The sequence below is a fragment of the Mixophyes fleayi genome, chromosome 12 (genome assembly GCF_038048845.1).
Source record: "Mixophyes fleayi isolate aMixFle1 chromosome 12, aMixFle1.hap1, whole genome shotgun sequence".
Classification (NCBI taxonomy): Eukaryota; Metazoa; Chordata; class Amphibia; order Anura; family Limnodynastidae; genus Mixophyes; species Mixophyes fleayi.
In genome coordinates this window covers 85,290,888-85,362,976 of record NC_134413.1, presented here as the reverse complement: position 1 = coordinate 85,362,976, position 72,089 = coordinate 85,290,888, and the positions used below count along the sequence as shown (strand labels likewise).

At 41.0% G+C, this 72,089-nt stretch overlaps 1 protein-coding gene across 2 annotated transcripts; it reads right to left on the bottom strand.

Moving 5' to 3' along the window:
• Positions 1 to 34,398: 34,398 nt before the first annotated feature.
• Positions 34,399 to 68,527, bottom strand: LOC142109136 (C-X-C chemokine receptor type 6-like). 2 transcript variants are annotated; one of them, XM_075193196.1, is made up of 3 exons: positions 68,421 to 68,527; positions 37,464 to 37,525; positions 34,399 to 35,874 (listed from the first exon to the last, which is right to left on the bottom strand). In XM_075193196.1, the coding sequence occupies exon 3, from the start codon at positions 35,872 to 35,874 to the stop codon at positions 34,861 to 34,863; it is 1,014 nt and encodes a 337-aa protein (XP_075049297.1). In that variant the 5' UTR covers positions 37,464 to 37,525; positions 68,421 to 68,527; the 3' UTR covers positions 34,399 to 34,860. The 2 variants fall into 2 exon arrangements, with proteins under 2 accessions (XP_075049297.1, XP_075049298.1); XM_075193197.1 differs by lacking the exon at positions 68,421 to 68,527 and adding an exon at positions 44,133 to 44,156.
• Positions 68,528 to 72,089: the final 3,562 nt, after the last annotated feature.

The window sequence follows — 72,089 nt, the reverse complement described above, 5'->3', positions numbered from 1 at the left end:
AGTAGTGTATATCTATCAGTAGTGTAGTAGTATATATCTATCAGTAGTGTATAATATATATCTATCAGTAGTGTATAGTATATATCTATCAGTAGTGTAGTAACGTATATCTATCAGTAGTGTATAGTATATATCTATCAGAAGTGTAGTAGTGTATAGTGTATATCTATCAGTAGTGTAGTAGTGTATAGTGTATATCTATCAGTAGTGTATAGTGTATATCTATCAGTAGTGTATAGTGTATATCTATCAGTAGTGTAGTAGTGTATAGTATATATCTATCAGTAGTGTATAGTGTATATCTATCAGTAGTGTATAGTGTATATCTATCAGTAGTGTAGTAGTGTATAGTGTATATCTATCAGTAGTGTATAGTATATATCTATCAGTAGTGTAGTAGTGTATATCTATCAGTAGTGTAGTAGTGTATATCTATCAGTAGTGTAGTAGTGTATATCTATCAGTAGTGTAGTAGTGTATATCTATCAGTAGTGTAGTAGTGTATAGTGTATATCTATCAGTAGAGTAGTTGTGTATAGTATATATCTATCAGTAGTGTATATCTATCAGTAGTGTAGTAGTGTATATCTATCAGTAGTGTAGTAGTGTATATCTATCAGTAGTGTATAGTGTATATCTATCAGTAGTGTATAGTGTATATCTATCAGTAGTGTAGTAGTGTATAGTGTATATCTATCAGTAGTGTAGTAGTGTATAGTATGTATCTATCAGTAGTGCAGTAGTGTATAGTATGTATCTATCAGTAGTGTATAGTATATATCTATCAGTAGTGCAGTAGTGTATAGTATATATCTATCAGTAGTATATAGTGTATATCTATCAGTAGTGTATAGTATATATCAGTAGTGTAGTAGTGTATAGTATATATCTATCAGTAGTGCAGTAGTGTATAGTATATATCTATCAGTAGTGTAGTAGTGTATAGTATATATCTATCAGTAGTGCAGTAGTGTATAGTATATATCTATCAGTAGTGTAGTAGTGTAGTAGTGTATATCTATCAGTAGTGTATAGTGTATATCTATCAGAAGTGTAGTAGTGTATAGTGTATATCTATCAGTAGTGTAGTAGTGTATAGTGTATATCTATCAGTAGTGTATAGTGTATATCTATCAGTAGTGTAGTAGTGTATACTGTATATCTATCAGTAGTGTAGTAGTGTATATCTATCAGTAGTGTATAGTGTATATCTATCAGAAGTGTAGTAGTGTATAGTGTATATCTATCAGTAGTGTAGTAGTGTATAGTGTATATCTATCAGTAGTGTATAGTGTATATCTATCAGTAGTGTAGTAGTGTATACTGTATATCTATCAGTAGTGTAGTAGTGTATATCTATCAGTAGTGTATAGTGTATATCTATCAGAAGTGTAGTAGTGTATAGTGTATATCTATCAGTAGTGTAGTAGTGTATAGTATATATCTATCAGTAGTGTATAGTGTATATCTATCAGTAGTGTATAGTGTGTATCTATCAGTAGTGTATAGTGTATATCTATCAGTAGTGTAGTAGTGTATAGTGTATATCTATCAGTAGTGTATAGTATATATCTATCAGTAGTGTAGTAGTGTATATCTATCAGTAGTGTAGTAGTGTATAGTGTATATCTATCAGTAGAGTAGTTGTGTATAGTATATATCTATCAGTAGTGTATATCTATCAGTAGTGTTTATCTATCAGTAGTGCATAGTGTATATCTATCAGTAGTGTAGTAGTGTAGTAGTGTATATCTATCAGTAGTGTAGTAGTGTATAGTGTATATCTATCAGTAGTGTATAGTGTATATCTATCAGTAGTGTAGTAGTGTATAGTGTATATCTATCAGTAGTGTAGTAGTGTATAGTATATATCAGTAGTGTAGTAGTGTATAGTATATATCAGTAGTGTAGTAGTGTATAGTATATATCTATCAGTAGTGCAGTAGTGTAGTAGTGTATATCTATCAGTAGTATATAGTGTATATCTATCAGTAGTGTAGTAGTGTATAGTGTATATCTATCAGTAGTGTAGTAGTGTATATCTATCAGTAGTGTATAGTGTTTATCTATCAGTAGTGTATAGTATATATCTATCAGTAGTGTATAGTGTATAGTGTATATCTATCAGTAGTGTAGTAGTGTATAGTGTATATCTATCAGTAGTGTAGTAGTGTATAGTGTATATCTATCAGTAGTGTAGTAGTGTATATCTATCAGTAGTGTAGTAGTATATATCTATCAGTAGTGTATAATATATATCTATCAGTAGTGTATAGTATATATCTATCAGTAGTGTAGTAGTGTATATCTATCAGTAGTGTATAGTATATATCTATCAGAAGTGTAGTAGTGTATAGTGTATATCTATCAGTAGTGTAGTAGTGTATAGTGTATATCTATCAGTAGTGTATAGTGTATATCTATCAGTAGTGTAGTAGTGTATAGTATATATCTATCAGTAGTGTATAGTGTATATCTATCAGTAGTGTATAGTGTATATCTATCAGTAGTGTAGTAGTGTATAGTGTATATCTATCAGTAGTGTATAGTATATATCTATCAGTAGTGTAGTAGTGTATATCTATCAGTAGTGTAGTAGTGTATATCTATCAGTAGTGTAGTAGTGTATATCTATCAGTAGTGTAGTAGTGTATAGTGTATATCTATCAGTAGAGTAGTTGTGTATAGTATATATCTATCAGTAGTGTATATCTATCAGTAGTGTATAGTGTATATCTATCAGTAGTGTATAGTGTGTATCTATCAGTAGTGTATAGTGTTCATCTATCAGTAGTGTATAGTGTATATCTATCAGAAGTGTAGTAGTGTATAGTGTATATCTATCAGTAGTGTAGTAGTGTATAGTGTATATCTATCAGTAGTGTAGTAGTGTATAGTGTATATCTATCAGTAGTGTAGTAGTGTATATCTATCAGTAGTGTAGTAGTATATATCTATCAGTAGTGTATAATATATATCTATCAGTAGTGTATAGTATATATCTATCAGTAGTGTAGTAGTGTATATCTATCAGTAGTGTATAGTATATATCTATCAGAAGTGTAGTAGTGTATAGTGTATATCTATCAGTAGTGTAGTAGTGTATAGTGTATATCTATCAGTAGTGTATAGTGTATATCTATCAGTAGTGTATAGTGTATATCTATCAGTAGTGTAGTAGTGTATAGTATATATCTATCAGTAGTGTATAGTGTATATCTATCAGTAGTGTATAGTGTATATCTATCAGTAGTGTAGTAGTGTATAGTGTATATCTATCAGTAGTGTATAGTATATATCTATCAGTAGTGTAGTAGTGTATATCTATCAGTAGTGTAGTAGTGTATATCTATCAGTAGTGTAGTAGTGTATATCTATCAGTAGTGTAGTAGTGTATAGTGTATATCTATCAGTAGAGTAGTTGTGTATAGTATATATCTATCAGTAGTGTATATCTATCAGTAGTGTAGTAGTGTATATCTATCAGTAGTGTAGTAGTGTATATCTATCAGTAGTGTATAGTGTATATCTATCAGTAGTGTAGTAGTGTATAGTGTATATCTATCAGTAGTGTAGTAGTGTATAGTATGTATCTATCAGTAGTGCAGTAGTGTATAGTATGTATCTATCAGTAGTGTATAGTATATATCTATCAGTAGTGCAGTAGTGTATAGTATATATCTATCAGTAGTATATAGTGTATATCTATCAGTAGTGTATAGTATATATCAGTAGTGTAGTAGTGTATAGTATATATCTATCAGTAGTGCAGTAGTGTATAGTATATATCTATCAGTAGTGTAGTAGTGTATATCTATCAGTAGTGTATAGTGTATATCTATCAGTAGTGTAGTAGTGTATAGTGTATATCTATCAGTAGTGTAGTAGTGTATATCTATCAGTAGTGTATAGTGTATATCTATCAGAAGTGTAGTAGTGTATAGTGTATATCTATCAGTAGTGTAGTAGTGTATAGTGTATATCTATCAGTAGTGTATAGTGTATATCTATCAGTAGTGTAGTAGTGTATACTGTATATCTATCAGTAGTGTAGTAGTGTATATCTATCAGTAGTGTATAGTGTATATCTATCAGAAGTGTAGTAGTGTATAGTGTATATCTATCAGTAGTGTAGTAGTGTATAGTGTATATCTATCAGTAGTGTAGTAGTGTATACTGTATATCTATCAGTAGTGTAGTAGTGTATATCTATCAGTAGTGTATAGTGTATATCTATCAGAAGTGTAGTAGTGTATAGTGTATATCTATCAGTAGTGTAGTAGTGTATAGTATATATCTATCAGTAGTGTATAGTGTATATCTATCAGTAGTGTATAGTGTGTATCTATCAGTAGTGTATAGTGTATATCTATCAGTAGTGTAGTAGTGTATAGTGTATATCTATCAGTAGTGTATAGTATATATCTATCAGTAGTGTAGTAGTGTATATCTATCAGTAGTGTAGTAGTGTATAGTGTATATCTATCAGTAGAGTAGTTGTGTATAGTATATATCTATCAGTAGTGTATATCTATCAGTAGTGTATATCTATCAGTAGTGCATAGTGTATATCTATCAGTAGTGTAGTAGTGTAGTAGTGTATATCTATCAGTAGTGTATAGTGTATATCTATCAGTAGTGTAGTAGTGTATAGTGTATATCTATCAGTAGTGTAGTAGTGTATAGTGTATATCTATCAGTAGTGTAGTAGTGTATAGTATATATCAGTAGTGTAGTAGTGTATAGTATATATCAGTAGTGTATAGTATATATCTATCAGTAGTGCAGTAGTGTAGTAGTGTATATCTATCAGTAGTATATAGTGTATATCTATCAGTAGTGTAGTAGTGTATAGTGTATATCTATCAGTAGTGTAGTAGTGTATATCTATCAGTAGTGTATAGTGTTTATCTATCAGTAGTGTATAGTATATATCTATCAGTAGTGTATAGTGTATAGTGTATATCTATCAGTAGTGTATAGTGTATATCTATCAGTAGTGTATATTATATATCTATCAGTAGTGTAGTAGTGTATAGTATATATCTATCAGTAGTGTAGTAGTGTATAGTATATATCTATCAGTAGTGTATAGTATCTATCTATCTATCAGTAGTGTATATCTATCAGTAGTGTAGTAGTGTATATCTATCAGCAGTGTAGTAGTGTATATCTATCAGTAGTGTAGTAGTGTATATCTATCAGTAGTGTAGTAGTGTATATCTATCAGTAGTGTAGTAGTGTATATCTATCAGTAGTGTAGTAGTGTATAGTATATATCTATCAGTAGTGTATAGTATATATCTGTCATTAGTGTAGTAGAGTATAGTGTTTATCTATCAGTAGTGTATAGTATCTATCTATCTATCTATCTATCAGTAGTGTAGTAGTGTATATCTATCAGTAGTGTAGTAGTGTATATCTATCAGTAGTGTAGTAGTGTATAGTATATATCTATCAGTAGTGTATAGTGTATCTATCAGTAGTGTATAGTATATATCTATCAGTAGTGTATAGTGTATATCTATCAGTAGTGTATAATGTATATCTATCAGTAGTGTATAGTGTATATCTATCAGTAGTGTATAATGTATATCTATCAGTAGTGTATAATGTATATCTATCAGTAGTGTATAGTGTTCATCTATCAGTAGTGTATAGTGTATATCTATTAGTAGTGTAGTAGTGTATAGTATATATCTATCAGTAGTGTATAGTGTATATCTATCAGTAGTGTATAATGTATATCTATCAGTAGTGTATAGTGTGTATCTATCAGTAGTGTATAATGTATATCTATCAGTAGTGTATAGTGTGTATCTATCAGTAGTGTATAGTGTATATCTATCAGTAGTGTATAGTATATATCTATCAGTAGTGTATAGTGTATATCTATCAGTAGTGTATAATGTATATCTATCAGTAGTGTATAGTGTATATCTATCAGTAGTGTATAATGTATATCTATCAGTAGTGTAGTAGTGTATAGTATATATCTATCAGTAGTGTAGTAGTGTATAGTATATATCTATCAGTAGTGTATAGTGTATATCTATCAGTAGTGTATAGTGTGTATCTATCAGTAGTGTATAGTATATATCTATCAGTAGTGTATAGTGTATATCTATCAGTAGTGTATAGTGTGTATCTATCAGTAGTGTATAGTGTGTATCTATCAGTAGTGTATAGTATATATCTATCAGTAGTGTAGTAGTGTATAGTATATATCTATCAGTAGTGTATAGTGTATATCTATCAGTAGTGTATAGTGTGTATCTATCAGTAGTGTATAGTATATATCTATCAGTAGTGTATAGTGTATATCTATCAGTAGTGTATAGTGTGTATCTATCAGTAGTGTATAGTGTTCATCTATCAGTAGTGTATAGTATATATCTATCAGTAGTGCAGTAGTGTATAGTATATATCTATCAGTAGTGTAGTAGTGTATATCTATCAGTAGTGTAGTAGTATATATCTATCAGTAGTGTATAGTGTATATCTATCAGTAGTGTAGTAGTGTATAGTGTATATCTATCAGTAGTGTAGTAGTATATATCTATCAGTAGTGTAGTAGTGTATAGCATATATCTATCAGTAGTGTAGTAGTGTATAGTATATATCTATCAGTAGTGTAGTAGTATATATCTATCAGTAGTGTAGTAGTGTATAGCATATATCTATCAGTAGTGTAGTAGTATATATCTATCAGTAGTGTAGTAGTGTATAGCATATATCTATCAGTAGTGTAGTAGTATATATCTATCAGTAGTGTAGTAGTGTATAGTATATATCTATCAGTAGTGTAGTAGTATATATCTATCAGTAGTGTAGTAGTGTATAGTATATATCTATCAGTAGTGTATAGTATATATCTATCTATCTATCTATCTATCAGTAGTGTAGTAGTGTATATCTATCAGTAGTGTATAGTGTATATCTATCAGTAGTGTAGTAGTGTATATCTATCAGTAGTGTAGTAGTGTATAGTATTTATCTATCAGTAGTGTATAGTATATATCTATCAGTAGTGTAGTAGAGTATAGTATGTATCTATCAGTAGTGTATAGTATATATCTATCAGTAGTGTATAGTGTATATCTATCAGTAGTGTAGTAGTGTATAGTATTTATCTATCAGTAGTGTATAGTGTATATCTATCAGTAGTGTATAGTGTATATCTATCAGTAGTGTATAGTATTTATCTATCAGTAGTGTATAGTGTATATCTATCAGTAGTGTATAATATATATCTATCAGTAGTGTATAGTATCTATCTATCAGTAGTGTATCGTGTATATCTATCAGTAGTGTAGTAGTGTATAGTATATATCTATCAGTAGTGTAGTAGAGTATAGTATGTATCTATCAGTAGTGTATAGTATATATCTATCAGTAGTGTATAGTATATATCTATCAGTAGTGTAGTAGAGTATAGTATGTATCTATCAGTAGTGTATAGTATATATCTATCAGTAGTGTATAGTGTATATCTATCAGTAGTGTATAATATATATCTATCAGTAGTGTAGTAGTATTTATCTATCAGTAGTGTATAGTGTATATCTATCAGTAGTGTAATAGTGTATAGTATTTATCTATCAGTAGTGTAATAGTGTATAGTATATATCTATCAGTAGTGTAATAGTGTATAGTATATATCTATCAGTAGTGTATAGTATATATCTATCAGTAGTGTAGTAGAGTATAGTGTATATCTATCAGTAGTGTATAGTATATATCTATCAGTAGTGTATAGTATATATCTATCAGTAGTGTAGTAGTGTATATCTATCAGTAGTGTATAGTGTATATCTATCAGTAGTGTATAGTATATATCTATCAGTAGTGTATAGTGTGTATCTATCAGTAGTGTATAGTATATATCTATCAGTAGTGTAGTAGAGTATAGTGTATATCTATTGTGAGAGCATTTTTAGGGCCGTAATAATGATATGTGAAGGGGTTAAAAAATCTTGGTATTTGCCTTAAAAATACATTCAGCATAATCACCAGCTCCAGCCTTGACCTATCTCAAAGACCCCAGATGGAGGCCTAGGACATGGGGTAATGAATGATAGCATTGGGAGTACTAGGACATGGGAACAGGAATGATGGCATTGGGAGTATTGGCGCCAGCAAAGATGATAAGAACAACTCATGATAAGAAGAACCCATAAAAGTGACATGAAGAGAACTAACTAGCTTTGTCAGAAGATTTATATTTACTCAGGAAAATATCAATCTTGTGTTTCTGCTCTATAACCAGATCAAACGTTTTTTCATGTATAAATGTATGCCAGAAATAAACGAGCACAGTTCAGTATACATCTTGACATTGGCATGTCTGTGTCTTGATTACTGATCTCCTGGTTAACCAGCATCTTATCTCACTGATATCTGAAGGGACTTGATAAAGGAGAGGTAAAATTACCCTAACATTACGTGGGGGCTCCAATAGCCGGGATCTCGGACAACCTATACAGATGACAAATAACGCTTGCAGCACCAGCTGGAATCACGGACAGCTCAAACCCGTACGGTGAGTAAATTCAGCTGTGATTTTTTCCACTGATTTACTCTCTGTCCAGTATTCTTGTTGTGTGTCTAAAAGCTGTTCATCTGTATATGGTAAGAGAGATTTCCTGAACCCAGATATCTGTTTGAGAGCATAAAAAGCGCTAACTATATGGTTGAATTTAATATATGTCAATAGTACTCACGATTGTATTTGAATAATTCATTTGTTTATTGTTCAGACTGTTCATGTGCTGTTATACTTAGAAAGCATTCTGCTGATACTCTTCCTACACTGGAAGCTGTAATTGATAGAACTGTTTTTGGATGTGTTGTGGATGCAAAGCAAAATTATTGTATGGTAAATGTGCATTTAAATAAGGATATATATTGCAGCAAAATATAGGGTATTTTTGGTCTCAAGTGTTACTATATTGGCAAGTTAATCACATACCCCTTGAAGGGAAGCCTATCTGTCTGTACAGTATAAAGAAATTACCACCTGGGTTACATAATGAAATTGTAAAAGGATATTCTGGTGATTATGAAATAAGAAAGCAAAAATGGTTAGAAATGCAACAGTGATTTGCATGGTCATTCTTATCGTTTGTTTTCTGATTATATTTCTTTGTATAGTATGCAAATATTTTTCAGCCGGAATAGAAGGAATTAAGAGGTTTTTGAACGGTGGTATTGAAGTATAATTCTCTGTAAAATACAGTTAACTGCTATAAGAGTGCAAGCGGTAAAGCAACCCGACAGTACAGTATATTCAGAGATTGATCAACTTTGAATAAAATGAGGGCACATACTAGCAAAGTTGGTGGGTCTATTAAACCCACAGAGATATTGGAATGCAGAGAAGGAAAGAAATCTCTAAAAAATATAAAACTAATATTTGACAGAGCAGGTTTCCCACTAGAGGGCACACTAGATCCAGAAAAGTGGAAAAGGTTTCAAAACACTAATAAAGCATGGATAAGCAGAAAAGGACATGCAGATGTGGTTAACATGTGGTATACACTATCATTAGAAATTGAAGATGAGAAAAGGAAAAGAAGAGAGGATGCACACATAGGTACAGGTCTATTAGACATGCCACCACCTTATGTGGACCCTACAGCTCCACCACAGCAAGCAGACAATAGACCAGATACACCACCAGTATCTCAACGGGCAGGTCACATAGCACAGTTCGCAGCACAAGAGGGGCATTCACAATTAGAGACTCATTCAGTGACCCCAGTGGACGCAGGTAACACTCCATCAATCACATTTCAAATCCCAAGTCAAATCCATTCTCAGTCTGCTAATAAGGAAATAAATGATTATCCTGAGAGACAGTGTTTGCAATGTGAAAGATGTGTTCCAGAAGACTATGAGGAATGTCCATTTTGTGATAATCCGGTAGAATCTAATACGCATCCTTGTACAGATAATTCTTGCAGGAAAAAGGAAAATGTTACCAAGATACCAATGATGGTAAGCCGGTTGAAGGATCACAATATCAGTCCATTAAGAGAAACAACAAATCCAGGGGTGAGAAGGAGAATAACATCGGAAAAGCAGGTATCGCATGCTCACACTCATATGTATCCAGTCAGAATACAAAGGGTGCCTAACCCAAATTTTGATGCTAATGATGCTGAAGGTGCTAATAATAGGAGACACTTACCTAACCCACAAGAAACCTATTCACCCTGGTATAAATCGGATATGCATACTATTATACAGGAAGCACCAGATCCTAGGAAAAGTCCTGCTCCGCTTTCTGCCTATTTAACCAGAATACAGACAGTGTGGAATCCCTGTTGGATAGACTTGCAACAAGTATGCACACCGTTATTTGGGGTAGGAGTGATGACACAAATAATGGGGTTAACAGCAAGAGCACCAGAAGGTGACAGGGGGTTATTACTCATCCTGCACCCCCTGTAGAAGAAAGAAATACGTATAACAGTGGTCTTGAATTTCTAGCCAGAGTACAATGGTGGTGTCATGAACAAAAATTAAAAGCACCAGCAGCACCAGACATAACACAGAGAAATGATTCAGTAAGGATGTATTTGGATAAATTAACAACCAGACAAAATGTTGATGGTTTTTCTACAGAAACCCCAGATGGTCAAAGAATGTTGAAAACAAAGCTTTTGAATGGTTTAAAGAATGAGGTAAGAAGCCAACTCTTTACAGTTAGACCTGAGGCATTGTCTATGAAAATGTCATCCTTGCTACAGGTACTTGAAGGACTGGAGGACCAGGAAGCAGAAAAAAGGGAAAAGAAGGCCCAAAAGACTCCTCAGGTAACTGTACACCTGGTACAGGGAAAAGGAGCATGGCAAGTAAGGCAGCAGCCAAAAGGAACAGAAACTGTAAGTGCAAGACAAAGGAATCAAGGTGAGGACATGACTGGCAGATGTTTTTGGTGTAAATTACCAGGTCACATGAAGGACTGCAGGAAATACAAGAAATGGCAGCAGCAGCAGCAAAGAGAAACCAGCGGTCCCCAGGGCACCATAAGCAGCAATCAATAAAGATATGGCTCCCTGTTGTCAACACCTTGTCCAGTTCTTGTAAACACCTCTGAAGAAGGTAAGCTGCCTGGATCTACTGTGCAAATTACACTGACCACTGGTCAACAATTGGACTGCCTAATTGACACGGGAGCAAGCCAAACAGTATTGAGACAAGATCAAGTACCACAAGAATTAGTGACCTCAGATTATGTAAAAGCATCAGGGTTGACAGGACAGCCTATACACCTTAGGAAAAGTAAAAAAATGAAAATACAAGTAAACAAAGACTGTACTCCTGTCCCTATAGAGTTTCTCACTTCAAACACTTGTCCTGTAAATCTACTAGGTGCTGACATATTACAGTTAATGAGAGCATGCATTAAATACACCCCAGAAGGGATGGAATACACCAGTCAACTTCCAGACAACATATCTAATCAGGTAGAAGCAGCAGTACAGGTGTTTTTGATACAACCAAGTGAAAACACATCTCAAGATGAGGCACCATTACCACAGTGGCTGAAGGATGTACCTGAGAAAGTATGGTCAAAGGGAAAAACTGATGTGGGACTGTTAAAAGTTGCCCCGGTACAACTTATACTAAAACCTAACACACTACCAATATGTTTTAAACAATATGCTTTGACTTTGTTACAGAATAAAGCAATCACAAAACAAGTACAAGACTACCAAGGCAAAGGTATAGCAAAGAAATGCCGATCACCTTTTAACACACCTTTATTCCCAGTCAGGAAAAGAGGACAGGGGGAGGGAGGAGCTCTTAAATTCAGGTTAATTCACGATCTCAGAGAAATAAATAAATGACTGGTTGTGAACACACCCATTGTCCCAAACCCACATCCCTTGCTGAACCAAATTCCTGTTACATCAATGTGGCTTACAGTTATAGATCTAGCAAATGCTTTCTTTTCTGTACCAATAACTAACGATTCACAGAAAATGCTGGATTTACACATGAAGGGACACAATACTGCTGGACCAGATTGCCCCAGGGAGGGGCCACCAGCCTTTCAGAATTCTCTGAAGCAATGTCAACTGTCTTACAAGGTTGGTAACCGCAATATCCTGAAACTACCTGACTATTGCAGTATGTTGATGACTTGTTGATAGCTGCTGATAGTGAACAACAGTGTAAAGAAGAAACTGTTTCTCTACTAACCTTTTTGGCCCAGCAGGACTGCAGCGTGTCCAAATCCAAGCTCCAAGCAGCTCAGAAAAAGGTAATTTTCTTAGGACACTGCACTTCACATGGCACTAAACATCTGACGCCACAAAGAGTACAAGCGATACAACAGGTAAAAACACCTCAAACTGTAAAACATACAAGGGCCTTCTTGGGCCTAATTGGCTACTGTAGAGACTGGATTCCATTAGCCTCACTATACATGCAGACACTATATAACAGTACAGAAAGGAGGGCCCATACCCAACCACACAAGAAATTGAAGACGCAGTACAATATCTTAAACAGGCCATTATGAATTCTCCAGCCCTGGGACTGCCGAACTATGACAAATCATTTAATCTTTTTTGTCATGAACATCAGGGACATGCAGCAGGGGTACTTACACAAGAACATGGACATAAGCAGAGACCTCTGGCATACTATTCAGCTAATTTAGATTCTATAATTAAAGGCGCACCAACATGCATAAGGCAGTAGCAGCTGCTGCAATCCTCAAAGACAAAAGCACAGATATTCTCCTGGATTGTTAATGAGTGATCAAAGTCCCACATGCTGTGGTAGATATTACAACAAGCAAAAACAAAACACCTTTCAGCAGCCAGACTCACTAAGTACGAGGTAGCATTGTTAAGTGCCTCACATGTCACAATCAAACGGTGCACAGTACTGAATCCAGCAACATTGTTACCCTTAATGTATGAATCTCAAGATTCAAAAGGAGGGAATAATAGTGAAGAACAAGAGCAGACAGAAGACAGACATTGTGATAGTGAAGGTGATGATGATGATGATGATGATGAATTGGGTGAAAATATTAACCACAATTTTTCTTTTTCACATGATTGCCTCACTCTTATGGATATGGAAACACAGACTCTTCCAAATGTTACGGACTCTCCCTTGTCTAATGCTGTGTATGAACTTTATGTAGATGGTTCCAGGTATTATGATAACGGATCACCATTTACAGGATAGGCGGTGACTACAGAAAATGAAGTAGTTGACTGAGGACCACTATCATCGATACTGTCAGCAGAAGCTGCTGAACTGATCGCACTCACCAAGGCATTGGAATATGCAGAAGGAACCACTGCCAATATCTACACGGATTCCAGGTATGCTTGGGGAGTGATGCAGGACTTTGGTCCAATATGGAAGAGCAGAGATTTCAAGACTTCTAGTGGTAAGGACATACAGCATGCCAATCTAATAATAGACTTGTTTAGAGAATTGCAATTACCACACAAGGTTGCCGTAATTAAAATACAAGCACATACAAGGAATGAGACTTTTGAAGCAAAAAAGGCAGCCAAAAGAAATGCCTGACTACACTGATCTAAAAAAGTTTCAACAACAAACAGGACCATTGGAGAAAGAAAGATGGAAACGATTAGGAGCACAAGAAGATTGCGCTGGTATGTGGAAACTGAATGATAAACTTTGTCTTCCACAGGTTTTGTTCCCTCCCATGTTACAGATAGCTCATGAACAGCCACACCTGGGGAAGGAACAGATGACTAGCGTGGTCCATCACCATTGGATAGCTCCAGGATTCAATAAAGCTGCTACAGACTATGTTCAGGCCTGCTGGATCTGTGGAACTTCAAATCCAGGAAAAAGGGTAAAAATGTCCCAAGGTACAACTTCAAAAGCCTTTTATCCTTTTCAAAGACTACAGATAGACTATATACAACTGCCTAAATCTGGAATATATGAATATGTTCTAGTCTGTACGGATCTTTTCAGTAAATGGCCGGAGGCTTGGCCAGTAGCCAAGGCAACAGCAAAAGCAACTGCGAAAAATTTGATTGGTGAGATTGTGTGCAGGTATGGTGTCCCTGAGGTAATTGAATCAGACAGAGGTACACACTTCACAGGGGAAATAATGCAACACATAATGACAGATCTAGGCATACAGCAAGCTTTTCATGTGCCGTACAGACCACAGGTTAGTGGGCGAGTAGAAAAGTTGAATGGGACATTGAAACTGAAAATTCAGAAAATCATGGCTGAAATAAAAAACCCATGGCCAGAATGTCTTCCCATAGCCTTGTTCAGTGTAAGAACTGTGCCAAATAGGAATAGCAAGTTGTCTCCTTATGAAATACTTTTTGGAACACTACCAAAGACAGGGTGTTATTATCCACAGCAGTTACAACATAAACATGGAGATTTGACTAGCTATATGATAAGTCTAACTGATCATTTGAACTATTTGCATGTTCTAGCATTTTCTTCACTTCCAGAGCCTGGTTCAGACCTACAGCCGCATAAGCTGAAACCTGGCGATTGGGTGCACTTAAACACGTGAGGAGAACTTTCGAACCAAGATTCAAGGGTCCGTATCAGGTCTTGTTGACCACGCCCACATCGGTGAAACTCCAGAACCGAGACTGGTGCACGCATCACACTGCAAGAAGACACTGGTCACACTGGACACAGCATCATGACCAGATACATCCTTTTCATGGTTTATGTAGCTACAGCTACTGCAGCTACTCCAGGATTATTGCAGGCTGACAGAGGAAAATGCACAGGGACTGGATATATACACGAGGAGTTAAGAAAGGCAAACTTAACCATATGTAGGTGGGATATTAATGATCTCTCAGATATAGGAAGAAATGTAACAACGGGGAAGTGTTTTAAAAGTTACTTAGAAAAGGGAAGCTGGAAAATGGAAGATACAGTAGAAAATAAAACAGCGACACAACAGTTTGTTTGGCCATGTGACAAATTAAGTATAAAAAATAAAAGGTGGGAAAGTGTACAAAATTCTAGGAAAAACACACACTCACGTAATTTGGGCAGCAGAAGTAAATAGTACATTCGAATTGATAGGCACAAGCGAGACACAATGTTGTGAAGAACCTTTTTTGAAATGGTTAGAAAGGCAAAGAATCAAATAGATCAGTGCGGGAATAAAACCAACACAATAGGATACAATCAAATCCATAATGCTACCAGGATAGAACAATAGTCTGTACCAATAAGACACGATTGGGGAGTTCTACACTTAAATTGAGAACTAAATTCTATATTCTACAATTACAGCCAAAAGTGGTAACTAATTCCATTGTAAGGATACCTTCCACCTGCATAACAATGGGGGTAAGGCAGCAAAGAACAGTAATTAAATGGAATATCACTTTCCCAGTAAGCAACCAAAAGAAATGTAAGAGAGAATGGTATGACACCTTACTGGGGGTCACAGGCACAGGAATAGGTATAATGAACACAATAGATATGGAGGTAATTGATACAAAACTGAGTAAAACGGGAGCTGACATGAGTAAACTGGTACATATGCAGGCTGATTGGATGCCTACAGTTTTTAACCCCTTAACCAAGAACATACAATGGAACAAAGAGTTTTTACAGTTATTTAACAAATCAGCCCTCGGTGCTTTGAGGACAGAGGAAAACATTACTAAATTTATAAATTGGACTCAATGTACCCTCCAATATCTACATCAAAAACAGCAGAAAGATACTGCACAGATAAAATTGATGGCTGGTAATATATTGTTTTACAGAGTAATGTTTAATGTCACCAAGCAGGAAAGGTTCAAAATGGACGGGAGGAGAGTGAGGTGCGAAGAGACTTATTGTGCAGGAACTCTGGTGTTAACGCATAAATGATTCCAAAAAAATATAAGTATTTGAAAAAGCAAAGGTTATCTTTATTCTTGCAAATTGCATATGCAATGGTCTGTATTCATCATGAAACACGACAATATCCTCTATGTAAAACACACGTTATATAGAAGTAACACCACCCCTCTTACATACGTCACTAATCACTTCATGTACTAAGGAATATACCTCATAAGGACAAAGTTGGTTATATATACCGTATATACTCGAGTATAAGTCGACCCGAATATAAGCCGAGGTACCTAATTTTACCACAAAAAACTGGTAAAACTTATTGACTCGAGTATAAGCCTAGGGTGGGAAATGCAGCAGCTACTGGTAATTTTTTTTTAGATTTATTCATTATTATGTTTTTAATTTACATCTGTATATGCATTTTTATATCATGTGTGTTTTTCAGTTTATTGCTATTTTGTCATTTTGATGTATGCTTTCACCCCCTATGTACATTGTTGTGGAAAGTAAGAATATGTATACACATAAAATACAAATAAATTATTAAGTGTGTAAATTGTGAAATTTGAAAATCTATTACTTGCAGTTTGGTGGGGTTGTCAGTTGTCAGGACTTGAGTTCCAGGGTCACTCTCACACGTTTGCAGCCACTATTGCACTCCTTTGGGACGTACGGCATCATATTTGCCACAGCCTCTATTATATGTGCATCCTCCTGGAGCCCATATTGTCTTAGCTCTTCCTTGATACACATCAGTATATTTAATCTTTATATTTAATGTAAGGGGAGATATGAGTGCTTTTGTTTCTCTTCTGTCCTTCATTTATCAGCATCGCATTAAAAGGAATATATGCCAATTTGTGGAGGCTTTATTTTCTACAGCTATTCATTGAAACATTAAACCGTATCTTTCCCCGCTCAGCGGGGGTGGGGGCGGTCACTGGAGATCCGCGGCCGATGTCTCCGCCCCTGGATGTATCTCTGTAATCTGAGGGAATAACAATAATATGGTGGGAAGGGATGAGGTACAGAAGAGAGAGGGATGGGGAAGGGTTAGGATGTCCTCTCCGCCCCTGGATGTATCTCTGTAATCTGAGGGAATAACAATAATAAGGTGGGAAGGGATGAGGTACAGAAGAGAGAGGGATGGGGAAGGGTTAGGATGTCCTCTCCGCCCCTGGATGTATCTCTGTAATCTGAGGGAATAACAATAATAAGGTGGGAAGGGATGAGGTACAGAAGAGAGAGGGAAGGGTTAGGGTTAGGGTTAGGATGTCCTATCCGCTCTTGGATGTATCTCTGTAATCTGAGGGAATAACAATAATAAGATGGGAAGGGATGAGGTACAGAAGAGAGAGGGATGGGGAAGGGTTAGGGTTAGGATGTCCTCTCCGCCCCTGGATGTATCTCTGTAATCTGAGGGAATAACAATAATAAGATGGGAAGGGATGAGGTACAGAAGAGAGAGGGATGGGGAAGGGTTAGGGTTAGGATGTCCTCTCCGCTCTTGGATGTATCTCTGTAATCTGAGGGAATAACAATAATAAGGTGGGAAGGGATGAGGTACAGAAGAGAGAGGGATGGGGAAGGGTTAGGATGTCCTCTCCGCCCCTGGATGTATCTCTGTAATGTGAGGGAATAACAATAATAAGGTGGGAAGGGATGAGGTACAGAAGAGAGAGGGATGGGGAAGGGTTAGGATGTCCTTTCCGCCCCTGGATGTATCTCTGTAATCTGAGGGAATAACAATAATAAGGTGGGAAGGGATGAGGTACAGAAGAGAGAGGGATGGGGAAGGGTTAGGGTTAGGATGTCCTCTCCGCCCCTGGATGTATCTCTGTAATGTGAGGGAATAACAATAATAAGGTGGGAAGGGATGAGGTACAGAAGAGAGAGGGATGGGGAAGGGTTAGGGTGTCCTCTCCGCCCCCGGATGTATCTCTGTAATCTGAGGGAATAACAATAATAAAGTGGGAAGGGATGAGGTACAGAAGAGAGAGGGCTGGGGAAGAGTTTGGATGTCCTCTCCGCCCCTGGATGTATCTCTGTAATCTGAGGGAATAACAATAATAAGGTGGGAAGGGATGGGGTGCAGAAGAGAGAGGGCTGGGGAAGGGTTAGGATGTCCTCTCCACCCCTTAATGTATCTCTGTAATCTGAGGGAATAACGATAATAAGGTGGGAAGGGATGAGGTACAGAAGAGAGGGGGATGAGGTACAGAAGAGAGAGGGATGAGGTACAGAAGAGAGGGGGATGAGGTACAGAAGAGAGGGATGAGGTACAGAAGAGAGGGGGATGAGGTACAGAAGAGAGAGGGATGAGGTACAGAAGAGAGGGGGATGGGGAAGGAGATATCGTCTATATTTACCAATAAGTACATTGTGCTGAGGAGACCTGAGCTACACATCACATACACTGTACAGTATACACATAAACTAACAGACACTAAAACATTTTGGAGAAGAATTCAGGGAACGGTCACTTCTTATATACAGATCTGTGCTAATTAATGGTCCTGTGCGATCTTCACCTTATGCTAGAAGCAGCCACAACTGATATGAACCACGATCTCCTCAATATACAGCACTATGTAATATGGTGACGCTTATAAATAAAACACACTAATAATTATACTTACATGTACACACAGCTGCTTATAAATGGCAAGTGGCACTGACGTAGTCGCTGTCTATGAAAATAATCTATTGAGCATGGTATAAACATGTCAATAACACGCATGAAGACTGAGGCCGACAACTAAATATGTTTCATTCATTATCACAAGGTGTCACTTACATGGGATTTTACACTGCATATTAAATGTAATGTTAAATATATAGATTGACAAATAAGAAGCATTAAACTGTATTGTAGAGGTCGCCTGCTGTCATGGGACTAGAAGGCCCAGCATGCCTCCAGCTGGCAGTGCACGCTGGGACTTGCAGTTCCACGTCCGCTGGAAATGGGTTTGCTCGTACAGGTATTTAAGCTGCTTCAGTTATCTCCTCACAAAACCACATAAAAGTATTCTGCAAAAAAATTAAGACACGTTTGTTTTCATTTGTAAAAGGAAACGTGCCGGGTGTCATCTGTCTTTTTAATCCACTTTAATCTATTTTCCTTTTCTAGGATTGGGCTTAGTTACATTAATGGAATAATACTGAAATTCTGACGACGATGCAGCAATCACCATCCACCCATTGTGCTTAAAGCATTTATTAGTAATACACATTGGGGCACATTTATCAATCTTATCATAAAGTGAAAATTAGTTTTCAATCTTTATCACATAGATAAGGATTGAACTATTTCTCAAATTTATGAAAAACGCAACACAGAAACAGCAGTTCCGAAAAACTGCTGTTTCTGTGATAAAAGAAAATCATACTTACCCCCCTCCTCGGAACGCGCTGTCTCAGGATCTCCTCCAGGTGCTCTTCGCTCCTCTTCATCCTTCAATTCCGCATGTGCATTTCCAAGAACTGCAACTATCGTTGCAGAGAGCGAGCGGTGAGTGACGGAGGGATCATGTGCTGCTCTTCGGAGCAGAGCTGACAGCACTGAAATCCTTCAATTCTGATAATGTATGAAGCTGGCGTACATTATCATGACAAGTTACCAATAAAAACTTTTTTTCGGAACTTGTTAGATTGCGGTTGGGAGCAGTCACCATACTGTAGAATGGTGACTGCTCCCAAAAACGAAACAGAATGCAAAGCAGCAGATATCCACGATGTGATGCACCCTTCTTAAATATGCGGAACACAGAGAGGGACCAGGATTTCACAGTAAGTGCACGATAGTGCACCATCACTATTTGTTAAATATGCCCCATTGTGTGGAAAGTGAGCAGATGTAAATATGAAGTTGAGCGATGGTGTAACCTGCTTAGAGGTGATCGGTCACGGCGTAGCAGAGCTGGAGTAAAGTCATTCATGGTCCTCTTATGTCTCATTACAGCTTAGATAAAAGCATAACACGTTCCTACCTTTTTGGAAGGTTTTGCAGTAACTTATTTTATCCGCATAGGCGGCCGTACAAGTAGCTCTACATTAGAGATGGGCGGGTCCGGTTCTCCGAGAACCGAACCCACCCGAACTTTGGGTATCCGAGTACCGAGCTGAGCAGCTCGGTACTCTCCCGCCCATTCCGAATCCAAATCGAGGCCGAACGTCATTGTGACGTCGTCGGATCTCGGGGCTCGGTTCTCGCGATACTTCAACTTTATAAATACACGCCTCCACAGCAATCCATCGCCATTTGACAGAGGGAGAGAGCAGGGTGTAGTCATAGGCTAATTAGAGCAGGGACAGAGAATACAATATTGTTCTTGCAATTGCTCTAACCAAAATCGCTAGTGCAGAGAGGAGGATAGAGGTTTATTATTTTTTCTTCCTATTTGGCACTCCCCAGCGCTTTTGGGGTGTCCCCCATAATTGTGCATTAATATTTCTGGCTGTCAAAAGTCATATCTGTCAGCAGTATCTACTAAATAATTTGTAGCACACCTCAGTGCTTTTGGGGTGTCCTCCCTAATTGTGCATTAATATTTCTGGCTGTCAAAAGTCATATCTGTCAGCAGTATCTACTAAATAATTTTTAGCACTCCTCAGTGTTTTTGGGGTGTCCTCCCTAATTGTGCATTAATATTTCTGGCTGTCAAAAGTCATATCTGTCAGCAGTATCTACTAAATAATTTTTAGCACTCCTCAGTGTTTTTGGGGTGTCCTCCCTAATTGTGCATTAATATTTCTGGCTGTCAAAAGTCATATCTGTCAGCAGTATCTACTAAATAATTTTTAGCACTCCTCAGTGTTTTTGGGGTGTCCTCCCTAATTGTGCATTAATATTTCTGGCTGTCAAAAGTCATATCTGTCAGCAGTATCTACTAAATAATTTTTAGCACTCCTCAGTGCTTTTGGGGTGTCCTCCCTAATTGTGCATTAATATTTCTGGCTGTCAAAAGTCATATCTGTCAGCAGTATCTACTAAATAATTTTTAGCACTCCTCAGTGTTTTTGGGGTGTCCTCCCTAATTGTGCATTAATATTTCTGGCTGTCAAAAGTCATATCTGTCAGCAGTATCTACTAAATAATTTTTAGCACTCCTCAGTGCTTTTGGGGTGTCCTCCCTAATTGTGCATTAATATTTCTGGCTGTCAAAAGTCATAACTGTCAGCAGAATCTACTAAATAATTTTTAGCACTCCCCAGTGGTTTGCGCTCAGAATGGATTCAAAGCAGTCCACATATGATCTAAATGAGCAACCAGGTTCTGTCACCAGTCCTGATGTTAGTGTTCCCAGTACGTCATCTGGCCAAGGCGATGTCAAACAACAGAGTGTTTTCAAATTAGTGCAAAAAACAAAAACCAAAAAAAAATTTACTGTATTGAAGCGAAAAAGAAGTGTAACTGAGCAAAAGTTAAGTGACGATAAAATAAAAATTGCAAGCATGCCATTCTACACACGCAGTGGCAAAGAGAGAATGAGGCCTTCACCTTTGGCTATTAGTGGCAGATCCCAAAAAGTTACCCAGCCTACAATTGGTGCACAACTACTGTTACGCGTCAAAGCCGAGCTGCAAGATAACAGTGAGGCATTACAGGAGAATGTTTGCTCTGATTCACAAATGACAACAATCCCTGTGGAGAGTCCATCCAACAGTGGGATGTCTAATCGTGAGCATTCTGTTAGTGTACCCATAAAGAAGGGCCCTTTCAGCAGTTCTGCTGATGTGTGCCTGAACAGCCCGAGTGTAGCCGGTGATACACCAAGTGAGGATGACACTTTGTCTTTAGAAGAGGATGTGGGGGAGATTTGGGTATCCGACGATGAGGATGCGGTTGATTGTGTAAGTCCTGCAGCAGTGTGGCACCAGTGGGAGCAGTTCTGGCATGTGAGGTTCTGGCACCAATATGCACTTTCCAAACACAAGCAGGGATGACGCAGGGGGCAGACCACAACAGTTTGACATCTGGGATGGTTTGAAGGATTTGTCAAAAAAATGTGTGACCTTGACCATAATTCCAACCAATCCTATTATTAACATGCAAAGGATGATGGAGGGCCTATCAGGGATTAAACTGTATTTTTCATAATTTTCACTAATAATGTTTGGGTGTAATATACACCCAAAGACGAGTGCTCAATTGCTAAGAGTCATTGATGGAGAGGAAGACAAGCAGGCTTGTCTGTAGAATTTGCAGGCAAATTGTGCTGCGTTATATAGGTAACACCCAAAGAGAAGAGCTCCATTGCTCCATTGCTAATTGTAATTGCTGAAATAGAAATAATAGGGCTGACAGTCTTGGTCTAAATCTGCAGTTACATTTTATTGTACCATAGCTCATTGCGAAACTGGAGAGGTGGCAGGGTTTAGTGATAATCTTCCTCCAACAATACTAATTCATCCCAATATCCCAATATCATAGAAGTCTGTGTAGTATGATGTAATTGCTGATAATGGCCTTCCAAAGGGAATGACTAGTTGATTTTAGGGCAGAGCTGTCACGGTTTTTGGGCAATTCTTTTACAGCACAGCAAATATCAAAATGTTTAGCGGACTCATCTGCATCACCACTGGGTGTCTTGGGAAAGCAATTTCTTTTACTACAAGCAGTTGCCAGAGAAACTGAAGGAGAAGACGTCCCAACAAGATGTTGATAAGTCTGGGATCCTTGCAAAGAAAATTGAGTATTTCATCTACAATTAAAATATAGTTAGCACATTTACTTTGTTTTATTGCACACTATAATTTTATGTAGCACCTTTTCAAAATCTATTATTAAGGCAATCACTTGACTCAAGCTAACCGTGTCTGCACTTTCTTCACAGGTAACTACTTCGCTGGACTAAAGTATATTCCCCTCAAATGCTAGTCTTCTTGCAGCTGCTGTATTCTCCTACATGCTGTTGCAGAAACCACAAATTGACCCTAAATGTTTATGGACACAAACAGCATCTCCTGCATGTCATTTTTCAAAAGTTCTGTAACACCAAGTTGATAGTGTGTGCAAAACAGGAAATGTGATGGAATTCAGCCCCGCTGTAATGCTGGACCAATATTGGGGTCATAATCAGAAATGACATATCCTCAGGAGACTCCAAGCAGGATTAGCCATCTTTCAATGACATCCCTTAGTTTTTGGAACAGTTTGTCAGCTGTATGCCTCTTAGTGAAGCTGCTGATACACAGAGTAGCCTACTTCTCAAATATGTGATGTACCTGGGTACATGCTGCTGCTGTCCATGCTGGGGAAGGCGAACGACCAACCCAGTGGGCTTTCACCGTCATATAATAGTTTGTTTGCCCAGTTACGCTTGTACACATATCTGTGGTTAAGTGTACAGTGGGTAGAATACCATTTTGTCACCCAATAATGACATTTTTAGGAACTTTCCGGTACAGGAGGGAATTAGCTTTTCTAGTAAAATGGTATAGTGATGACATTTGCTAACAGGGACATAACACCTCAATTAAATGTCTTAAACCAACTGTATTAATAGTGGACATTGGACGCAGATCTAACACTAGCATAGTACCCAGGGCGTCTGTCATCCGCTTTGCGACTGGGTGACAGGTTTCATTCTTGCTTCCTCTTGCAGAGGATTGTTTACTTGCCAATTGTTGGGGGGGGAAGATTGCAGGTGCTGGGATGTAGATGAGAGAAGGGAGGTAGATTATGCTGGAATGCTTGTTGTTAATTTTTTTTTAACCAAAGTTTCTGATTTTCCCAACAGTTTGCCAATAACTCGATGAAAAATGACAAAACATGGATGAGGATCCCAGATAGTTAAGGTCCCTACCTCTACTGAGTGTGGCTTTCAAAATGTTACAAATGGATAGACAACTCTTGCCAGGATTCGTGTAAAAATAATTCCACACTTAAGAGGTGGATTTTTGGTCTTATGCCCAGGCATGACAATGGCCTTTTTGTTATCACTGGCAAGAACTGCAGCAATTTTTCTTTTCAAGTGTATGAAAATCATATTGTGACATAGGAGGTGTTCAAAATTGAATAAAAAATGACTGGAAATTAGTGTTACTGAGGTTAATAATAATGTAGCTACAAAATAATACCTAAATTATGTTATTTTAGCACCAATAAATGTAATTTTTATAACAAATTGCAAAACAAAACCAAACAAAACCAAAACCAAAACCAAAACACGCAATGGCGGTTTTGCAAAACCAAAACCAAAACCAAAACACGACGGTAATCCAGATCCAAAACCGAATCCAAAACCAAAACACGGGGGTCAGTGACCATCTCTACTCTACATACATTCAGCAGTCCATAAAATGAAATCAGTCCGAGTAAGGGTGAAAATATAATAAATTGTACAATATACAGTGAGAAACAGAACAGAAATAAAATATGCACATTACAAATGTTTTTAAAAAAAGTATAATTATATTATATACATATTTATATATATATATATATATATATATATATATATATATATATATATATTCACCACTTACCATTCATGCTCTCAGTGTTTCTGTGATGACAGCTAGCAGTATAATGGGAAGGTGTTAGATACAGATTATTATTTTAAACGGGCAAGTTGCAAGCTGTAGTTAGAAAACGGCCACTGATCCTCCCATGTAGTTTCCTGGGGTACCCGTTAGAACTAGAGATGGTCACTGACCCCCGTGTTTTGGTTTTGGATTCGGTTTTGGATCTGGATTACTGTCGTGTTTTGGTTTTGGTTTTGGTTTTGCAAAACCGCCATTGCGTGTTTTGGTTTTGGTTTTGGTTTTGGTTTTGTTTGGTTTTGTTTTGCTATTTTTTTGGAAAATCCATGTTTTTGGGCCTAAATTAACCCAATTTAGTGCTCCAACTGTTTTAGAGACAAGTAATCTAATTGTTGAGGTAATAAATCATCCAAAAAAACAGTTTAATTCTTCGTTGGTAGGCCTATTCTACACACAAAACAGATTGTCTTCCTCTCCATCTATGCATATTGGCAATGCAGCCATCGTCTTTGAATGTATATTACACCCTACACTTATAGTTAATTATGTAAAGAAATGGAAAAAGCCAGTTTGGTTTTAGTCTCTCAAGCCCCCCCTCCACTTGTATAAAATACCAAAAAATTCAGCCATCATAGACTGTACAATATTAATTGACATGGAGAAAGCCAGTTTGGTTTCTGTCTCTCTAGGCCCCCTCCACTTGTATAAAATACTAAAAAATTCAGCCATTATAGACTGTACAATATTAATTGACATGGAGAAAGACAGTTTGGGGTCACTCTGTCTCTCTAGGCCCCCCTCCACTTGTAAAAAATACCAAAAAATTCAGCCACTATAGACTGTACAATATTAATTGACATGGAGAAAGCCAGTTTGGTTTCTGTCTCTATAGGCCCCCTCCACTTGTATAAAATACTAAAAAATTCAGCCATTATAGACTGTACAATATTAATTGACATGGAGAAACACAGTTTGGGGTCACTCTGTCTCTCTAGGCCCCCCTCCACTTGTATAAAATACCCAAAAATTCAGCCATTATAGACTGTACAATATTATGAAAAATGGACAAAGCCAGTTTAGGGTCACTCTGTCTATGACACCCTACCCTTAAGGATAAATTGCCCTAACAGCAGCCTTTCAAGATGGTATGTGATATGGAAATGCCACAAGTCCCTTTCCTCTTTGGGGGTAGATTGCACCCTACACTTACATAGAAAGTTTTAAAAAGATGTTATCGGCATCATCTTCAGCTTAATCCTCACCCTCATCAGTGTGTACGTCATCATCACAGACTATCAATTCATCGCCGCTTGAATCCGCCATTAGAGAACAGTCAGTGCTTGGATGTCTTGGATGGTGAAGGCCTTCCTCGTGGAAGATGTAGTTTATTTTTATAAACATCATTTTCTCCACATTTTTGGGAAGTAACCTTCTACGGCGATCACTGACTAAGTTCCCTGCTGTGCTGAACACTCGTTCAGAGTACACACTGGAGGGTGGGCAGCTTAGGTATTGCAAAGCAAGTTTGTACATGGGTTTCCAAATGGCCTGCTTTTCTTCCCAGTAAGGAAAGGGACTGTCTGACATTTCCATATCAACTACCTCTTGAAAGTAATCCTCCACCATCCTTTGCATGTTTATACTCATATTGGATGGAGTTATGGGCAAAGTGACACATTTTTTTGAAAAATCCTTCAAACCAGCCCAGATGTTAAATTGTTCTGGTCTGCCCCCTGTGTCTTCCCTGCTTCTTTTTTGGAAATTTAATTTTTTACGAGCAACAGCTTGAGAAAGTGAAGGAGGACACGTCGTCAAGCCGAGGCCCAGTTCAGCGGCCAACTTGCTGAGCAATAGCTCCTTGCAAAAGTTCACATCTCGCTCATTTACAAGTAAAGACTCAATGTAGGTTTTAAACCTTGGATCAAGCACAGTGGCCAAAACGTACTGATCCGAGTTCAAGATCTTAATAACTCGAGGATCATTGTGAAGCGAAATAAGTACTTGATCGACAAGGCCAACATACTTTGCTGAATTGCTTGCTTTCAGCTCCTCCTTCATTTTCTCAAGCTGCTTTTCCAATAGTCTAATTAAAGGAATGACTTGGCTCAAACTAGCAGAGTCTGCACTCACCTCACATGTCACAACTTCAAATGGTTTCAGCACCTTGCACAGCACTGAAAGGATTCCCCACTGTGCAAGAGTGAAATACATCCCCCCTCCTTTCCCAATGTCATGACTTGTGCAATATGCTTGGATGGCTTTGCGCTGTTCCTCCATCCTCTGAAGCATGTACAGGGTGGAATTCCACCGAGTTACCACCTCTTGCTTAAGTTGGTGGCAGGGAAAGTTAAACTGCTCTTGGAGCTGCTGTAATCTCCTACATGCTGTGGCTGAATGCCTGAAATGGCCTGAAATTTTACAGGCCACCGAAAGCATCTCCTGCACCTCACGGTTATTTCGTAGGAAGCTCTGCACCACCAAGTTGATGGTGTGAGCAAAACAGGGAATATGTTGGAAATCACCCAGCTGTAATGCTCGCACTATATTGTTGGCGTTATCTGAAATGACATATCCTGGGGAGAGTCCGAGTGGTATAAGCCATGCATCAATCACATCTCTCAGTTTGCGTAACAAATTGTCAGCCGTATGCCTGTTAGTGAAGCCGGTGATACAAAGAGTGGCCTGCCTGTGACAAATGTTACGTAGTGGTGTACATGCTGCTGCTGTTCCTGCTGGTGAAGGTGAATGACCAACCCAGTGGGCTGTCACAGTCATATAGTCTTTGGTTTGGCCACTTCCACTTGTCCACATATCTGTGGTTAAGTGAACAGTGGGCAGAATGGCATTTTTCAGCGCAATCTCTACATTTTTACACACTTTTTGGTATAGTTGTGGAATAGCTTTACGGGAGAAATGGTGTCGCGATGGAATTCTGTAACGCGGACACAAAACCTCAATTAACTGTGAAAAACCAGCTGCGTTTATTGTGGAGATTGGACGCAGATCTAACACTAACATTGCAGCCATGGCGTCTGTGATTCGCTTGGCGACTGGGTGACTGCTGTCATATTTACTTCCCCTCGCAAATGATTGTTTCACAGTTAATTGCTGAAATGTAGGACTGCTCATTTTATTAACCTGCCTCTGGGATGACGATTCACCCCCAGCAGCAGCAACAGCAGCAGCAGGACTAACGCTTTCTTCAGAGGAATCAATAATAGTGCCGGAGTCATCCAGCCTTAAGTGGGATGCCGGGCTAACTCCGAGCGCTACTGAGGATATTGATGAGGATGGTGTGGTGGGTGTATTTTGTAGCCGTCGGTATGTCGGTGAGCGGAGGGTCTTAGCTGATGAGGGAGTGCTTGTATTCTTTTGGGAAGAACTTTTCCCAACACTTTGCCATGAACTCTCGTTAAATGGCGTAACATAGACGAGGTTCCAAGATGGTTAAGGTCCCTCCCTCGACTGACTGTGGCTTCACATACACTACAAATGGCTATACAATTGTTGTCTGGATTTGGGTAGAAATAATTCCACACATAAGTGGATTTTTTTGTTTTATGCCCAGGCATGACAATGGCCTTTTTCTTGTCACGTGCCAGAACTGCTGCCACTGGTGCAGGACTTACACAAACAACCTCATCCTCATCAACATCCTCATTAGCGCCCTCGTCGCCTACACAAATCTCCCCCTCATCCTCTTCTAATTCCAAAGTGGCATCCTCAATTTGGGTATCACCGGCTACACTCGGGCTATTAAGGCACACATCAGCAGAATGCTCACGATTAGACATCCCACTGTTGGATGGACTCTCCACAGGGATTGTTGTCATTTGTGAATCAGAGCAAATATTCTCCTGTAATGCCTCACTGTTATCTTGCAGCTCGGCTTTGACGTGTAACAGTAGTTGTGCACCAATTGTAGGCTGGGTAATTTTTTGGGATCTGCCACTAATAGCCAAAGGTGAAGGCCTCATTCTCTCTTTGCCACTGCGTGTGTAGAATGGCATGCTTGCAATTTTTTTTTTATCGTCACTTAACTTTTGCTCAGTTACACTTCTTTTTCGCTTCAATACAGTAAAAAAATTTTTTGGTTTTTGTTTTTTGCACTAATTTGAAAACACTCTGTTGTTTGACATCGCCTTGGCCAGATGACGTACTGGGAACACTAACATCAGGACTGGTGACAGAACCTGGTTGCTCATTCAGATCAAATGTGGACTGCTTTGAATCCATTCTAAACGCACACCACTGGGGAGTGCTAAAAATTATTTGGTAGATACTGCTGACAGATATGACTTTTGACAGCCAGAAATATTAATGCACAATTAGGGAGGACACCCCAAAAGCACTGAGGAGTGCTAAAAATTATTTAGTAGATACTGCTGACAGATATGACTTTTGACAGCCAGAAATATTAATGCACAATTAGGGAGGACACCCCAAAAGCACTGAGGAGTGCTAAAAATTATTTAGTAGATACTGCTGACAGATATGACTTTTGACAGCCAGAAATATTTATGCACAATTATGGGGGACACCCCAAAAGCGCTGGGGAGTGCCAAATATGAAGAAAAAATAATAAACCTCTATCCTCCTCTCTGCACTAGCGATTTTGGTTAGAGCAATTGCAAGAACAATATTGTATTCTCTGTCCCTGCTCTAATTAGCCTATGACTACACCCTGCTCTCTCCCTCTGTCAAATGGCGATGGATTGCTGTGGAGGCGTGTATTTATAAAGTTGAAGTATCGCGAGAACCGAGCCCCGAGATCCGACGACGTCACAATGACGTTCGGCCTCGATTTGGATTCGGAATGGGCGGGAGAGTACCGAGCTGCTCAGCTCGGTACTTGGATACCCAAAGTTCGGGTGGGTTCGGTTCTCGGAGAACCGGACCCGCCCATCTCTAGTTAAAACCAGCTGGACGCTTGGGTAGTCGAGAGTTACAATACTTTGTATTTGTTAATGATCAATTTTACCCACTGCCGGGATTTTATCAAAACACACTTTTAATTATGTTGTTTAAACTAGATCTAAAATAAAAATTGAGCAAATGATGTTTACTAACACAGAATGCATATTTGTATGATTTATTGTTTGTGTGTCTAGTTAGTACGCTGCTATCTGCAGAGACCATTCTGATACCTATAGGCTATAAGGATATAATGTTGGAGGAGAGCTTGAATCATATAGTAACATAAAAACATTGTGTGTAATCCTGGTGTTTTATTAACTGCTTCACACATCTTGAATGCTGCTGGTTTATTAATGATCAGCTATTATCAATCAGAACCTCCATAGGGACCAGTGATCCCCATTTTCCAACCCGTGAATGCACCCGGAGTACAGATCATACATACAGACACAAATTAATGTTGTCAGCACAGTGGGGATCAGTTATTAAATTAAAAAATGTCCAAAGGACATCACAAGATCCTCTTTTATACATGTGCCTAAATTTCCATCCCAGTGCATTGTTTACGGACAGATATGGCAGCGTTTTGGGAGGAACAGAAGTTTGCACTGGCTGGTAGAGGGTGTCGGGCAGGGTCAGGGCGCACCGCGCAGAGTGCAAAGTAGAAAGATGCTCTCTCAGCGGTTCCAGCGGCAGACCTATTAATATGCCAACTATAGGAAAAATATCAACTTTCAATTGCAAATAAATCATCAATACACTGAATAATAAAAACCGATAAAACCCTTTTTAGGCACACAATGGATAGGCTAAAGAGACAGCATCTGTATACACCAATAGAAAAAGGAAAAAGAAACCATCTAAAGCAGAAAAACGCTGCTAAGATTATTCCTATTGCGAATTAACAGAAATATAAAGATTGAGATGTTTTTGTTGGTAGTAGATCCACGGTTAACACAGACACGTGGCGTAGGCCTGTGGACACTTCATAGTCATTTAGAAACATAATGGAATACATTGGCAGGAAGGGACTAAAGAAAAAAGGACACAAGTCACAATTCTGCATTATCTTACATGTCCAGAAAGCTTATTTTTATGTTTAGCTTAATATCAGTGGGCTCCTGCATACATTATATTATATTATGCAACGCTATGCAGAGAATATTACATACGTCAGGCCATGTGCTAAGTACAGAGGCTGCGACTTTAGTAAAAGCCGGTTTTGGAGGCCAGATCAGCCCAGTGACATTCTCACCAGCCTCTTTGGACGGGTGATTTGGAGTGGGCTCAGATCTAAGCAGTGTTACCTAGTTCCTGCCCTTTGTTTCTTGCCTGGTCGCACTCTGTAAGCGGGATACCGCCGGTACTAATCAGTGCCAAACCAGGAACATCTGGGCTCCCCAGAGCACTTACAAAAACAAAGAGATTATCAAAATAAAGTCCGACGCCTGATTGAATCGACTTTAACAGCCACAAGGACCAGCGTACTGTTCATCAGCAGAGGTTCCGGGGCCGCTCAGAATGTTGAAACCAAAATGGAACGGAATCGCAACGGAACTGGAATGCTGGTACCAGAATGGTAAAACCAGAACAGAACCAGGATGCTGGAGCCGGAACGTAATCGGAATGCTGGACCCAGAACGGAACCGAAATGCTGGAGCTGGGAACACTGGATCTGGAACGGAACAGGAATGCTGAGCCGGAACGGTATGGAATGCTGGAACTGGAACAGTACCGGAATGTTGAAACCAAAATGTACAGGAATCGCAATGGAACTGGAATGCTGGACCCGGAACAGAACCACAATGCTGGAGCAAGAACGGAACCAGAATGCTGCGACTGGAACCGGAATAATTTAACCAAAATGGAAAAGAATCGCAATGGAACCAGAACTGAACCGGAATACTGGAGCTGGGACATAACCGAAATGCCGGAACGTAACTGGAACTCTGGATCGAGACCGGAACAATGAACCTGGAATGGAACTGGCATGCTGGAATCAGAATGCTGGAGGCGGGACAGAAATGAGAAACAAACGGAATCCTAATGCTGGACCCAGAAACGGAACCGAAATACAGAAGCCGGAACAGAACCGGAATGCTGCTGCCAGAACAGGACTGTAAATGTGGGGCTGGAACAGAACCGGAACATAGCGGAACAGAACTGGACTGCTGGAGAAAGAACTGAACCAGTCCGCTGGAGCCGGAACAGAACCAGACTGCTGGAACCGGAACAGAATCGGACCACTGTATTCAGAACGGACCCAGAATGCTGCAGCCGGAACAGAACTGAAATGATGGAACCAGAATTCTGGACCCGGAACAGAACCTGAATGCTGTAGCCGGAACAGAACTGAAATGATGGAACCAGAATTCTGGCCCCGGAACAGAACCTGAATGCTGTAGCCGGAACACTGGACCTGGAAAAGAACAGTGCGGAATGGTACGGAATGCTGGAACTGGAACTAGAATGCTGGAACCGGAATAGTAGAACCAGAATAGAATCGGAATTCTCGAATCAGAATGCTGGAGCCAGAACAGAACTGGACCGCTGGAGATGGAACGGACCCGAAATGCAGAAACCAGAATTCTGGACCCGGAACAGAACCTGAATGCTGTAGCCGGAACACTGGACCTGGAAAGGAACAGTACGAAACAGTAGGGAATGCTGGAACTGGAACAGATCCAGAAAGCTGGAAACGGAACATAACCAAAACGTTTGAGCCGGAATAGGAATGCTGTAGCCAGAACAGAGCCCCAATGCTGTAGCCGGTATAGGAGTGCTGGACCCGGAATGCTGTAGTCAGAAGAAAAGTGGAAAGCTGTAGCTGGAACAGAACCGGAATGCAGGAACGGAACATAACAGATGGCTTTGGCTGGAACGGTACCGGAATGCTGGAACTGAAAAGGAACAGGCATGATGGAGCCAGAACGGCATGAAATGCTGGAACTGGAACGGTAGAACCAGAAGAGAAACGTAATGCCAGAAAGCTGGACATGAACCTGGAACCCTGGACCCGGAACGTCCCAGAATGTAGTCGGAACAGAACTGGAATGCTGGATCGGAAAACATAACCAGACGGCTTTAGTTGGAATGGAACCGGAAAAGATTGGAATGCCGGAACAGAGGCGGAACAAAATCAGAATGCCGAAACGGAACTGGAATAGATCAGGAACAGAGCTGGAACGGATCCGGATTGCCATAATACTGGAACAGAGCCGGAATGCATCCAGAGAATCATAGTTCCAGAACATAACCGGAATGGAACCGTAATGCCAGACGGGACCGGAACAGACCTGGAATGCCGTCACAGAACAGAAACGGATCTGGAATGGAACCGGAATGCTGGAACGCATCCGGATCGAAACCGGAATGTCGGTGGTGGCATGAGATGTACAGCACGACAATACAAAATTAGAATTACGAGCAGCGGGAATTTTATTTGCCTAGATTCAAAAAGTCAAGCGGAAAGAATGACATCAAACAGTGTCTGCTGTGCAGGGCTAAATCTTAGCGGGAAATCATATATTCCAAAAGGAGGTGAGGGACCGTAACGCTGGAACACCTGACCAGACCCGTAACAGATACAGAATGACAGACCCGTAATGAAAAAGCTGGAGTTGCAACACAATTAGAATGCCGGAACAGAACACCTGACCAGACCCGGAATGGAACAGATCCGGAATGCCAGACCTGGAACAAAACCTTAATGTCAGAATGCCAAGACCAGGAACGGAAAAGCTGGAGCTGCAACATAGCTGCAACATAGCCGGAATTCCAGAACAAAACCGGAATACTGGAGCCGGAGTGAAAGCGGAATGCTGTAGTTGGAACCAGTATACTGTACCTGAAACGGATCTGGCGTGCTGTATCCGGAATGGAATCGGAACGCTGCACCTGAAACCGGCATAAGGAATGTTGACACCGACATGAAATCGCTATGGAACCGGAATAGTAGAACCATAACAGAATCGGAATTCTGGAATAAGAATGCTGCAACCAGGAATCTAAATGGAACTGGAATGTTGGAACTGGAAGTTCCAACATGCACTGCCTTGGTCACTCCCTTGACCTTGTTTTCTCTCATCTATGTCATCTCTCTGACTTCTCCAACTCTCCCTTTCCACTTTGTGACCACATCTACTCTCCTTCAATCTGTCCTCTTCCCCTGCTTCCCCCCTGTCTAAAACTACCCTCACTAGGCGCAATCTTGACACTGTTGACCCTACTACTTTATCTTCCTCTATTGAAACTCTACTCTCCCCTCTTCCCTCCCTGGTCTGCCCTGACCAAGCCACCTCTCTCTATAACTCTATAAGGGATTGAAAACTTCTTACCCTGACCCACAAGGTCCTCTCACAGTCTACTGCCCCTTATATCTCCAATCTCCTCTCCATCCAAACTCCCACCAGGTCCCTGCGATCGGCCAATGACCATCGCCTCTCCTCCACTCTGATCAACGCATCCTATTCCAGAATCCAAGACTTCTCCTGACCTTGGCTACTGCACTGTAATAATTTCACACACTCCATCGATTTGTTCCCCTAACCTGTGCTCCTTCAAACGGGCACGCAACACTCATCTCTTCCTCAAAGCCTACCAGCCTTCCACCTAACCCTCTCTCCATGCTCTCTCTCACCACCTCGCTGCTCCTCAGAAGAAGGGAGCGCTTGTTCCCCTCTTCTGACTCCCTTTGTGCCGGCCGTCTGTTTTCCCTCCCTTTAGGATGTAAGCTCTTATGAGCAGGGCCCTCCTGTCTCTCTACCTTCTCTTCTGCTCCAACTTCAATATATTTGCTTTGCCTGGAGCCTCTGAAGTCTTGGTACTACTTGTTTATTGTTCTGTACGGTTATTCCCTGTACTGTCCATTGTTTGTACTGTGTACGGTGCTGCGGAAACCTTGTGGCGCCTTATAAATAAAAGATAATAATAATAATAATTAAAGTCTTGTGTCATTTAGTTTAGATATTAAGTTAAGAGGGTAAGGAGAGGTTATTTAAGGTAATAGACTATCAACAATTAAGCATTTTAAAATAATGTATATTTAAAGCTAAACATTCATAAAATAATTCAGTACTGGTAATATTTACATGCTTTGAAACAATGGCAACAGTAACAACATATTGAAACAGAAATGTATTTAAAGGCATAATAGTTAAATTGTTTACACGTTTTTATTGTTAACACATCATATTCAATTTAAAAAATTGATACACCAAACAATTCACAAACAACCGACTAATGAAGCAATTGCTGTATAATATTCTATAAAAAGCTAATTACACTTATGACAGTAAAATATGACATTTTAAACAAGAGATTGATTTGCTTATTAAATTGGTTGTTTCCTATTTGATATCACTGCTTAATCACAGGTGCACCAAACAAGCATAAAGTTCCCAACGGGAAATCTGTATTTAATCTTACAAAGTGTCTTGAAATGTGTTTACTAGATGGATGAATGCAGTCAACTATATAAGTAAAACCGTCTTAACTGTCACACAAATGAGCACACTAGCCAAGGTATAGTCAAAAAGCAAATCTCCTTCTTTTCTACGCAGGTTGCTCATATATCATTCTGAAAGAAGGGGCACGCTGATTATTTTAAGTATGTTGAACACTTATGGCTTCTATGTTGGTTGAAACAGAAATATTTTTGGAATCTCGATCGGTCATCTTAAAAGTATTTGTACATTCCTCCTGTTGTTTGCTTAGTCCTAAACCTCTTACAATTTTCCAGAAGTTGTTTCTAAATTTTGTGCCAATGAAGAAGTATAAAACCGGGTTAAGACACGCATGCATGAATGCAAACGCTTCCAGTATAATCAGTGCTCTGACTACGTGTACGTTTCTGATCTTTTCCAATATAACTATAAAAAGAATGACATTATAGGGCAACTGTGTAGCAATAAAAACTGCCACTAATATGAATATTATTTTCATTGACTTTTTCTTCTGTGTACTCCTAGCAGTAATCAAAGTCTTTATGATAAAAGTATAACAAAATATCATTGCTGTTAGAGGCACTAAAAGCCCAATCGCCAACTGAAATGACTGAACAACTAGCTCAATGTGTGGTGGGTCGTACACGTCAAAGCAGCCATTTACATTCTTACTCGTCAGGTATTTAAACTGTGGAACTGCGAGGAGCAGCGAAAACATCCAGATCATGGCACACAACCCATTTATCCATTTATGTTTGTAGACTTGATATTTGTTAGGCTTAGTAACTGTAGTAATAGAAATAAATCTGTGAACAGTGATTGCGGTAAGTGTTAGCATTGACGTATATAGATTTATTCTGTACATGCCTTTTATAACCTTACACATGACCTCACCAAAGATCCAGCTATGGGCAGACTCGTACGCTAGGAATGGAAGAGTACAAAGGAACAAGAAGTCAGCCAACGCTAAGTTTACCAAAAATGTGTCTGTCAGGGTTTTCCTCTTCTCATAAAACAGAAATACAATTATAACCAGCAAATTTCCAATAAGTCCAAAAATAGAAGTGATGGAATATGTAATAGGCAGAAAGAGACTGTGGAGGTGGTGGTAGGGATCACTGGTGTTCTTATTTTCATTCTTCTCAAACAGATCCCAAAACTCTTCATAATCCATCTGGGATTGGATATAAAATAGTCAAATGGTAAACATTGTGTATACGGACAGAAAGAGGTTTACAATGTCATCGTCTGTCCATAGCTCGGGTTATTTCTCCATGATCAGTATAGTCAGTGTTGGGGTTATTGTCATTACATAGAGCAGTCTGGAGATAAAGCTTAATACAATGAGTACTCTGCCCTGAGAACGTATCGTACAAACCTGTATAATACATTGTACTAACACCATCATTTCTAGATCCCTCAGCTGAGACCTATGTTTACACTGGCACATAAGAAGTAATATAAGATAGACAGCCATGTACCATTTGCACTAAACCATTAGTTCCTCGGGGGACTCCCACCCTGGGAAATATACTAATGAGAGAATTTACCACCTTATCTGCCCTTGGACATTGGTTCTACATACTGGGTTGCATAGTCTACCAGTGTGAGGATGAATTGTTACCCATGATGATAGCAAGGGCTACCTGCTCAGAGGGTTCCTCTATTATTGGTAAAGGCTAGTAGAGGAGCAGGTCCCACATTACCAGGTGTTCCCACCATTTGACAGGCATAACAAGAAAAGCAATAATTGTCTATATCAGTCCCCTTTGGCCAATAGAAATTATAAGTTAAACGGGACCTGGTTTTCTGAACTCTTATTGGCTGCCATCAATATTTCCTGGGTACCACTGTTATCCAAGCTTCCAGCAGGTCTCTAGCTATGGTTTCCCAGTCTCATCTTCCCAATACATCTTTTCTCGATCAGACTCAGTGGGAGGCTTTCCTGCCAGACGTCTCACTTCCCTAGAGTGGGATCTGTCTGCTGATCAGTGTCTCCTAACAGTGGCTGGGTGACTGCAATGGCTTGTTCTGGGGGTGGGGTTGGTACTTTGTGTGACTCCATGTCAGTAAAACCTTTTTTATGACATCCCCCATTCATCCACCTCAAGAGATAACCCACAGTCCTTAGCCTGACGTGTGACAAATGTCACCGAGATAAAGTGCAGACTCAACATTATCTGCTAAAGTTTTAGACAATTTTGGTTCAGGTAAAGAGAGATTTAAACTTTCCCGCTTCCCATTAGACTGTACCCTTGAATCAGGACATGGAACATATGAAAAGATGGGGTTAATCTCTAGTACAATAGAGGAGGAGTTGAGTAAGATGTAATTAGATGGTCAGGAGCAACCAAAGAGAGAGGTTAGGGTTAGGGGGTTAGGGTTAGGGGTGAGGGGAGTTAGGGTTAGGGGGGAGGGTTAGGGTTAGGGGGTTAGGGGAGTTAGGGTTAGGGGTGAGCGGGGTTAGGGTTAGGGGAGTTAAATGATGAGGTTAGGGTTAGGGTTAGGGGTTAGGGTTAGGGGTGAGGGTTAGGGTTAGGGGAGTTAAAGGATGAGGTTAGGGTTAGGGGTTAGGGGTTAGGGGTTAGGGTTAGGGGTGAGGGGAGTTAAAGGATGAGGTTAGGGTTAGGGGTGAGGGGAGTTAAAGGATGAGGTTAGGGTTAGGGTTAGGGGTTAGGGTTAGGGGTGAGGGGAGTTAAAGGATGAGGTTAGGGTTAGGGTTAGGGGTGAGGGGAGTTAAAGGACAAGGTTGGTCTCTCCGACCTTTTATTGTAGCTTTCACAACCTGCTGTTGGTTTCTTGTCTGGATCCTGGAATGGCCGGACCTGTTGGAAGATGTATAGGTACATGAATGGTCAACAAGTCAGCACAGTACATAAAACAGACCATGCAGTATACATACATGTCACCTTTATAAAGGGTCAGACATTACCCTTAATTTTATGAATGAAAAAGCTGCCTGAAATTGATCTTCTCATGCCCACGTAACTCATCCCAAAATGCACCCACATGCCTATCACTTGCTCCAAAATTCTACCACATGCCACTCGCACCTTCCGCATGCCCTCCAGACACACTGATTGGGAAACACAAGTCGTTGGCACCCAGATCATCAGCACATATGTTGCTTTGGATAAAGGATTCGTGAAATTGGTATAATGTGTGCTAATTCTAAGACATAAACCATTTCATCTTCTACTACAGGGCAGATTTAGGGTTTAGAGTAACACAGCACCCGAAGGGAAATACAAAATCATATATCTCATGATTAAACCCAAAAATGGCAGAACAGAACAATATAACAAAACAGGCATGGGCTTATATAAGGAACACACAGAAAAGTACAAACACTGGAGGAATCATTTATATCTGGATGGAAAAGTCCACCTGTCAGAGTCCTGCAGTCCGACAATCTAAGAGGTATATTTACTAGCCGTCGGTTCTCTGCGCTTTGCTGTAATTTGTTTAAAACAGCAATTTTATTCATTATAAACCCAATGGGCTTTGTCTGTAATGAAATTGCCATTTTAAAAAATAACAGCAAAACGATGAGAAGGGACTAAGATTAGGAATGTTACTGAAGAAAACTGCCAGCTAAATCTTCTATCTGTTTTACATTGATGTACTTGCAATATTGTTTGTATTGATTATAAGAAATATTTTATAACATACTGCACTATGTGGCTGCCCTACACTTCTTGTTTATATTGAGAGTCATGAGTCCTATGGAGATGAGGCAGAAATAGGAGAGTATTTGAGTTGAAATAAGCAATGTAATATATAATTGTTGGTACGTAGACACTTTTTCTATAGTGTCACTGGTGGACCTGATTCGCTAAGGAAAGTAAGGCAAAAAATGAGTATATTTGCTTCTGGACAAACCATGTTACAATGCTAAGGGTGCATATTAGAGTATTATTTTGCACATAAGATAAATACTGGCTGCCTTTTCATGTAGCACAGAAATACCTGATAGGATCCCCTCCTCTTAACCAACATTGTGGAGGATTGGCCAAGTACGATCTGCTGAAAGAACTTCTTTTAGTACTTTATTCAGTGTGTGCACACGGGTGTATAGTCTGTGGTAATATTGCGCTATTGTTCTTTTTATTATTAGGTATGAACACATGGAGCTGTTTGAAGATTGTTTAAGACTCCAGATTTACAGATAAGCTGTTTGAGTTCCTCTCTATGGTTAGCATGTAATACACGTGATAGAGTACTTGTTACTGCAATAGGAGACGCCTTTAACCTTCTTCTCCTCTACATTGTTTAAGAGAATATAATATTTTCATGACTAAATGCCAAGAAGAAAATGAAGTTACCCACTGAGTCTGTCTCTCTGTCTGTGTGTGTGTTGGGAATTTAGACTGTAAGCTCCAATGGGGCAGGGACTGATGTGAGTGAGTTCTCTGTACAGCGCTGCGGAATCAGTGGCGCTATATAAATAAATGATGATGATGAAGTTACCCACTGAGTCTGTCTGTGTGGCAGCAGGAGAGAGAAGACGCTCTTTACTCCTCCTGTAATGGTGATGCTACTTCTGATATTTCAAAGCCTGAACAAAGCATAATGATTTAAAGTATATTTTATTTATATCATGAAGATGAGAATGGAAAATTCCTGCAGAGGTCTGTGGTACGATAATGTACCAAATATTCCAGGACTTTGGGCAGCGATAAAAGACAAACACATCTCTGCTTCTGTATCCCACTCTCTGCCGAAAGTTCAGAGGTTATTTGCAACTTGTTCCACTGTGTAAATAAGCCGTATTGTTTGTTTAGTGTACATGATGGAAGCGACTACATCAGTACCCTGGCAAATCTCTTCCTATTGCTTCCAATAATGAGGTGGAGTTCAGGAATCAACGCTATTAAACTTCTTGCTGGAAATTTATTGAAGCACTTGAGGCTGTACAAGAGAAGTGAACATAAACATCAATTGTCATATGAGCTCATATAGCCTAATAACTATTTATCCAAATGGCGCAAATATGAGGAGAATGCAGAGATGCAATAACACACAAGATAAGATAAAGACGAGACAGAGTGATTTGTATTGTTTTTACTGAGCTCATATCCAGGGAAGATTCTGTGTGAACTAGGGAGGTGCGGGCGGTGCCGTCGCCCAGGGCGCAAGCCCAAGGGGGGCGCAGCAGCTGCCCGCTACCTGGCCCTGTATTTACAGGCTTTTACTTTCACAGTCTGACAGGAAGTTCGGCATTTGGAATGCAAACTTGCTGAACTTCCTGTCAGTGGAATGCGTTCCACTGCGGAAGTAAGTAAAAGCGCTCTCCCTGATCCTTCCACAGAAGGGATGTTTGTTAGTGATCACTGCTCATCTGGCATTGTGCGCCACAGTCCGGTCTGACAGAAGCCGCAGCGTCTGGCACACACAGGTCACAAGGTGAAGGATTGTGGAGCTAATTCTGAACAATGTTCCTCATTACTTATACGTCGCGCTGCCACAAACTAGCTCTTATTAAACCATGGATTTCACTCAAATGTATTCACATCTTATGTCTCAGCTACTGATATCGTTTATCACATAGATGGAACCCAGGCCCAGGAGCTAAAAATGGTCCACTTTGTGCTACAGGAGGTAAAAGTGCATTTATTTCATAAGCTGTTATGGGATACCCAAAAATATTTGATATGACCGTAGAAGTGTCACCAACGGTCCAGAGCACTGCTCCCACGTTATGCCTTGTTTATGTAGATTGTAAGCTTTTGGGAACTATTCCATTAATACTGTTAGAAACTGGTATAACTGTAATATAAATTTTATCAGCTTCTTTTTATAGTAACTTGATGTAATAGACCGGCCCCAGTGTGTGTTCCTGTACTGTTATTATATGGAATGTCTGTAGAATACGTCCTATTGTAACTAGAGGATGAAAGGAGAAATATGACAAGATACAGACGCGGCTCCTAAAGTGGAGACAATAGAGGTCTGGATTACGTTTCCTAAACCTAACAAAGTATTAAATGCGTCGTCCGTGTGCGATTGTATTGTTGTGTGTGAGCTCCATGTAATGTTGTATATATGTCCTACTGGTGTTACAGCCTCAGATCTGCAGAGCGGCTCTTCTGGGAGATAGGACTCACAGTAACTGGAACATTTGTGGACCTGCTGTTCCGGGTGATGTTTCGTATAATACACGTTACTTCCAGCTAGAAAGTGACTTTTCCCTGTGCTCCGGAGCACTCGTCCCCCCTTTCTCTGTTTGATTTGTGTTGAGGTTTTGCAGGAACCTGATCTTGGCAGGGGCACATGCAGGATTGTTAGGGGGGGGGGATTGTTAGGGGGGGGGGTCCCCCCCCACCGAAAAAAAACAAAAAAAAAACACAGCGAGAGCTCATGCGCAGCAGTTCCGTTTCGGCAGCACTGTACTATACAGCACCGCCGCGGACGCTTCTTTGACAGCGCCGCGGCTGCTGTATAGTACAGTGCCAGTATGTAGACCACTTCTATAGCGGAGGGGAGGGGTTTCAGGAGACCCAGAAACCCCCCCCTGCGAGCGCCACTGCTTTTCGGTATATATTTTTGCATACTTTAAATGGTCATTAGGGCAGAGGACCAGTTGTTATATATATATATATATATATATATATATATATATGTATTTGCAAATATGTGTAACAGAATTCTTTCAGTAAAGTGCTAGCCACACCCCCACATTAGGTTGGCCACACCCACTTGACAAATGTCACTCCCACTTAGATGGGGGGCATTGGTGCCCTGTCTCCCCCACTAAAGTGTCTAGTTACGGCACTGATGTGGACATAAGCTTTGAGTCACTTAAAGGTGTCTATAAAGTCTGCAGTCTGACGGGTGGATAACACAGCAAGAGACTCCAATAGATTATCTGCTCTGGAGAAATTGGCCTGACAGACTTATATCAGAAGTTACACAGCCGCTGTCATTGCGGAGGAGTGTATGTGAGTGTTACCTGGCCGAGCACAGCAATCCTCGCCATGGAGGATCGTATGTGAGTAATATCTTGTCCTCATACAAAAGCCTGCTAACAATCTCAGACTGTCAGATTACTACCTTGTGAGACTGAATCATTTCTGCACAACTTGGGCTTACAATGTAAGTGCATATAGGAGATATAATTGTGATGTAGAATGACACATAAGTTAAATACTGACTGTTTTTTCATGTAGCACACAAATATCAACTTTAAATTTCAGTGTACAAATAAGCTATCAAGTATTTGTGTCTTACATGAAAACTTATGTGCAAAACAGAACACTCATTTGCACCCCTTCCATTGTAACATGGTTTTGTCCAGGAGACTGAAATAAGGATCCTCTTCATTTAAGATCCTTAATGAATCAGGCCCCAGGAGCTGAAGATATATCTCTAGAGGAGCAACATTGAGCGGAGAGATTAAAAATATGAGACCAAACTGGAAATCTCCTCTGGAGGGGGGCACACATTACTTGTGCAGATTTGGGTATCAGATCAGAGTTTGATATGAAAAGACTAAACTGAGGAAGATGACTTTATGGAGAAGAAGATTCTTGTGGAACATGGACCAGCTGATTATCAGTCTATCTCGTTCCGCTAACCCTTGTAAAACCTATACTCTAATGTAACTTAATTAACCTAAACCAGACCTAAATTAAACACTAACGTCCAATGCTAACTACCAATTAACTTGCCCAACTGTATAACAATACTAACCTATGTTATCCTAATGAATTAACTAATCTGTCTATACTATCCATGCTTACTTAAATTAACTATAGGCAACATCTTACTTTTCCAATCCGCAAGAAACTCGCAGCTTGATAAATTTGAGACTTAATATTGTTTAAGTGATTACACTGGAGGGACAGCAGGTGGCGCTGTTACTAAATGTGTTACTGTGTTATCACTCTGTATTATAGAGATGTACTCTGTTGTACAGGTATGATCTAGTAATGTTATATGAGTGATTACACTGGATGGACAGCAGGTGGCGCTGTTACTAAATGTGTTACTGTGTTATCACTCTGTATTATAGAGATGTACTCTGTTGTACAGGTATGATCTAGTAATGTTATATGAGTGATTACACTGGATGGACAGCAGGTGGTGCTGTTACTAAATGTGTTACTGTGTTATCACTCTGTATTATAGAGATGTACTCTGTTGTACAGGTATGATCTAGTAATGTTATATGAGTGATTACACTGGAGGGACAGCAGGTGGCGCTGTTACTAAATGTGTTACTGTGTTATCACTCTGTATTATAGAGATGTACTCTGTTGTACAGGTATGATCTAGTAATGTTATATGAGTGATTACACTGGAGGGACAGCAGGTGGCGCTGTTACTAAATGTGTTACTGTGTTATCACTCTGTATTATAGAAATGTACTCTGTTGTACAGGTATGATCTAGTAATGTTATATGAGTGATTACACTGGAGGGACAGCAGGTGGCGCTGTTACTAAATGTGTTACTGTGTTATCACTCTGTATTATAGAGATGTACTCTGTTGTACAAATATGATCTAGTAATGTTATATGAGTGATTACACTGGATGGACAGCAGGTGGTGCTGTTACTAAATGTGTTACTGTGTTATCACTCTGTATTATAGAAATGTACTCTGTTGTACAGGTATGATCTAGTAATGTTATATGAGTGATTACACTGGAAGGACAGCAGGTGGCGCTGTTACTAAATGTAATGTGTTTCTGCCTACTTGCAGTGATAAATCCACCTTTGCTTCAAGAAACTATGTCTGCTATTTCTTCTGTGGTTTTGTGAATTTTAAAGCAGGATGTAATTTTTATGTGGGCCATTTATTTTAGGAGCATTAGCTGTAAAAGAGTTTGAAGTTTCACTCTCAATTTCTCTCCGTAACCTGTAATAATGCCCACACACTAGTAAACTACCTTAAAGCCAGCCCAGTCTGACCCTAAAAGCTCTTCCACCTTCACCCTCAGGAAACAAATTTGACACAGAGGATCTCACCATCCCATCAACCAAGGCTGACATTGCAGTCATCCTCTAAGTCCAAGCCAAGAGTAAAGTGTTGGCGGCTAGAACCCCGATGAGACTCTACTCATGCTTCGGAAGTCCAACCATCAGAATCCTGCACATCCACCCCGTCCTCATCCAATGGAAAGCAGCAAAGGTCCTTTGCTCAAAGAGCCCTAAAGTGCCAATTTGACTTCTCTAAACGTAAAACTCCATTGAGTATACTCTGTTAATTCTCTTGTATTTGACTCATCTAGCCCTGTTGGATTTTATCTGCCATCGTCCTAGTCATTTATCAGTTTCAATTCTCCTGTTCTCCAAGTGATTAATCACAAACATTTGCATTTAACTTGGTTCATCAAACAGCAGAGACCTCTAAGATACTTTTGTTCAAGAACTCGATTGGACTTCCAGAGATAGAATGGTTCCTGTTCTTGTCATTCATTGGAGCTTACCGTTAGGTGTCCTGCACAACCAGCTGGCATACAAGGAGCATTTCAGGTGTCTGTGCAGCCATAGACTACTGCTCATCGATTCAAATTCAGGAAGAAGATCCACGTCTGCTAATGCATCGTAGGCACCTGCTACTCTGAGGACGGACATAAACTGTGGATAACTCACACTTCTTTGCACATTATTATACTGTAGAATGTATTGTTTGCGTATGTTAATCTTGCAAATTTGCTTACATTGCATGTAGCACTCATTTTGCCCTCCCTCACATAATCATTCCCCTGCCAGCTGGCACTAATGCCCCACACTAGTTGATATACTTCTTTTTTTATTCCTGCATAAAGATGGCCACTAATGCACAATGAACCCCTATACCTCAATCTCGCTAACTTTCTGACAAAATGTCAGCTCCAGAGGAGTCCTGTCACGGGCACTAGGAGTCTTTACCCAGGGATCACCAGGTGATAGGCTTACCAGAGCAGTATAGGTGGTAATATGGTACTCTGGTAGCAGGGTGATCACGGAACAGGAAATAGCAGATGATGAGATGCTCAGGAAAGTCTATGACTAGCAGCACTGGCAATATGGAGGTAGTAATACACGAGGAACTGTATGGACAAAGGACACGTGAAGGTAGTCAGTGGTCTGCGGTAGCAAGTTGTACCACTGCTATAGTGAGGAGGAATGTCCAACAGAAACGAGGAGGTGATGAGATTCAGCGGTCTGCGGATAGCAAGTTGTACCGCTGTCTGAGTGAAGGAATGGAATCCAAGTGGAGGTATCCGGGGAGTCAGTGGTCTGCGTTAGCAAGTTGTACCACTGCTATGTGAGAGGATACTGGAACAGGTGAAACTGTAAACAGGAGTCAGTGGTCTGCCACTAGCAAGTTGTACTACTGAATATATATGTGAGGAGGTGCACGGGGAGAGACTGCAACACAATATATACACGGGCACCTTGACTTTGATCCACAGTAATATGCACAATATAAATGTATAAATGACTGAACAACACTGCCAATATAGAAAGTCTCTTGAAGTAACCCGGCATGAGAAAACACAGTCAATGATGGCAGTAGAGTCAGCAGATAGTACACTCCAGAGGAGAACCAACACAGTCAATGATGGCAATAGACTCAGCGGATAGTACACTCCAGAGGAGAACCAACACAGTCCAGCAAGGTATGCAATACACAGCACAGTCAATGGGAAGTATGCATACCGTGGTTCAGGAGAAGGCAGTCAGACAGGAGTGCAGAGATACCTGAAGGGCAGGAGGCCAGCAGGATACAAGTCCCTGGATGGGTGAAGCAGGGGTCTAGCAGGTGCAGCGCACAGGTAGGTAGACCAGCAGGGAACACAGGAAGGTGTGGAGAGCGGATCAGCAGTAGATGGATGAGTAGCGCTGAGAAGTAACAGCAGCGGGTCTCTGCGGGAACACGGAGGTAACCAATAGCAACCAGCAGGTGCAGTAACGATGGGACACCGGAGCAGAGTTGAACTGGAACAGATGATCACGGAGAGTAGCGGGTAGCAATAGGCAGCAGACTCAAGGAAACACGGTAGAGTAGACAAGGACTGAAGACTGAAGCGCACAGAGGCAGCGGATAGGAATCAGCCAAACAGTCACGATGAAACACAGACGGGTTGCAGGTTGAAGACTGTAGTGCACGGAGGCAGCGGATAGGAATCAGCTAGCAGTCACGATGATGAAACACAGACGAGTTGCAGGTTGAAGCCTGTAGTGCACGGAGGCAGCGGATAGGAATCAGCTGGCAGTCACAATCATGAACAGGTGAGTGGATGTGGTTGAAGCCTGTAATGCACGGAGGCAGCGGATAGGCATCAGCTAACAGTCCCAATGATATATGGTAGAGTTGAAGTGATTAGAAGACTGTAGTGCACGGAGGCAGCGGATAGGAATCAGCTCACAGTCACGATGATATAGTAGATGGTAGAAGTGGTATGGGAACCACAGTAGCAGAAGTGGTTTGGAAACCACAGAGGTAGAAGTGGTTTGGAAACCACAGGAATCAGCAGGGCTGAATGAACAAGGAAACACAGGAACACCTTCAGAGACTCATGGGGAATGAGACTCCAAGATCAGGCAATGTGGTGATGACCACAGGTGCTTAATATAGGGAGGTTGCCTGATCTGCCAATTAAGTTAAAGGAACATACACTGGAGGTATAGAAAGGGCTGCGCATGCGCAGTCCCTCAGGATGGAGGACGGCCACGGTTCCTAAATGTCCGGGAAGAAGCACTCACAGTCCGGTGAGTGACAGTACCCCCCCTTTTAAAGGTGGGCACAGAACGCCTGGAACCGGGCTTGTCCGGATTTTTGGAATAAAACTTCTTCAGAAGGGCAGGAGCATTAAGATCTTCAGCTTTGATCCATGAACGCTCTTCAGGACCAAAGCCCTTCCAATGAACGAGGAAACGGAGGACTCCTCGCGAAATTTTTGCATCCAATACCTCAGTAATCTCGAAATCCTCCTCCTGATGAACTTGAACTGGCTGCGGTGCTGAGGGAGGAGTCGAGAAACGGTTGATGATGAGAGGTTTGAGCAAGGACACATGGAAGGCATTGGAAATCCGAAGATTCTTAGGAAGAAGAAGTTTAACACATACTGGATTGATAACTTGAATGATCCTATATGGACCAATAAAACGAGGGGCGAATTTCATAGATGGAACCTTCAAACGAATATTTTTGGTAGATAACCAAACCCGATCTCCAATTTTTAGTGGTGGAATAGCCCGCCTCTTCTTATCTGCGAAAGACTTATATTTATTAGATGTCTTCCTTAAACAGGTTTTGACCTGAGACCAGATATTTTTGAAGGTTTGACAAGCAGTCTCCACAGCAGGAACTTGGGTGGGCGGGAGGGCAGGAAATTCCGGAAAAGACGGATGGTGACCGTAGACCACAAAGAATGGAGTTTTGGATGATGACTCATGGTACATGTTGTTATGGGCGAATTCAGCCCAAGGGAGCAATTCTACCCAGTTGTCTTGGTTGGCTGAAGAGAACATCCTAATAAAAGTTTCAAGATCTTGATTGACTCGTTCCGTTTGTCCGTTAGATTGCGGATGGTAAGACGATGAGAGTGCTAATCGTATGCCCAAGGTTTTACAAAGGGCCCGCCAGAATCTGGAAACGAATTGTACTCCTCTATCCGACACAATCTCAGACGGACATCCATGGATGCGGAAGATTTCTTTAATGAAATGTTCAGCCAGAGTAGACGAGGAAGGTAAACCGGACAGAGGGACGAAATGGGCCATCTTCGAAAATCTGTCTACCACTACCCAAATAGTATTGTGATTCTTACTTGGTGGCAAATCAGTAACGAAATCCATACTAATATGGGTCCAAGGCTTGGACGGAATGGGTAGTGGTCGCAGCAACCCTGCTGGAGTTCTGCGGGAGGATTTGAACTGAGAACATAAATCACAGGAAGCAATAAACTCTTTGACGTCTCTCCTCATTGAAGGCCACCAGTAACTACGAGAGAGAATCTCAAAGGTCTTGTGTTCACCGGCGTGTCCAGAAAAACGAGAGGCATGGAACCACGAAAGGATTTTCCTCCTCAGAGTAGGAGGCACAAGGGTCTTCCCAAATGGTAGCATTTTGGTGGATGAAGCAGCCAGAGAAATACATTTGGGGTCTAGAATAGCATGGTTGGGAACCTCTTCTACATCAGAGGACGTCACAAAAGCTCGAGATAGAGCGTCAGCTTTCTTGTTCTTAGCGGCTGGTTTGAAGGTTATAATTAATTCAAAACGGGAAAAGAAAAGAGACCATCTTGCTTGACGAGGGTTCAAGCATTGAGCAGATTGCAAATATGACAAGTTCTTATGATCCGTGAAGATCGTCACCGGATGGCGAGCTCCTTCCAACAAGTATCTCCATTCCTCTAATGCAGCTTTGATGGCCAGCAACTCCTTGTCCCCGATAGTATAATTTTTCTCTGCGGGCAGAAGACCCCGAGAGTAGAAGGCACAAGGATGTAATTTTTGTTGCTCCGAGCGTTGGGAGAGAATAGCTCCTAAGCCCACATTAGAGGCATCTACTTCTAGGAAGAAGGGGAGTGTCACATCAGGTTGTCGCAGAATGGGAGCAGACGAGAAGGACTCTTTGAGGATTTGAAAGGCTTGGAGAGCCTCAGATGACCATTGCTTAGTATTAGCCCCTTTCCGAGTTAAGGCCACAATGGGAGATGCAATGGATGAGAAGTCTTGAATGAAGCGTCTATAGTAATTGGCAAAACCTAAAAAACGCTGGATGGCACGAAGAGTAGTTGGCTGAGGCCAATGTAGTACAGCATTTACTTTGTCTGGATCCATCTTCAGGCCAACTCCGGAAACTATATACCCCAAGAATGGAATCTGGGGTAACTCGAATGAACATTTTTCCAATTTACAGAACAATGAGTTTTTCCGTAGTCTGGAGAGGACCTCTGCCACATGTTGGTGATGAGAAGGCAGGTCCTGTGAGAAGATCAATATGTCGTCCAGGTAGACAACGACACATACATATAATAAGTCCCGAAAGATCTCATTGATGAAACCCTGGAAAACCGCGGGGGCATTACACAGCCCAAAGGGCATTACTAAATATTCGTAATGCCCATCTCTGGTGTTAAACGCGGTCTTCCATTCGTCACCGGAACGGATTCTAATTAAATTGTAGGCACCACGAAGATCCAACTTAGTAAATATCCGAGCTCCCTTGATGCGATCAAATAGCTCAGTGATCAGCGGAATGGGATACCGATTCTTGATAGTAATGGCGTTGAGTCCACGAAAATCTATACAAGGGCGTAATGATCCATCCTTCTTTTTGACGAAGAAGAACCCAGCTCCAGCGGGAGAGGTGGAAGGTCGAATGAACCCACGCTGGAGATTCTCCTGTATGTACTCAGATGTGGCTTGAGTTTCAGGTAACGAGAGAGGATAGACCCGACCCCTGGGAGGAGTCTTGCCAGGTAGAAGGTCGATCGGACAATCCCAAGAACGATGAGGAGGAAGACGTTCAGACTGAGCTTTATCAAACACATCGGCAAATGAAGCATACTGAGGAGGGAGTCCCGGGGAGGACGATGAGATGGAAGATTGCTGTACTTTAAGAGGAATAACTTGAGAGAGACAACGATGGTGACATTCAGGCCCCCAAGACGTAACTTGAGGGGTGCGCCAGTCAATCTGGGGAGAGTGACATTGAAGCCATGGAAGGCCTAAGACAATCGGACTTGTCGTAACAGGAAGAATTAAAAACGAAATTTCTTCATGGTGTAGTACACCAATCTGAAGGGTTACTGGAGACGTACTCTGGGTGATGAGACCATTGATGAGACGTGATCCATCTATAGCCGTCACAGTAATGGGTGTTTTTAAAGTGATCACTGGTAGGGACCATTGATTCACTAGTGATTTAGAAATGAAATTTCCTGCTGCTCCGGAATCAATCAATGCCTGTGACTCAAAGGATTTGGTAGCAAAGGAAATCGTAACATCGAAAGCGCAGACTTTAGATTTCATAGACAATGGAGAGGACTCCAGGGACCCTAACTTCACCTCTCCAGAACTAGTTAGGGCCTGGCATTTCCCGATTTCTTAGGGCAAGAACTGAGCATATGTGTGGAATCAGCACAATAGATACAGAGTCTATTCTTTACTCTTCGTTTCCTCTCTTCTAAAGATAATTTGGAACGTCCTATCTCCATGGGAATCACAGAAGGTGAAACTGGACGAAATTGAGGGTTTAAACGAAGAGGTGCTTTAGCAGAAGTTGTTTTCTCAGATTCTCTTTCACGAAATCTCATGTCTACACGATGGCAAAGAGAGATCAAATCTTCTAGTGACGAAGGAAGCTCTTGGGTAGTCAGTGCATCTTTAATTTTATCGGAGAGCCCCTGCCAGAAGGCGGCAACTAATGCTTCAGTGTTCCACTGAAGTTCAGAGGCTAAGATCCTAAATTGAATGACATACTGTCCTACTGTATGGGAGCCTTGTCGCAAACGAAGAATGCTGGAAGCAGCGGAGGTCACACGACCTGGTTCATCGAACACACTTCGGAACGTGGAAATGAATTTGGCACTATCTTGTAGAATTGGATCGTTTCTTTCCCACAGAGGGGAGGCCCAAGCCAGGGCTTGTCCAGAAAACAATGAGATAAGATAGGCCACTCTGGAACGATGGGTAGAAAAATTTTGAGGTTGGAGTTCAAAATGGACTGAACATTGGTTAAGGAAACCTCTACAAGTTTTGGGGTCCCCGTCATATTTTGACGGAGTAGGCAGGTGAAGCGTAGGAGCTGTAGACACCTGGGATGGCACTGGGGAAACGGAGGAAAGCACAGGAGCTTCAATACTAGCTGTAACAGTCTGTCCAGATGTTCCTTGGGAGGTTAACGATTGGTAACATTGAAGTAACAGCTGTTGGCGAGCATCCTGTTGCTCCACACGGCTGACCAGATGCTGCAGCATCTCTTTAGCAGTAGGTTCCGTATCTGGGTCTGTCATGGCCTGATCTTACTGTCACGGGCACTAGGAGTCTTTACCCAGGGATCACCAGGTGATAGGCTTACCAGAGCAGTATAGGTGGTAATATGGTACTCTGGTAGCAGGGTGATCACGGAACAGGAAATAGCAGATGATGAGATGCTCAGGAAAGTCTATGACTAGCAGCACTGGCAATATGGAGGTAGTAATACACGAGGAACTGTATGGACAAAGGACACGTGAAGGTAGTCAGTGGTCTGCGGTAGCAAGTTGTACCACTGCTATAGTGAGGAGGAATGTCCAACAGAAACGAGGAGGTGATGAGATTCAGCGGTCTGCGGATAGCAAGTTGTACCGCTGTCTGAGTGAAGGAATGGAATCCAAGTGGAGGTATCCGGGGAGTCAGTGGTCTGCGTTAGCAAGTTGTACCACTGCTATGTGAGAGGATACTGGAACAGGTGAAACTGTAAACAGGAGTCAGTGGTCTGCCACTAGCAAGTTGTACTACTGAATATATATGTGAGGAGGTGCACGGGGAGAGACTGCAACACAATATATACACGGGCACCTTGACTTTGATCCACAGTAATATGCACAATATAAATGTATAAATGACTGAACAACACTGCCAATATAGAAAGTCTCTTGAAGTAACCCGGCATGAGATAACACAGTCAATGATGGCAGTAGAGTCAGCAGATAGTACACTCCAGAGGAGAACCAACACAGTCAATGATGGCAATAGACTCAGCGGATAGTACACTCCAGAGGAGAACCAACACAGTCCAGCAAGGTATGCAATACACAGCACAGTCAATGGGAAGTATGCATACCGTGGTTCAGGAGAAGGCAGTCAGACAGGAGTGCAGAGATACCTGAAGGGCAGGAGGCCAGCAGGATACAAGTCCCTGGATGGGTGAAGCAGGGGTCTAGCAGGTGCAGCGCACAGGTAGGTAGACCAGCAGGGAACACAGGAAGGTGTGGAGAGCGGATCAGCAGTAGATGGATGAGTAGCGCTGAGAAGTAACAGCAGCGGGTCTCTGCGGGAACACGGAGGTAACCAATAGCAACCAGCAGGTGCAGTAACGATGGGACACCGGAGCAGAGTTGAACTGGAACAGATGATCACGGAGAGTAGCGGGTAGCAATAGGCAGCAGACTCAAGGAAACACGGTAGAGTAGACAAGGACTGAAGACTGAAGCGCACAGAGGCAGCGGATAGGAATCAGCCAAACAGTCACGATGAAACACAGACGGGTTGCAGGTTGAAGACTGTAGTGCACGGAGGCAGCGGATAGGAATCAGCTAGCAGTCACGATGATGAAACACAGACGAGTTGCAGGTTGAAGCCTGTAGTGCACGGAGGCAGCGGATAGGAATCAGCTGGCAGTCACAATCATGAACAGGTGAGTGGATGTGGTTGAAGCCTGTAATGCACGGAGGCAGCGGATAGGCATCAGCTAACAGTCCCAATGATATATGGTAGAGTTGAAGTGATTAGAAGACTGTAGTGCACGGAGGCAGCGGATAGGAATCAGCTCACAGTCACGATGATATAGTAGATGGTAGAAGTGGTATGGGAACCACAGTAGCAGAAGTGGTTTGGAAACCACAGAGGTAGAAGTGGTTTGGAAACCACAGGAATCAGCAGGGCTGAATGAACAAGGAAACACAGGAACACCTTCAGAGACTCATGGGGAATGAGACTCCAAGATCAGGCAATGTGGTGATGACCACAGGTGCTTAATATAGGGAGGTTGCCTGATCTGCCAATTAAGTTAAAGGAACATACACTGGAGGTATAGAAAGGGCTGCGCATGCGCAGTCCCTCAGGATGGAGGACGGCCACGGTTCCTAAATGTCCGGGAAGAAGCACTCACAGTCCGGTGAGTGACAAGTCCCTTCTGGTCGTTAGAACCAGCTTCAGACACCTTAGGCGTTTTTGCCGCTTCCTAACCTGGACCCGACTTCCTGCAATATTCATGCTAATGACCCTAGCCCTTGTCAGAAACTGCTTGAAGCCTCAAAATGGTCACCCAATTAGGTATGGTCCATAAGTCCAGGGTCGGACTGGCCCGTCGGGGGTATCCTCCGATAAGCCCCGTCCATGATGGCCTGATGGCTCCCCTCTTCACTGGGGGCGGGTACCTTAAAAAAAAAAAAATACTCACATAATCGAGGCGCCGGCGTCCCTCCTCCCTACTCTCTGCTCCATTCACACTGAATGTAGGGCGTGACGTCATCACGCCCGACGTTCAGTGAGGAGCGGCGCAGAGATTAGTCGGCAAGAAGATAGAAGACAAGAAGAGAAAAAAAGAGAAGAAAGAATCCGATAGAATAGGTAAGTAAAGGAACGGAAGTAAGGGGGAGCAAAGGCAGTATGGCAGAGTGTGAAGGGGGAGCAAAGGCAACATGGCAGATTGTGAAGGGGGAGCAAAGGCAGCATGGCACAGGGTGATGAAGGGGGGCCAAAGTAGCATGGCAGAGTGTGAAGGGGGGCCAAAGCAGCATGGCAAAGTGTGAAGGGGGGGCCAAAGCAGCATGGCAGAGTGTGAAGGGGGGCCAAAGCAGCATGGCACAGGGTGATGAAGGGGGCCAAAGCAGCATGGCACAGGGTGATGAAGGTGGGCCAAAGCAGCATGGCACAGGGTGATGAAGGTGGGCCAAAGCAGCATGGCACAGGGTGATGAAGGGGGGCCAAAGCAGCATGGCACAGGGTGATGAAGGGGGGCCAAAGCAGCATGGCACAGGGTGATGAAGGGGGGCCAAAGCAGCATGGCACAGGGTGATGAAGGTGGGCCAAAGCAGCATGGCACAGGGTGATGAAGGGGGGCCAAAGCAGCATGGCACAGGGTGATGAAGGGGGGCCAAAGCAGCATGGCACAGGGTGATGAAGGGGGGCCAAAGCAGCATGGCACAGGGTGATGAAGGGGGGCCAAAGCAGCATGGCACAGGGTGATGAAGGGGGGCCAAAGCAGCATGGCACAGGGTGATGAAGGGGGGCCAAAGCAGCATGGCACAGGGTGATGAAGGGGGGCCAAAGCAGCATGGCACAGGGTGATGAAGGGGGGCCAAAGCAGCATGGCACAGGGTGATGAAGGGGGGCCAAAGCAGCATGGCACAGGGTGATGAAGGGGGGCCAAAGCAGCATGGCACAGGGTGATGAAAGGGGCGGCCAGGAGAAGGGGGGAGCAAAGGCAGCATGGAGGGAACAGTGGGATCATAAGGGGGCACAGCATGGTGATGAAGGGGCACAGTAATGTGTGTGTGTGTGTGTGGTAGGTGGTGGCTAACTAATGCGTGCTAATATGTTTGTGGGGTGATGATGGGACAATTTAATTTTATAGTGGGGACTATTAATTTAAGATGGGGTGGTTTGGGGGCTATTAATTGAGGAACTGAGTTTGAGGAGCATGAGGTCTATTTATTAAATGTGAATATTTAATGACAGTGACGGTTACAGGAAATAGGTATATTAATTATAAGTAAATGCTATTAATTTATTGACGGGGCTTTGGAGGGAGGAAAATAGGTTTATTTTTTAAATGGGAATACTATTATTTTAATGTTGGGGCTGGAGGAAGGCCTAAGTATTAATTGTGGGTCCTAGTGATTTAACGCCAGGGCTGGTTGGAATTTTCTAAATGTACCCATTTTTTTTTCCAAGTAGGGCCCCCAACATTCCAGGATCCAGACAAGTCGCAACTAAAGAAACCAGCAGCCACAGGTGGTAAAAGTGGCAAGAACAGGTAGGACAGTCTGTCAAATGTTCTGAATCTAGTGGGACAATCCCAATTTTTGGTGACTGTTCTGCCCAATCTAAGGAGCAGGTCAAGTGTTTATATACACACTGCATTCTTTATATACTACACTATGATGCTAGCTGTCCTTTGTGGGCTGACCACTCCCCCTCTAGTATCTGGTCTCGCCTCTATGATGGCTCACCACACCCCCTCTGGTGGAGCCCTAGCATTGCAGTCCCCCAGTGGGCCCTTCATGTCCCAGTCCGACACTGCATAAGTCTACAGGCTCGGAGGAGGATTACAGGTATATAGCAGCAAAGTGAGAACTAAGCCTTCACTTTACTGCCAAAGTCCCTCAGATGGCTAAATCAGGGCTTCTATGAAAAAGAAGACAAGGATTTCAGGCAAAGCAATGTTCTTACTAGAGATGGGCGGGTCCGGTTCCCCGAAAACCGAGCCCACCCGAACTCTGGGTATCCGAGTACCGAGCGCTGCTCTCCCGAACGTCATCGTGAGTTCGTCAGATCTCGGGGATCGGTTCTCGCGATACTTCAAGATTATAAATACACGCCTCCACAGCAATCCATCGCCATTTGACAGAGGGAGAGAGCAGGGTGTAGTCACAGGCTGATTAGAGCAGGGACAGAGAATCCAATATTCTGATTCCAATTGTAACAAAAATTGCTAGAGAAGAGAGGAGGATAGAGGTTTTCTATTTTCAATATTTGGCACTCCCCAGGGCTTTTGGGGTGTCCCCCATAATTGTGCATAAATATTTCTGGCTGTCAAAATTACTATCTGCCAGCAGTATCTACCAACTAATTTTTAGCACTCCCCAGTGCTTTTGGGGTGTCCCCCATAATTGTGCACAAATATTTCTGGCTGTCAAAATTACTATCTGTCAGCAGTATCTACCAACTAATTTTTAGCACTCCCCAGTGCTTTGGGCTCAGAATGGATTCAAAGCATTCCACATATGATCAGAATGAGCAACCAGGTTCTGTCACCAGTCCTGATGTTAGTGTTCCCAGTACGTCATCTGGGCAAGGCGATGTCAAACTACACAGTGTTTCGAAATCAGTCCAAAAAACAAAAATTTACTGTGTTGAAGCGAAAAAGAAGTGTTACTGAGCAAAAGTTAAGTGCCGATAAAAATAAAATTGGCAACATGCCATTCTACACACGCAGTGGCAAAGAGAGAATGAGGCCTTCACCTTTGGCTATTAGTGGCAGATCCCAAAAAGTTACAGAGCCTACAATTGGTGCACAACTACTGTTACGCGTCAAAGCCGAGCTGCAAGATAACAGTAAGGCATTAAAGGATAATGTATGCTCTGATTCAGAAATTACACCAATCCCTGTGGAGAGTCCAACCAACAGTGGGATGTCTAATCGTGAGCATTTTGCTGATGTGTGCCTTAATAGCACGAGTGTAGCCGGTGATACACAAATTGAAGATGCCACTTTGGAATTAGAAGAGGATGAGGGGGAGATTTGTTTAGGCGACGAGGGCGCTAATGAGGATGTTGATGAGGATGAGGTTGTTAGTGTAAGTCCTGCACCAGTGGCAGCAGTTCTGGCACGTGACAAGAAAAAGGCCATTGTCATGCCTGGGCATAAAACAAAAAAATCCACTTCTTATGTGTGGAATTATTTCTCCCCAAATCCAGACAACAATTGTATAGCCATTTGTAGTGTATGTCAAGCCACAGTCAGTCGAGGGAGGGACCTTAACCATCTTGGAACCTCGTCTATGTTACGCCATTTAACAAGAGTTCATGGCAAAGTGTTGAGGAAAGCTGAAGGTTCTTCCCAAAAAATTACAAGCACTCCATCATCAGCTAAGACCCTCCGCTCACCGACATCCCGACGGCTACAAAATACATCCACCACACCATTCTCATCAATATCCTCAGTAGCGCTCGGAGTTAGCCCGGCATCCCACTTAAGGCTGGATGACTCCGGCACTATTATTGATTCCTCTGAAGAAAGCGTTAGTCCCACTGCTGCTGCTGCTGCTGCTGGGGGTGAATCGTCAGCCCAGAGGCAGGTCAAGAAAATGAGCAGTCCTACATTTCAGCAATTAACTGTGAAACAATCATTTGCGAGGGGAAGCAAATATGACAGCAGTCACCCAGTCGCCAAGCGAATCACAGACGCCATGACTGCAATGTTAGTGTTAGATCTGCGTCCAATCTCCACAATAAACGCAGCTGGTTTTTTACATTTAATTGAGGTTTTGTGTCCGCGTTACAGAATTCCATCGCAACACCAATTCTCCCGTAAAGCAATTACACAACTATACCAAAAAGTGTGTACAAATGTAGAGATTGCGCTGAAAAATTCCATTCTGCCCACTGTCCACTTAACCACAGATATGTGGACAAGTGGAAGTGGGCAAACCAAAGACTATATGACTGTGACAGCCCACTGGGTTGGTCATTCACCTTCACCAGCAAGAACAGCAGCAGCATGTACACCACTACGTAACATTTGTCACAGAGAGGCCACTCTTTGTATCACCGGCTTCACTAACAGGCATACAGCTGACAATTTGTTACGCAAACTGAGAGATGCGATTGATACATGGCTTATACCACTTGGACTCTCCCCAGGGTATGTCATTTCTGATAACGCCAACAATATAGTGCGAGCATTACAGCTGGGTGATTTCCAGCACATTCCCTGTTTTGCTCACACCATCAACTTGGTGGTGCAGAGCTTCCTACAAAATAACCGTGAGGTGCAGGAGATGCTTTCGGTGACCCGTAAAATTTCAGGCCATTTCAGGCATTCTGCCACAGCATGTAGGAGATTACAGCAGCTCCAAGAGCAGTTTAACTTGCCCTGCCACCAACTTAAGCAAGAGGTGGTAACTAGGTGGAATTCCACCCTGTACATGCTTCAGAGGATGGAGGAACAGCGCAAAGCCATCCAAGCATATTGCACAAGCCATGACATTGGGAAAGGAGGGGGGATGAATTTCACTCTTGCACAGTGGGGAATCCTTTCAGTGCTGTGCAAGGTGCTGAAACCATTTGAAGTTGTGACGTGTGAGGTGAGTGCAGACTCTGCTAGTTTGAGCCAAGTCATTCCTTTAATTAGACTATTGGAAAAGCAGCTTGAGAAAATGAAGGAGGAGCTGAAAGCAAGCAATTCAGCAAAGTATGTTGGCCTTGTCGATCAAGTACTTAATTCTCTTCACAATGATCCTCGAGTTATTAAGATCTTGAACTCGGATCAGTACGTTTTGGCCACTGTGCTTGATCCAAGGTTTAAGACCTACATTGAGTCTTTACTTGTAAATGAGCGAGATGTGAACTTTTGCAAGGAGCTATTGCTCAGCAAGTTGGCCACTGAACTGGGCCTCGGCTTGACGACGTGTCCTCCTTCACTTTCTCAAGCTGCTGCTGCTTGTAAAAAATTAAATTTCCCAAAAAGAAGCAGGGAAGATGCAGGGGGCATACCAGAACAATTTAACATCTGGGCTGGTTTGAAGGATTTTTCAAAAAAATGTGTCACATTGCCCATAACTCCATCCAATACGAGTATAAACATGCAAAGGATGGTGGAGGATTACTTTCAAGAGGTAGTTGATATGGAAATGTCAGACAGTCCCTTTCCTTACTGGGAAGAAAAGCAGGCCATTTGGAAACCCATGTATAAACTTGCTTTGCAATACCTAAGCTGCCCACTCTCCAGTGTGTACTCTTAACGAGTGTTCAGCACAGCAGGAAACTTAGTCAGTGATCACCGTAGAAGGTTACTTCCCAAAAATGTGGAGAAAATGATGTTTATAAAAATGAACTACATCTTCCACGAGGAAGCCTTCACCATCCAAGACATCCAAGCACTGACTGTTCTCTAATGGCGGATTCAAGCGGCGATGAATTGATAGTCTGTGATGATGACGTACACACTGATGAGGGTGAGGATGAAGCTGAAGATGATGACGATAACATCTTTTTAAAACTTTCTATGTAAGTGTAGGGTGCAATCTACCCCCAAAGAGGAAAGGGACTTGGGGCATTTCCATATCACGTACCATCTTGAAAGGCTGCTGTTAGGGCAATTTATCCTTAAGGGTAGGGTGTCATAGACAGAGTGACCCTAAACTGGCTTTGTCCATTTTTCATAATATTGTACAGTCTATAACGGCTGAATTTTTTTGTATTTTCGACAAGTGGAGGGGGGCCTAGAGAGACAGAAAGCAAACTGCCTTTTTCCATTTCTTTACATATTTAACTAGAACTGTAGGGTGTAATATACATCCAAAGATGATGGCTGCATTGCCAATATGCATAGATGGAAAGGAAGACAATCTGTTTTGTGTGTAGAATAAATGAAGGCCTACCTACCAGGAATTAAACTGTTTTTTGGATGATTTATTACCTCTACAATTAGATTACTTATCTATGAAACAGTTGGAGCACTAAATTGGGTTATTTTAGGCCCAAAAACATTGATTTTACAACAAAATAGCAAAACAAAACCAAACAAAACCAAAACCAAAACACGCAATGGCAGCTTTGCAAAACCAAAACACGACGGTAATCCAGATCGAAAACCGAATACAAAACCAAAACACGGGGGTCAGTGACCATCTCTAGTTCTTACTATTAAATCCAGATTACAGAGGAGTTCTTGAACTGTAGAATTGGTTGTTACTAATGTGTACTGTACATACAATCTGGTTTTATTTTTTCTCTTACATGTTCTGTGCTCTAGTGCATACGCGATGTTTTTATTACAAAGACGATACCGTGACAGTCATCAGTTGGCACTTACACCTGCCCTGTAGCTGGTGCAAATGATAGCGCTTAAAAAAAACATTCGTACAAGATGCCCAGAGCTTGAATTGGCTGCATCCGCATTGACATGCCCTCGGCAGGCCCTTAATGTGCATTACCTAGGTTTATCTGCCTCTTCCCCTTTAAGTAGTAGGCAGTAGTAAGTGTCTCTCGGTTTACCATGAATTGCATGCAATTGCGTGCATGGGAGTAAAGTCTGTTTCTGAGCATGCACAGAGCAATGTTACCATAAGAGACCTTCTGAAGATAAATTAGGCCCTCTATGCTCAATCATCATCATCAGAAACAAAGTCCCCAGGACTCGCCCGATAGGTCAATTGGTTCCATTGACCTTTCCTGTAAAACCTTGGACACATTTGTTCATGGACTTTATTGTTGATTTGCCACCTTCTACAGGACACAATACTATTTGGGTTGTGGTAGACCGTTTCAGCAAAATGGCACATTTCATTCCATTAACCAGGCTTCCTACAGCTCGAGATCTGGCCATTCTCTTCATTCACAACATATTTTCCGGCCCCATGGACTTCCTTCCGATATGGTTTCTGATCGTGGTTCACAATTCATAGCGCAGTTCTGGAAATCCTTCTGTACCCTTCTCGGAATCCGGATAAGTCTGTCATTTGCATACCACCCTCAGTCTAATGGGCAAACTGAAAGGGTTAACCAGTCACTGGAACAGTTCCTCCGATGTTATACTTCAGAATTCCATGACAACTGGTCCTCTTTGCTGCCCTGGGCAGAGTTTGCCTACAATAAGTCATCTCATTCAGCTACTCAAACTTCCCCGTTCTACTGTAATTTCAGTTTCCATCCCAGGTCTAATTCTCTATATTCTCTCAAATCTGCTGGTATTCCGGAGATTCATTCCACAGCTGCTGATCTGAAGGTAATTTGGAGGAAAGTTCAGTCCTCCTTGAAGAAGTCCTCAGTGTCGGGCAAAAAAAAATTCCGGATCGCCACCGTACCGCCTGCTCATTCAAAGTGGGCCAGAAAGTGTGGCTGTCAACTCGAAATATTAGGCTCAAACAGCCTTGTAAAAAACTGGGCCCTAAATTTATTGGTCCGTTCATGATCACCAAACAGATCAACCCGGTAGCTTTTAGATTGAAGATTCTTGGCTCACTAAAGATTTCCAAACACGTTTCATTGTTCATTACTTAAACCAGTATTATACCCGAGTCAATCCCAGCCGACAGGGCTTTCTGTGGGAAATAGGAACACACCACAAAAATTTGTGGTCCAGAAATTTCTTGACTCCAAAAAAGTGTAGGGGCAGGTACACTTCTTAGTACAATGGAAAAAACGTGGATTAGAGGAACGATCCTGGGTCCCGCGAAGACGACTATGTGCGCCTAAACAGTTGAAGGATTTCTTCAAAAAATTTCCAAAGAAACCTGGATGTCGGGGTCCCTCGACCCCTCCTCAAGGGGGGGGGTACTGTTACGAGCCGCGGCGGTGCCCAGCCGCCGCGACTCTCCTACCTGCGTCCCGGCAGTCGCTATGGCGACCGGGACGTCACTTCCGCCCATGACCCGGATGGACGCTTCAGCGCTGCGTCCCGGCGGTGAGAAGCCGGGCGCATGCGCTCAACAATATTACAACACCTGTGGGCTAATTAATCTAGGTGAGAGGGGGCTGAGGATTATCAGAGCCAGGCTCTGATTGGCTGGGCTTACTACTTAAGGCAATGAGGTCTGCTACCTCATTGCCGGTTATAGCTTCTGTGCTCCAGTCTGCTGACCTGCTTGTTCCTGTTCCTGTATTCTGATACTGCTACTGATTTCCCGTGTATGACCTTTGGCTTTGAATTGGACTTCGCTTGTGTTTCCTGTGACCCTGATTTCTGGCCTGTTTACCGTTTCTGCTATCCGCCTGTGACCCCTGACCTCAGCTTGTTTACCGATACTGTTGTCTGCTGCCGGCCCTTGACCTCTGCGTGGACCTCACTCCGCTTGCCTGGGTTCTCCCCAGCTGGTACACACTTTACGACCCTCTGTCAGTCTGCGGCCCAGTCTGTCCCCACCATCAGGGGCTCCAGTGAACACCTGATTGGCAGAGTAGATTCCAGGTTGTGTTGTGCCGGCTGGAGGGGTTCCTAACACCTACACTAAGATCTCCCGGTTTTCAAAAAGCCAGCCTTATCAGCGACATTACTAAAGTTTCAGTCTCTAAGAGCCCCCTTGCCCTTCCTTCTCAGTTCTCAATTGGAGGAGCTGGATAAGCACCCTGATAAAGTTTTCATGCATATCCCATAGTTGCCTACTCTCCCGGAATGTCAGGGAGACTCCTGAATTTTTGGGAGTTCTCTTGGCTCCCAGGAGAGCCGTGCAACGTCCCACATCCTGCCCTCTTTGTTGGTGAAGTGGGGTGGGTCTAAATGTGTCATCCCAGCCCCACCACTGTAGTGATAGGCTGATACTGGTAAAGTTTGACAGCGGCAGGGCCTAACTACGGGAGTCACGTGGTCACCCCCTCCTGGAGATCATGCTGCAAAGTTGGCAAGTATGGCATATCCTCAATGTGGGCAGATGTTTGGTGTAAGTCATTGTAAGCACCCGAAGACACCATCCTGGAAGCAGCTCCTCAACAAAATCTGGTACTATGGAGAAAGTTTCTGCATACTTAAGTAACAAATCTCACAAATACAACCAAATCTGGTGCAATTGGTTCATTTATAATAGCCTATCTCCATAAGGTGATCCTTTCCAAAGTCTTTCTTACCTTCTACTGTAGTTATACTTAAGCATTAGTCTCTATAAATGACCCAGGCACACACACATGCTCTTCATAAAAAATGGCAGCCACTAGGTCTGTTTATAACCTGACACTTTCCCACATTGTCAGAGCTGAAAGCCCCAGGATATAAATAAGCTTAGTGGCTGTCATTTTTTCATTATGCAACAGGAACTCCTGCAGCCAGGAGCCAGTGTTCATCGTCTGTGAGAGGTTTTTTTTTATGTTTCCAAGCATGTTGAAGTGGATTATTTTGATTATTCAAACTGGAAGAAAAGAATTTTTTTTTGCCAACCTGGGATAAATTTTGTATTTTTTTGGACAATCACGGACCTTTGGAATTAATTTCATTAGTTATATTTTGAAAGCTTGGAAGTTTGGAATCACTACAGATGAAGAACTTGGTGGTTGGTGAGTATTACTGTTTTTTTTTATTTATTTTAAATACATTTATTTGTCAAACGAGGTGTGTGGCTTATTGAAATTTTATGTTGGTGCACTACAGGTCCCGGCGGTTCGCCAAGTGCCAGCATGCCCTGGAAGCCATGGCTATGCTGGTGCTTGTAGTACTAAAAGCTACAGCATGCCCAAACTGTTACTGGCAGCTATTGGGCCTTGATGGGACCTGTAGTGTGCCAACACAAAATGGTTTGTTTACAATAAAAATATATTTTATTACCCCACATCCACTGCCCAGGAGTGTGGGAAGAGCCCCAGTGCTTTTAACATGGGGCTGGGTACCACAAAGGGGGGTCTGTTTTTGTTTTTTGAAGACTCCATCTCCCTAGGGAATCCAGCTCTGTGCTGACCAGCCTGGGGCTGGTTGTCATTATGGCAGGAGGACCCCCCACTGTGGAGGCACCCCACACTCCCCCCCCTCCCCGATTTAGCTAGTACCAGCCCAGACAGGCAGCACTAAGGTTAATCTGGGTGGGGAAGGTGGGGGGGGGGGGCACTGTTTGTTAGTTATATACTGTATTGTGCCGCCGGACCTACTGGCAGTACTAGGGTTAATGTGTTTTGGGGGGTAGTGTTAATGATTGCTTCTGTAATGCCAGCATTGCCCATTGAATGTCGATGTGGTGACTGTCAACATTACTACTGTAGACAGTCACAATGTCACCATTTTAAACATGTGGCAGAATGAATGTGTCGACATATTCACAGTAGTACAATAGTAACCACCCATACACAACACATATATACACACAAGTTAACCCGTGCATGATACTCATGCATTCTAGTCAAATCAAGCTACTTAAGGTGTTAAAAAGGTTCTTGTCATGCATTTGGGCCATAGCCCAGGCCTCCTCAGGGGAAGAGCGTTACTTCCCGACGTAAGCGCCCTTTTTTAACGTGGTTTTGTCCACATGTCACCACCTCATCATTCTTCTCCATCACCTCATCCTTCATTTTCATCCCACATCTATCCAGATGTCTATCCAGACACAGGGATCTCTCTCAGCGGTCCTGAGTATCACACTCCTCTCGCTCTGTCACCCCCGGCAACGACCAACCACTCCCCACTGTCACCCCTGGCAACCACCAACCACTCCCAACTGTCACCCCCAGCAACCACCAACCACTCCCCACTGTCACCCCCGGCAACATCCAACCACTCCCAACTGTCACTTCTCCTTCAAGTAATATATACATATTTTTTTAAATCTTTATAAACACTTTTAACAATTAACAAATTAAATTAAATTAAAAACATCTTAGTATACCAAATTTCAGCCCTTTCTGAATTTTTTTCCCCACACACACTAAGAATTTAGTAGGTCAGTGTATAACTCCGCCCAGCAGGTGGCGCTGCAGCTTGGTTTTATTTTTTCCACACACACACACACACACAGACAGACTAACACACGCCACTAAGCATTTATAATATAGATTTTTACACTATTAATTAACTTGCTGGCTCTGCATCACCCATACACTAAATAGTCGTTCAATTTAATTAAACAGACCTCTTTAACCCATGCAATGCCTCAGCACTGAGTATTACTTTTTCGGCGCTGCAGTGCACATTCCTAATACATGTATTTTTGTAACATATAATCTAAAATAATATATTTTAATCAATAATTTCCTAGCACCGATAAATTAACCCCTCCAGAGCCGGAGCACATTTAAAGACACTGCGTCCGGCCACAACCCACGTCACTTATTCTGTACCACTGCTTGTGCAGGTGCTCCCACTTTGGATACTGACAACGCTCATTATACTGTATTTAAAAACATAAATAAAATCCTTAAAAATGAAAACACACCTGATTGTTTCATGGGGTTGCTGAGTTCAATCAGTACAATGCTTTACAGATCTGTCTTTATGGTAAGACCTTGACAGAAAGACAGTGCTCAGATAAAGTGCTGAAACATATCTGCTATAGAGCCAGTGACAGATTCTGTAACGTTAAACTGAACACAGAAAGCAGCTTCCTTATTAAGATCACGGCCCCTTTGGATACTGATAGCTCCGTGTAGAGCTCCTCTGGAAGGTAAATGTGACTGCAGGTGAGCAGAGCCAACATGGAGAGTAGACCCAAGTCAGCTAGTGCCTAGATCCAAGCCCAGGGGATCAGCACATGGCATCATAAGCTGTCAGCCTAGTGACAGAGAGGGAGGCTGAGGAGAGATCTTTACTCTTCTATTAGGACTAAGCTTGTATAGAGACTGCTATAATAAAGGTCATCATGAGAGATAGTCTGGTGCCCAATACAGAAGACTGTGCTGTTATTTCAGCCAGCACAGACCACTACATATACATGATGATATCCTAGCATATAGTTATGGGAATGTCCAATCAGAAACCTCAGAGAAATATCATTTCTCCATAAAATTAAACACAAATTAAAAGTGCCCTCAGTTATATCTATCTATCTATCTATCTAATATCTATATATCTATCTATCTCCTATCTATCTCATATCTATCCCTATTCATATGTATCTATCTAAATCATATCTATCTCATATCTATCTATCTATATCATATCTATCTATCTATATCATATCTATCTATCTCCTATCTATCTCATATCTATCTCTATTCATATCTATCTATCTATCTCATATCATATCTATCTATCTATCTATCTATATCATATCTATCTATCTATCTCCTATCTATCTCATATTTATCTATTCCTATTCATATGTATCTATCTATCTATCTCATATCTATCTATATATATCATATCTATCTATATATATCATATCTATCTATATATATCATATCTATCTATCTATCTATCTAATATCTATCTATCTAATATCTATCTGTCTATCTAATATCTATCTATTCCTATTCATATATATCTATCTCTCATATCTATCCCTATTCATATCTATCTATCTATCTCTATTCATATCACCATCATCAACATTTATATATATATATAGCGCCAGCAAAGTCCGTAGAGCTTTACAATTGTATCTATATCATATCTATCTATATCATATCTATATATCTATATCATATCTATCTATATATCTATATCTATATCATATCTATCTATATCTATCTATATATCTATATCTATATCATATCTATCTATATCATATCTATCTATATCTATCTATATATCTATATCATATCTATCTATATCTATCTATATATCTATATCATATCTATCTATATCTATCTATATATCTATATCATATCTATCTATATCATAGCTATCTATATCTATCTATATATCTATCTATATATCTATCTATATCTATCTATATATCTATATCATATCTATCTATATCTATCTATATATCTATATCATATCTATCTATATCTATCTATATATCTATATCATATCTATCTATATCATATCTATCTATATCATATCTATCTATATCATATCTATATCTATCTATCTATATCATATCTATCTATATCATATCTATCTATATCATATCTATCTATATCATATCTATCTCATATCTATCTATCTCATATCTATCTATCTCATATCTATCTATCTCATATCTATCTATCTCATATCTATCTATCTCATATCTATCTATCTCATATCTATCTATCTCATATCTATCTATATCTATCTATATCATATCTATCTATCTATATCTATCTATCTCATATCTATCTATCTATATCTATCTATCTCATATCTATCTATATCTATCTATCTATATCTATCTATATCTATCTATCTATCTCATATCTATCTATCTCATATCTATCTATCTCATATCTATCTATATCATATCTATCTATCTCATATCTATCTATCTCATATCTATCTATATCTATCTATCTATCTCATATCTATCTATCTCATATCTATCTATCTCATATCTATCTATATCATATCTATCTATATCATATCTATCTATATCATATCTATCTATATCATATCTATCTATATCATATCTATATCTATCTATCTATCTATCTATCTATCTATATCATATATCTGTCTATGTATCTGTCTCATACCTATCTATCTATATCATATATCTGTCTATGTATCTATCTCATATCTATCTATCTATATCATATATCTGTCTATGTATCTGTCTCATATCTATCTATCTATATCATACATCTGTCTATCTATCTATCTATATCATATATCTGTCTATGTATCTATCTATCTATATCATATATCTGTCTATGTATCTGTCTCATATCTATCTATCTATATCATATATCTGTCTATCTATCTCATATCTATCTATCTATATCATATATCTGTCTATGTATCTGTCTCATATCTATCTATCTATATCATATATCTGTCTATGTATCTGTCTCATATCTATCTATCTATATCATATATCTGTCTATGTATCTATCTCATATCTATCTATCTATATCATATATCTGTCTATGTATCTATCTCATATCTATCTATCTATATCATATATTTATCTATCTATCTCATATCTATCTATCTATATCATATATCTATCTATATCATATCTATCTATATCATATCTATCTATATCATATCTATCTATATCTATCTATATATCTATATCATATCTATCTATATCATATCTATCTATATATCTATATCATATCTATCTATATCATATCTATCTATATCATATCTATCTATATCATATCTATCTATATCATATCTATCTATATCATATCTATCTATATCATATCTATCTATATCTATATATCTATATCATATCTATCTATATCTATCTATATATCTATATCATATCTATCTATATCATATCTATCTATATCTATCTATATATCTATATCATATCTATCTATATCTATCTATATATCTATATCATATCTATCTATATCTATCTATATATCTATATCATATCTATCTATATCTATCTATATATCTATATCATATCTATCTATATCTATCTATATATCTATATCATATCTATCTATATCATATCTATCTATATCATATCTATCTATATCATATCTATCTATATCATATCTATCTATATCATATCTATCTATATCATATCTATCTATATCTATCTATCTATATCATATCTATCTATATCATATCTATCTATATCATATCTATCTATATCATATCTATCTATATCATATCTATCTATATCATATATCTGTCTATCTATCTATCTATCTCATATCTATCTATATATCTATCTCATATCTATCAATCTATCTCATATCTATCTAACTATCCCTATTCATATCTATCTCTATTCATATCACCATCATCAACATTTATTTATATAGCGCCAGCAAATTCCGTAGAGCTTTACAATTGTATCTATATCATATCTATATATCTAATATCTATCTATCTATCTCATATCTATCTATCTCATATCTATCTATATATATATATATATATATATCATATCTATCTATATCTTATCTATATCATATCTATCTATATCATATCTATCTATATCATATCTATCTATATCATATCTATCTATATCATATCTATCTATATCATATCTATCTATATCATATCTATCTATCTATCTATATCATATCTATCTATATATATATATATATATATATATATATATATCTCATATCTATCTATCTCATATCTAATTATATATCTAATATCTATCTATATATCTATCTATATATTTAATATCTATCTATATATCTATCTATCTATCTCATATCTATCTATCTCATATCTATCTATATATCTAATATCTGTCTATGTATCTGTCAGTTAGTTTATCTGTCTATTTCTCATGTGTTCCATATATTCTGATAGATTTATAAATTTATTTTTAAATGAACTGTGTATAAATTTGTGGAGGTTTAAACAAAATTTAGATCCTGAAAAAAGCTTAAATACTCTAAACTAGAACTGGTGGTTCATCTATTTATTCATATATTCAGGGTAATGTTATTGTTACATGTAAACATCATCATTATTTATAATAAATGTAGTAGCTTTTTCTTCATGTCACTAATTCGGTCAATTACGTACAATGCATACAAACATTAATATCTTGTACATGTACCTACAGTTATCAGCTTGCACAATGACTTACCTTTTTGACAGATATTGTGGTAGCTGTCCGACTGCAAATGACATATAACTAAGATTTTGTTTAGTCAGTTTTGTGTAGATAACCTTATATCTTCATATATAGAATTTCCTGTTGAGCAATGTTTCCTGTAGTTAAAGCATTTAAAGAAAGAAAAAAAAGAGAGGGGGTTAGGTTCCTTTTTTAAATCGCTCATCAAGCCACCGGTCTGTAGGTGGTAAATAGGTCTGTACGTGAGTGACCTTGCGCAATCTTCATAGCGCGCCTGATTCATTAGCGATCGGATCTTGTGCTTAAGTTACAATCAGTATTTTACGAACAAACGGGGAGATAAGAAATTGTCAATTCAATAAGGAATGGAAAGTTGAAAAGCACGCCCACCTTCAGTCCTTTACGCAACGGAATATAAGATGCATCGGATCTTAAGCTCATCTTATAATACGCATCGCAACTTCCGCGTGCTACGTAACGACAAGGGTGGGAGGTGCTAAAGGTTTGTTTACCAAATGTTTAAACACACTCGGGAGTGTATAAGCCAGCACAGTTGTAACCTAATTATTCATTGTAACACTTACAAGTTTATAGAACCTTGGACAAATGATTTGGATTTGTTTTGAATTAGTACTAAAAGTATTAATTTTTTTCCTCCTTCTAAAAATATAACATCTAATTAGTGTCCGATTAGGAAAACATTTTACAGAAGGTATTTGGGTAAGGCCTTGTAACCTGTGAAAATCACCTTTGGACAACTGTGAGCATTGTCCCCAAACATGGCGTCCCACTCTTTTTGCAATAGAACTTATCTCCTACTGTAATGGTATAAATGTCTGTAAAATAAGGTCAGCAAGTAGCCTTAGTGAGTAGCACTTCTGCCTCCCTGCACTGGGGCCATGAGTTTGCATCCCGAACATGGCTTGTTGGTCTGGAGTTTGGGCCTCAATCATTAAGTAAAGTAAATGTAGCACCCTAAAATCAGGGCCCTGGGGTCTAAGTACGTGGCATTAATTAGGGATTTTACATTTCAAATACGGATACACATTCATATTTGGGGTAAGCCACCTCCTTGGCAAAAACTAAACTGTGAAACTATTCTTACAAATAAAGCAACTATTACAGTTTCACAGTATTTTATCTGATTAATAGAGAACTTACATCTTATGATCTAGTCTCTGAGCTCATGTACAAGCTGGGGTTGGCGCAGGCTAAGGTCGCTCCACCTATGCTGGAGCTGGACGACCGAGCGCCTGCTGTTGAAACGCATCATTATATTCCGGCGCACCCTCCGGTACTCACCCAATTTGAGCTCATTGCTCACATACTGTCCCGACGACAAGCTGTCCATACCCTCGGTCAGTACTCTGAGCTCACGTCTCGTAAAGCTCTTCATCTCTCAAACCAGTACTCTGCTCTGTGATTGGTTCTCAGAGCACCTGCGTCCATGCTTAGGTTACTCTTTACAACATGTCTGCTTGTCATCCATTCCTCGTATCCTAGCAAACAGGGGGCGGCCCAAAGGGAATTGTACTCCGCTATACGCAATTACAGGCACTTGATTTAGAACTGCTAGTTTTTGGCAAAGCTGAGTTGTAAATGTAAGTGTAGAAATAAAGTGGAACAGTTTAAGGTAACTACGAGAAGAAGCATACAGTCATTTATTTATGGTTTAAAATGTGTCTAATTTAAAACATAACTTGCTGATATGGTTTTGATAATGTTCACAGGAACACATTTTTCCTGCCCTAATTTGCCTCATGAATCTGCTCCTCCTATCCTCATCACAAACTTTGACAAATTAAATTTTAACTAATACAGAGGGTATAGTGGTGTTATTTACAGTGAGTGTGATTGGAGGCTAGTAGGAGACTCTGGCATGAGGGACAAGAATGAACTACGTATAGCACATGATTTGCTTTAGCTATCGTTGTGACATCTATGAGGCAAATGCAGAAAGACTGGTTTTCAAACGATAATGCTGTAAGAACTAGGTGAGAAAATGCAATGTGCATTTAGATGTCCTCGGCCAAATAACCCCATTAGTACCACAACACTAGAGATGTACAATATTAAATTACAACATTTAGGCAAAAAATAATCCTTGTGAAATCTCAATAGAGAGTGTGAGGGAGAGTGTGCCAGAGGTGGGCACAGCGGTGGGTACAGTGGTGGGCACAGCGGTGGGTACAGCGGTGAGAACAGAGGTGGGAACAGAGGTGGGTACAGCGGTGAGAACAGAGGTGGGTACAGTGGTGGGTACAGTGGTGGGCACAGCGGTGGGTACAGCGGTGGGTACAGTGGTGGGCACAGCGGTGGGTACAGTGGTGGGTACAGTGGTGGGCACAGCGGTGGGTACAGCGGTGGGTACAGAGGTGGGTACAGAGATGGGTACAGAGGTGGGTACAGAGGTGGGTACAGAGGTGAGAACAGAGGTGGGTACAGAGGTGGGTACAGAGGTGGGTACAGCGGTGAGAACAGAGGTGGGTACAGAGGTGGGTACAGAGGTGAGAACAGAGGTGAGAACAGAGGTGGGTACAGAGGTGGGTACAGCGGTGAGAACAGAGGTGGGTACAGAGGTGGGTACAGAGGTGGGTACAGAGGTGAGAACAGAGGTGGGTACAGAGGTGAGAACAGAGGTGGGTACAGAGGTGGGTACAGCGGTGAGAACAGAGGTGGGTACAGAGGTGGGTACAGAGGTGGGTACAGCGGTGGGTACAGAGGTGGGTACAGAGGTGGGAACAGAGGTGGGTACAGAGGTGGGTACAGAGGTGGGTACAGAGGTGGGTACAGAGGTGGGTACAGCGGTGAGAACAGAGGTGGGTACAGAGGTGGGTACAGAGGTGAGAACAGAGGTGGGTACAGAGGTGGGTACAGAGGTGAGAACAGAGGTGGGTACAGAGGTGGGTACAGAGGTGAGAACAGAGGTGGGTACAGAGGTGGGTACAGCGGTGAGAACAGAGGTGGGTACAGAGGTGGGTACAGCGGTGAGAACAGAGGTGGGTACAGAGGTGGGTACAGAGGTGAGAACAGAGGTGGGTACAGCGGTGGGTACAGCGGTGGGTACAGCGGTGGGTACAGAGGTGAGTACAGAGGTGGGTACAGAGGTGAGAACAGCGGTGAGAACAGAGGTGGGTACAGAGGTGGGTACAGCGGTGGGTACAGAGATGGGTACAGAGGTGGGTACAGAGGTGGGTACAGCGGTGAGAACAGAGGTGGGTACAGAGGTGGGTACAGAGGTGAGAACAGAGGTGGGTACAGAGGTGGGTACAGAGGTGGGTACAGAGGTGAGTACAGAGGTGGGTACAGCGGTGGGTACAGAGGTGGGTACAGAGATGGGTACAGAGGTGGGTACAGAGGTGAGAACAGAGGTGAGTACAGAGGTGAGTACAGAGGTGAGTACAGCGGTGAGAACAGAGGTGGGTACAGAGGTGGGTACAGCGGTGGGTACAGAGGTGGGTACAGAGGTGGGTACAGAGGTGGGTACAGAGGTGGGTACAGAGGTGAGTACAGAGATGGGTACAGCGGTGAGTACAGAGGTGGGTACAGAGATGGGTACAGAGGTGGGTACAGAGGTGGGTACAGAGGTGAGTACAGAGGTGGGTACAGCGGTGAGAACAGAGGTGGGTACAGAGATGGGTATAGAGGTGGGTACAGCGGTGAGTACAGAGGTGGGTACAG

What these genes read in the sequence shown, in the direction of transcription:
- LOC142109136 (XM_075193196.1), bottom strand. Translation starts at nt 35,874, where the DNA reads ATGGATTATGAAGAGTTTTGGGATCTGTTTGAGAAGAATGAAAATAAG.